The sequence below is a fragment of the Cannabis sativa genome, chromosome 2 (assembly GCF_029168945.1).
Source record: "Cannabis sativa cultivar Pink pepper isolate KNU-18-1 chromosome 2, ASM2916894v1, whole genome shotgun sequence".
NCBI classification, from domain to species: Eukaryota; Viridiplantae; Streptophyta; class Magnoliopsida; order Rosales; family Cannabaceae; genus Cannabis; species Cannabis sativa.
The window spans coordinates 60,383,298-60,454,650 of record NC_083602.1 but is presented as its reverse complement, the minus strand read 5'-3'; the positions used below and the strand labels follow the sequence as shown (position 1 = coordinate 60,454,650).

Genomic DNA, 71,353 nt, shown 5'->3' with positions numbered 1-71,353 from the left:
ATGATGTTTTAGTGATCTAGTATATAGTCACTGAAACAAGAGCTCATCCATTTACTTCTATTTAACTAAGCTCAAAAGGAATCATCACTTTACTTCTATACACCAGTAGAAGCTATAGATTTCTATATTTATGTTTAGCACTCCCTATTCAGTTATGCTATCATGTTCCCAAAATATATGTATTATCCTGACTCAAAATATGCTTTAACTAATAAATCAAAGAACAAGAATAGCACTCCTGAGATTGAGCCTAAGCATATCAGGATTTAGATTCTCTTAATCTAAGATCAACTTCTGACATTGACTTGGAAAGATACAACGGTAAGTTTACAATATCTTTAACCAAGTTCAATATCGGTCCAGTCCAATGCATACTCCATGCATTCGAAACCAGTATACTTTGCCAATGTTCTGGAAAGAACATAACACTTACTCCAAGTGTAAGTATACTTCATCGCTGATTATCACATCAGTGTAAATCCAAAACACTGATGAACAGGGACCAAATCTTTTGAATCATATAATCACAATCACATTCCACTGTATTGACGATACTGCAATTGTGAATAACTATATGTTCTGGATTTAACTGATTTTGTGCATATATCAAGTATATGTATTAAACCATAAACATGTAACATACATGTAAACATACTTCACTTCTAAATTGATAAATAATCAGATTGTAATGAGTTTTATTTAGGGCATAAAACCCAACAAGACTAACATATAGTTCCTCTTCTTTATCTTAAGATTTACTTGATTGTCTTCCAATGTTCTTCTCCCGGATTAATCTAATACCTACTCATTACTCCCACTCAACAGCAGGTGTCTGGTCGAAGGCATACAAAAGCATATCTGAGACCTCTCACTGTTGATATAAGAAATTCTTTCATGGCTTTATCTTTTCTGGAATAGTAGAGACTTTTCCTTAGATAAATAAAATCTATGCCTAGAAGTCGAGAAGCTTCTATAGATTGCCACTAGAAAGAAAATGCTTCAGCATCTTACTAAAGTAAGTTGCTTGCATTAGAGTAAGTAATTACCAGGTATACAACAAGCCATAGGTTTAGATAAACTCAAACCTATAATACTAGGAGCAGGAAGTTTGTTAAGTCCATAGAATAGACTTATTAACTAAAATTTCCTTTTATGTCCTTGTAATAGAAAACTTTAGGTTATTCCATGTGAATGGATTAAACCATAGTTCTATTGGCTTTTCTTCTTAGTTTCTTATCTTGACAATCCATTACTTGTTTAAACTCACAATGGATTTTAAATCACTAGTGTCTCCCAAGTCATAAGAAGGTGAGTTCCTAGAAACTCTCCCACTACGATAAGGTACTGTGAATTATGTCTAAGAAAACTAAATGGTATTAACCTCTTTGGTTATGACAAGACAACAGAGGCAGTGGGATCATCATATGTCAAATAAGATGATAGAACACTTTTGGAATCAAGAAATAAATATCTCCTTTATTTGCTACTTTATTTTCAGACTTAGTCATTATCTTAGAAAAGTAGTATTTGTTTGAACAAACACTTTCTTATCTATTGACAATGGGATAGTCCACCCCTAATCACTTAGAATAGCTAACAAACCATGGTTAACAGTTCTATCTTTTCTTCTGATTTTGATTAGGTCATCCATGAATCTAGTAATGATTTACATTAAGTATACAACCATTACATCATTCTGAAATTGTATTACCATAGAAGGATTTAGGAAACGACTAGTAACTAATCATCAATATGCGAATCGAAATTTCTGGAGAGGTAAGTTTGGATATAATTCAAAAATCAATTTAATGATCTTTGAACTGCATATCTACTAACTATTTCTCCACCCCTATCAGTTCGCAAGATCTTTAACCACTTACCTTAATGGTTTTTACCATTGCTAGAAATTAATGAATTTTTTCAAACATTTCAAATTTCTTTGCATAAGGTATAATCCAGAGTGATCGTTTTAAGAATACAACGAAAAACTCATATCCACCCCTGAATGTACATCCATCTGCGAATGAGATGAACTACTTTCAGTGGATATAGGCATATTAACTCTTTGCAGAGATTGATCTTGTCAAAACCACTATGAACAAGATACAAATGCCATAGATTAAAAAAATGTGGTAGTGTCTTTTGATGACTTAGGTTTAGTTACATCAAAGAGTTCTTAGAATAGTGCAAGTGGATCCTGGTCACATTTCCATACAGTTTGAATCCATTAATAGAAGATGGATATTAAACACATGTGAAAGTGTAACTGTATTGTATCCTGGAATTAGAAATATAAGAAAATTTCTGTTTGGAATCTAAAACTAAAGTCAAAGACTTAAATTTATATCAAATATAATGAGTAATTCTAGGACCACCACTACTAATTTAACTCTAAGTTAGATTTTCCCATAAAGTAGGAGATTTCTAAGATTGAGGATTTATATCAATTGGGAATAGCATTTCGGGATTATAATCATATGCGTCAGTTAATTTCTTAAGAGAAAATATAGAATGACATGAAATGATTTATAGACCATTCATCCAATGATATGTTATTGAGCTAATTCGAAATGAATAAGCTAAGAGGAATTAGGATAATTTCGTGTATAAATAAGAATCCAACGATGCTTCGATTAGCGAGAGTCAAAGTAATCTTATTTATATATAATCTTCTTGTTTCATATTGTAAAAATACTAGTCTAAGGTGTCATCTATTGATAGACAGCTAGATATTGCATATACAATATTTATCTTTCGAGATCTAACACTATTATGTATGTCTAATAACAAACCAAGTTAGACCAACAATGAAGATTCGAAATTAAACTACAATTTAATAACAGAAAATAACACGGTTCAATATAAATTCATACACAATTCAGAAATTATTAAACATATAGCAAGTAGGAATGACAAGTGAAAATACTAAAACATACAATCCTAAATAATTTCTAAGGTTTTCAACAAACTGATATCAGTGTCCCGTTTAGGCGAGAGTCAAAGCTACCATCCATTGAATAGAGTTGTCAGCTCATCTAAAATGTTAAACATTGTAGCAACCTTTTATTCGATCAAGATTGGAATTCAGCGTTGTCCCGTTTAGGCGAGAGTCAAGGCAATTCTATCTTATGAGCTTCCACCATTGTTTCATAATTTGCAAGTCAAATATGGTCGCCACCATTAGGGTGATCCATACCATATAAAACACTTACAAACTACTTATCTTTCGAGATTAAACGGTGCGAAATTGCTAATGAACGTTCCTCCATTAGGGAGGATTACTCACTAAAACAAACGCGATGTAAAACCAACAATGGAGATCGAATATCTTAATAATAAAAAAAGCTCATTATTTAAAGAGAGTTGTATTTTCTTTGATTCTCATTATTTAATCTACTTATTTTAAATATATATTTATTTAATTAAAATTTCCAATTTAGAATGAAAAATTCTAAATATAAATTTTAATTTAATATTTATAAATTTTACTTAGATGGATATCAAAATAACATGAATTATTTCCATCTTAGTAATAATTTCCAATAAATATTTAGAAAAATATTCAATTTAAGTTGTTACAAAATTAATTTAAATTAATTTACAACTCAAATTTAATTTTCTATAAATATATATTGTATTTCGAAAAATTAAAGTATTTAAGAATACAATTTTTGAAAATACATGTTAAAATAAAAAATAAATCCTGGAAAAATTATTCTAATTTAATGTTGGCCCAAAATTAATTAATAAAATTAATTTACAACAAAAAATATAATTTTTCTATTCAATTAAATATATAAGAAAAATTTCAAATATTTAAGTATGATGATGAAATCAACTTAAATATTAATTTTCTATTTAATTAAATACACTAGAAAAATACTTCAAGCAAACACAGATAATAACTATCTAGATTTTCCTTTGACTAATTAATTCAATTTCTAATTAAATATATTTTATTTCATTTATTTTAATTAATCATTAAATGAAAAAATCATTGATTTAAGTTGGTCCAAAATTAAAATAAATAATTTACAACTTTAATCTATTTTTCAAATAAAATTCAAAATTCCAGCATTTAAGAAATGTAATTTCGAAATCTGATTAATAAAATAAAGAAAAAATATATTTTGAAAATTATTTAAATTTAGTTGAAAAAATAAATAATTTTCTATTTAATTAAGTGTCATGAAAAAGAAATATTTAAGTATCATGATGAAAATCAACTTAGATATTTAATTTTCAAATTAATTAAATGTATTAAATTCAAGAAATAAATAATTAAGTGTAGAGAAGGCTTAATTATTAATCTCTAGTTTAATACTAGGAAAAATATACTTAAAATTAATTGTACCAAAATTAATTATTTAAATAATTAATTTCACAATGTATAATATTTTCTTATTTAATATTAGAAATAATAAGTAGTCTAGAAATAACTATCTAGAAAATATCTTATTTGACTAAGTATCTTTTCCACAAAATTTAAAAAAATATCTAATTTAAGTTGTATTAGAAAAAATCTAAAACTTAAATATTTTCAAATTTAAATTTAATTAATTATCAAAAAATTAAGTTGTAACCACTTAATTTGAAAATATTCCATTTTAAGTTAATATTCGAAAAGATATCAACTTAAAAAATATCTAAAGAATCTTAATAACCAATGCCTAAAATTCCTCAACTTAATTTTGAAATTTCAAATCCAAAAGATATTCAGATTTAAGTTGATTAGTTAGAAATAACTAAATATCAACTTAAATAGGAATATTTAATGAAAAATTTAAATTAAGCTTCAGAAAGAATCTAGATGGTTATAATTCTATATTTAATTAAATACAAGAAAATACATATAGTTTAGCTTAGAATAAAATTCTTTAAACTATGATTTTCTTAAATTAATTTCGAAATAAATAAAATTAATTATGTTGCTAATCAATTTTATTAGGTTAAACTAGTTTAATTAACCTAGTACAGTTATTCAAATCAGGCAAATGGGCCTTCACAATTGGGGTGGTTCATGTGAGGGGGTGCTGGGTTCAGTATGTCGTACCCAATACTATGGCTCCCAACTCTCACACAAGGCCCAAAAGAGAGGAATTTAACCTTAAAAAGAACAACTGTTATTAATTGAATGGGCCCCAAAACTAAATGGGCCTAAATAAAATCTATCAAAAAACTATGATATTTTATTTAGCAACAACAACCTATATGCATCTATAACAAAATTAAACATATAGGCTCACACAGGCACACAATTTGGATGGATCCTATCATGTTGCTAGGTCATACACAGATGAAAGAAGATTGTAAATATACCTGTTACAAATTATTTACTTGACCAAGGGAGCCATGAGTTAAAATCAGATCATTGGATCTGTTAACAAGTTAACCATGGCTATTTGCAATCAAGCAATAATAGGTTTTAAAAACTTACAAACAAGCTAAAAAAACACATACTCCTGCAACAAGGTTAGCTGGATAGTTGGATGTAGGATTTATTTAATTTTAAATAAATAATTTCGAAAAATTAACTAAAAAAAATTATTTTCGAAAATTAATATAATAAAATAAAATTTAAAATTTCGAAATTAATATTATAATATTTAAAATTAAACCTACAATTTTGAAAAATTAGGTTTCAACCAACCTAAATATCATTTCAAAATTTGCTAACTACTTTTAAATATTTAATATTATTTTATAAATAAAAATTAAATAAAAAATTAAAAAAGATAAATAAATATCTTTTTCACATTTTAAATGTAATTTAAATAAATAAAATAACAAAATTTAAAAGTTAGCAAAATATCTTACATCTATTTAAAATTACATGATTATAGTTATCTTATTTTAAATTTAAATAAGGTCAAATTATTTAAAAAAAAATAAATTTAAAAAATTTAATATCTGACCTTAAATTTAAAAATAAGATAAGCTATAATCAATTTTAAAAATAAGATAGATAATTAAGCAAAAAGATAGATATTTACTATTTTTCAAATTCAAATTACACTAATATCATGAATTAAATTTAAAAAATATGAATTAATTTAATTATGATAATTAGAATTGAATTAGGAATAGTAAATGTATAAATACAGAACTACACAAAAAATCGGAAGTTAAATCCATAAAAAATATGAAAAATCGAAGAAAAACGAAAAAAAATGCGAGCTGTACGGACAGTATGCATTGCATACTGTTCATGGGCGCACTAGGGGTTGCATGGGCGAGGAAACCAGGCGCAAAGGGAGGCTGCATGATTTCCCCGCGCGCGCGTGGTGCAAAGACACCACCCCGATATTTTTGAAACTTCAAAAAATCATAACTAATTCAAATTAAATCGAAATTGAGTTCTGTAAAAAAGTAAATTGCTTAATTTTTTCCATACTATCCAATAAAAATAATTCCAGAAACAGATATTCAATTATTTTTCACGAAAATTCACAAACATCAATCAATCATCAAATAACACGCAATACAACATGATACCATCCAAAACATCAAACAATCGTTTTAAAGTCCAAATTTCTTGCAAGCAAATCAATTACCATGGCTCTGATACCAGTTGTTGGAAATTATTTTACCAGAATCTTAGATCTACTCACAAGTATGTTGATTAACACCCTAAATATGAACTTTCTAAAACGATGAAATAAACACATATAAAGTTTAGTAAATCTTACATTGGGTGCAGCGGAATATAATGACTCCTTCCGTTTAGATATCTAGCCCTTGATTCCTTTCTGTAGTAGAGCATTATCAATATCTGAACCTGGATCTCTTTCTCTGATTCTTTAGTGCTGAAACTCCTTCTTGCTGAAAATCTTTCTTCACGATCTTCCTCACTATGATTGAGGTATCACTTGCTGTGTGTGGGCACTACTCTAACACTAAGAATTTCGAAATTTCTAGGAAGAAGAGAGAGAGGGAGTGGTCAGCCAAAGATAGGGAGAGAGAGGGGCTCAGTTTTTTCAGAATGAAAAAGTAGAAAATTTTAGTGTAAATTTCCTGAAGCCTTCACTATCTATTTATAGCATTCCACTAGGGTTAGGTTTGAATTATTTGGCATTAAAATAATAAAAATATCAGTTTGAAAAATCATTCCAAGTGACCGGCCATGTAGTGTAATGGGCCTTACTTGGATTTTGCAGTTTTCTCAATTCTACACCTGATTTTGTCAAAAACGCCAATTTTCAAATTCAACCATTTAAATGCCAATTCTAACTATTTAATAACTATAAATAATTATTAAATAATATTGTAATTTATCATATTTATTAATTGAACCATACAAGATATCATAATTAACAAATATGCCCCTAAAACTCTTTCTTTACAATTTCGCCCTTACTTAGTGAAAAATTCACAAATAGACATAGTCTAAATTGAGAATTATAATTGATTAATCAAAACCAATTACATGAGTCTTACAAGCAATATTATCTCAACTAGTGGGGGGACTATGGGTCTATATAACCGAGCTTCCAATAAGCAGATCAAGAATTTATAACCTAAATTCACTGACTTATTAATTCTTCGCTGAATCCACGCATAGAACTTAGAATTCCACTCTCAGTATATAGAATGCTGTATATGTTCCACCATATAGACACATCATTAGTTATCCATTGTTATAATCCTAATTTGATCAATGATCCTCTATATGAATGATCTACACTGTAAAGGGATTAGATTACCGTTACACCCTACAATGTATTTAATCCTTAAAACACTTAACCCCGTATAAATGATATTTCAGCTTATGTGAAATGAGATCTCCACCATTTATTTTCGTTTGGTCAAGCTCGAAGGAGATCATCCTTTAATTACTATTCGCCAGATAGAAGCTATAGATTCCATGTTTATGTTAGCGCTCCCACTCAATTGCACTACCGTGTTCTCAAAATGTATGTATCACCCTGACCTAAAAGTAGGCTTAACTAACAAATCAAAGAACACGAATAGCCTCTTGAGATTGAGCCTAATCATAACAGGATTAAGATCATTTGATCTAGGATCAACTAGGCGATATTGACTTGAATAGATTTTACGGTAAGTTTAATAAATCTAAGTCGAATTTCAATATCGGTCCCTTCCGATGCATACTCCATGCATCCAACCTGAGCTTTACTTTAACCAATGCTCTGGAAAGAACATAGCATTTCTCCAAATGCAAGTAAACTCTGTTGTAGATTATCATATCAGTAAAACCATGTGTCTGATAAATCTAGGAAACTTTATTCACATAGTCATGTTTACTTTCCAATGTGTTGACAAAACAATAAACAGGATCAGGTATGTGAAAAGGGTTTCAGATGAATTCATACATTATGTACATATAATCATGAAATAAATCATGTGAATCATGCAACATTAAATGTTATTTTTGATCTATATTAATAAGTAAATCTGATTATATTGAAATGAGTTTTATTTAGGGCATAAAACCCAACATTTTGAAGTGTGATTTTATTTTGTAAAATTACTTTTGGGAATAGATTGTAAAAGTTTTTAACTCAGGGGGTCCCCGTATTTACCAGTAGTTATCTTTTATAAAATTTATGTGTTTGTCTTGATTAAAGTTTTAATTGCACCACACTTTCAAAAACTATTTTATAAAAATAGTAAAAGATTAATTTTGTAAAAGCACACACGTGGCATCCCTGTGGGACAGGACGTTACAACATGATTCTATGCTCTAATAAACTAGATTATTCATTGAGTCTCATTAACCAAATAATAATTCCATGATTACTCCACTCTAAATATAGAATTGAACTCTAAGTAATTAAAAAATTATATTTACCGAGTTTAACTACAGTGACCATTGATATAATCAATTCTAGTAATTAGCCCTCCATATTTTGGTTCATAATTAGTTTTAGACAAATAACTGTTTTACCCTTCTAATTACTTTCGTATCCTTTAGTTCCATTAATTTACTAGTGGAAGTATATTTCAAGATCCCATCTGAATTTACGGGTAACTTTCCAGTACAAATTTAATACATAAAGGGACCAACATTCGATCTGTTAGGAAAGTCAACATTCCATAGTTGTAAATCATGTTCACAACCATCCACTATTAGTTTCCCAAAAAAAAGTTGTTAGAATCTTCTTCTCTGAGAAAGCTTAACGAGTGAATCAAAGAAACTAATAACATGAACAAGAGTTCTTGATTACTCAAGATTTGGGCCGATCTATTATTGATCATTGTTACAATATATATTAGGTCTTTATAGTAAACAACAAGTTAATAAAGATAGCTTCATTCATATCGGTCCTTGTCGTATATAATCTCAATTATATACAACACTTTCACTTAGATGTCTCACTAAATGAGTAATTTGAACTAAGATTACTTGCACCGTAGAACGGGCATCAATGAACCGTACTAGCAACCATTGATTAAAGATTTTATAACTTAATATGTTGTTGACTATTTTATTCATAGCTAAGTAGTTTTAGTTCTCTGTACAGCTACAAGCCACAACCTCATATATGAATAAGGTATTTTCTATTATTTAATAATAAATATTAATAATTTAACATTCAAGCATATATCAAAAAATTAAACTCTTTATTAATAATCAGAAATATCTTTATAGGCTTTTCAGGGTATAAACCCCAACATTTTTCTCTTCCATACTATCTCAAGAGTGTACTTGCAAAACGGTATATAAATACCTCCGCTCAAAATCAAGTTGCTCCATGGTAGAGCTAGACTTTCCAGCTGTGAAAATCCTCGTTATAACTCCATTGGATTACGAAAATCAAAATCTATAGGGAACATTTGCTTTTTTTTTCTTCTTCTACAATAAATTAATTATTGGGAAGGAATTAAAGAAAGACAAAGCTGGTAAGGTCGCATGATGATGAGTTGGATTGAAATCGGCCATCCTTTGTATTTAAATTGATTAATATGTAGGGTATCTGAAATTTACTTAGACTAATTAGTCCATGGATTTTAGCCTTAAACGATGATGATGAAGATGAAGGAAGTGTGCTGTGTGAGCCAAACAAGCATAACTCTTCTCCATATCAGCAAAGTTAAACCCTAGCACCAAACCCCAAATCATCAAATGCATCCAATCACCTTCTTCCTACCACTTGGAAAGTCATTAGTTTTGAAAATAATTTTTAAAGTTACCTAAATGTATTTTAAATTATAATCTACCATAATATTGTTGGAAATTATTTTACCAGGATCTTAGATCTACTCACAAGTATGTTTATTAACATCCTAAATATGAACTTTCTAAAACGATGAAATAAACACATATAAAGTTTAGGAAACCTTACATTGGGTGCAGCGGAATTAAATGACTCCTTCCGTTCAGATATCTAGCCCTTGATTCCTTTCTGTAGCAGAGCATTATCAATATCTGAACCTGGATCTCGTTCTCTGAATCTTTGATGCTGAATCTCCTTTGCTGATAATCTTTCTTCACGATCTTCCTCACTATGATTGAGGTATCACTTGCTGTGTGTGGGCACTACTCATACACTAAGAAATTTCGAAATTTCAAGAGGGAAGAGAAAGAAGAAGTGGCAGCTAAAGATAGGGAGAGAGAAAGGCTCAGGTTTTTCTCTGAAGGAAAAATAGAAAATTTTAGTGTAATTTTCCTGAAGCCTTCACTATCTATTTATAGCATTCCACTAGGGTTAGGTTTGAATTATTTGGCATTAAAATAATGAAAATATCAGTTTAAATTTCCTACAAAAGTGGCAGGCCATACACTTAGTGGATTGGGCCTTGCTTTTTGCAATTTTGCAATTTTAACACCTTTTGTATCTGATTTTCTCAAAAATGCCAATTTCCTAATTCAACCATTTAAATGCCAATTCTAACTATTTAATAACTATAAATAATTATTAAATAATATTGTCATTTATCATATTCATTAATTGAACCATACAAAGTATCATAATTAACAAATATGCCCCTAGAAACTCTTTCTTTACAATTTCGCCCTTACTTAGTGAAAAATTCACAAATAGACATAGTCTGATTTGAGAATTATAATTGATTAATCAAAACCAATTACATGAGTCTTACAAGCAATATTATCTCAACTAGTGGGGGGACCATGGGTCTATATAACCGAGCTTCCAATAAGTAGATCAAGAATTTAGCACTAAAATTCACTAACTTATTAATTCTTCGTTGAATCCACGCATAGAACTTAGAATTGCACTCTCAGTATATAGAATGCTCTATATGTTCCACCATATAGACACATCATTAGTTATCCATTGTTATAATCCTAATGTGATCAATGATCCTCTATATGAATGATCTACACTGTAAAGGGATTAAATTACCGTTACACCCTACAATGTATTTATTCCTTAAAACACTTGACCCCGTATAAATGATATTTCAGCTTATGTGAAATGAGTACTCCACCATTTATGTTCGTTTGGTCAAGCTCGAATGAGATCATCCTTTGCTTACTATTCGCCAGATAGAAGCTATAGATTCCATGTTTATCTTAGCGCTCCCACTCAATTGCACTACCGTGTTCCCAAAATGTACATATCATCCTGACCTAAAAGTAGGCTTAACTAACAAATCAAAGAACACGAATAGCCTTTCAAGATTGAGCCTAATCATAACAGGATTAAGAACATTTGATCTAGGATCAACTTGGCGATATTGACTTGAATAGATATTACGGTAAGTTTAATTAAATCTAAGTCAAAGTTCAATATCGGTCCCTTCCGATGCATACTCCATGCATCCAACCTGAGCTTTACTTTAACCAATGCTCTGGAAAGAACATAGTATTTCTCCAAATACAAGTAAACTCTTGTTGTAGATTATCATATCAGTAAAACCCTGTGTCTGATAAATCTAGGAAACTTTATTCACATAGTCATGTTTACTTTCCAATGTGTTGACGGCACAATAAACAGGATCAAGTATGTGAAAAGGGTTTCAGATGAATTTATACATTATGTAAATATAATCATGAAATAAATCATGTGAACCATGCAACATTAAATGTTATTTCTGATCTATATTAATAAGTAAATCTGATTATATTGAAATGAGTTTTATTTAGGGCATAAAACCCAACGAATATAACTTAAAAATAACTAAGATATATAAAAATAAGGTTTAGAGATAATTAAAATATTTCTCAAATTATATGACATAAAAATAATTGTTTTATATAAATGTAATTAATTATTTTTTATTAATGCATATTAGTAACGAAAAAGTTACTTTTAAAAACACAAGAAAATAAAAAAAAAAATAAAAAAACATTAGATTTGATTGACGTAGCACGTCACTAATAGTAGTGACATTATTATCGTAAATTAGATAAAAAATGTATATTATTGTAAACTTTCCAAAAAAAAAAAAACTTACCTTTCAATAGTATTAAAAATATAACCGTTCTTAGGGCTGTTCGCGGTGCGGGTAGTGTAGTTTTTAACTATTTTTTTAAAGCAACCCGCACATGCGGCTTTTTTAATTTTTCAAGCTGCACCTGCACCGTGAAACTAAAAAACTACAAAAATTGCACTGCAAAAAATAGTGTGGTGCGGTGCGATTTCTACGGTTTGGACTATCACCAAATAATTAAACTATCACAAATACAACAAAACTTAAGCAATACTTGTCAAAAATACCATAAAGCTTGAAAATAAATATGAAAAAAATTTTAAGTTTCAACAATACAATAATTAGTAGCTTTAGGTTGGGCCTTCACATATTGGACCTAAATAAATATAAAAATTAGTATTTTTATAATATACGGTACAGTGCGGTTTAAACCACATACTAAAAATTCAAAACCACAAATCGCACCGTACCGTGCAGTTTAGAAAAAATTCAAATCGCGACCGCACCGCAAGGAATTTCAAATTGCATTTTGTTTGCGGTGCGGGCGGTTTGAGAGGTTTGATGAACAACACTAATCGTTCCATAATGATAGGCGAACATCGTTCGTTGGTGAAAGGAGAACAAGATAAAGCACTTGCAATTTTCTCTGCTAAATTCTCGTTCCCCACCACTGAGCACAACACTCTCCCATGCTTCTCTTGGGCGAAAGAGAAGAAGCAGCTTCGCTGATCTACAACCCATTCATTGCCCACTATTGGAACTTCTTCTCGAAGTTGATGAAATTTTGACAAAATGAGAGAGTGTCCTAGTGTGTGTGAAATGGAAGGAAAATTTACATGGTATACTAACTGTCATTTTTTTACAAAAGTACTGCTAGGCGGTATTTTTTACTTTTTTACTGTGTCTTTTTATAACTTTCATACTGCAGTATACTGTGTTAAGTTTTCACTGGTGTTCTACTAGTGTTTTTTAGTTGTTCTACTGTTGTTTTGAGTTGTTTTGCTTTGTGTTTTACTGGTGTTTTATAAAAACACAGTATTTCTGAAAACTTTTCCGTGTAACAGTATTTTTGTAAAAGTTAATCCAAATTCTAATATTTTTGTAAGTTTCTCAAATGGAATGAATCCCACCACAAGATATGAGCTATTGTTTACAAGGGTATATAAAGTGCAACTTTTGTACTTAGGGATAAAGCCACAAGGAGTATCTAGTTTTGAGCGAACGGGTGAGGACACACACGTGCATGTCGTCCATTCGATCGATTGTGCCGAGCTAGCTGGTGTGACACTTTATTTTTTTGGAGAAAATTTATTTATTAAATTATTATTTTTTATTTAATTAATTAAAATAATTTCAAACTTGTTTAATTAATTGGTAAAGAGGGACATGTTTCCCTCCTCCTTATTTTAAGCATCGTTCCCATGATCCCACCTAACGTTCCCATGATCAACATCTTTCTTCTTATTAGCACTTTATGTGTATCCCCTATATAATGTATCAGAACCAGTGGAAAAAAATATATCTTTCTCACAAAAAAAAAAAAAGAAACATTTACAATATATTTATGATTATATTATATAAGTAGTTCGAGCATTATTTTTGGGTGTAGTGTTTCAACAATTCTCTATTGTGCAATAGAATTTCAATGCAGCAGTATTTCGACGATAATTTTCAACTGTTTTCACATTCTTGAGTAGTGCCGCAAATATTTTAAAGAGAACAACCTAGTCCGATCAACCCAAAAATTTCATTCAATCATACTCTTAGGGCTCGTTTGGTACGTTGTATTAAGTCGTATTGTATTATATTGTATAATATTCCATTAGATTATATATCACATTTTTATATAATACTATGTTAAACTTTAATTTGTATTAAAATATTACACTACAACATTTTTAACATTTAATTACATTCAGCAATAACGTTTTTAAAAAAACGTTATCTAATAGTTATTGGGTCTTATTAATTATTGGGCCTTAGAGAGTTATTCAAAATTGGGCTCATTTGAATTGGGCATTCTTATTGTTGGGTACAGTAGCCTTGAAGAAGAAAGGCTAGGTTTCTTCGTGCTTCAGCTCAGCGCCCCCAAGGATAATCGCTGGTGCTTCGTGCTCAACTCCTCCGACGACATGAATTTCGAGTGTCTAGGTCTCCTCCGGTGAACGGCGATCCAAGGTATTTACTGTAAACTTTTTTTCAGTATGTGTGAAATTATTTCAGTATTTACGGTAAGCTTTCTCACCCATTCTTCTATTTCCGTTGATTGTACTCTGCCGCGGTTCATTTCCGATCATCTACTCCGGTTGAAAATGGCTTCCGCCCAATCATCTCTCTGGCAAAGCATCTGAAGACCACTCCACTGGAATCACCGCTCACTTCTCCTTCTCAATTTACTCTACCTCTCTGATCACTAAAGCCCTCCTCCCAAGGTTTTCTCCTTCTTCCCATTCCTAATTTACTCATAAACAAAAGGCACTACATTATTGATTGCAATATTTATCTTACGGTTTTGCATCTCTGTGCATTTGGACTTTACTAATGTATCTGTCCCTTCTGATGTCGTTGCCTTGTAGGTAAAAACTGGAAAGAGCAGTTTGGAACAGATATCTAAAGTTTATGGAAATCAAGTAATTCACTCTCTATTTTATAGATATCTGCTAATCCATGCTTTTTATTAATATGGAACAGTAGCTTGTATTGAAAATGAGGGAACGATGTCTAAAGTTTACTGACTACAGAACTGAACATAACAAATACACAACATTTTATTGGGCCTAATTTTTGGATCATCTGTAGTTCAATTTTGGTGTCAGTTTGCTTTATCTTTCATTCTCTTCTTGCTATATATTTATTCTTTATGTCCTGTGTCCTTTGTTTGCTCTCAAATATGTCGATTTAAACATAATGTTGCAGGCTGTGGTTGTAAGCATTGATCCCCGTAGAGTCTACATCAATGATCCCAATGATGTGGAGTTTAAGACTGTAAGGGTCACAAATAGAGGTAAAAGGACATTTTCCATTTCTTTATTTTTTTACCTCTTCATTCCGTGTTTGTGGTTTCTTGATACATTCTCTAAGTTCTCACTGCAGTCTTGTAGAACAAGCTTGCAAATTGTTATATTGTTATTTCTATTACTTTATTGCAATGTATGTTCATCTAGAAGAATAATTACAATATACGAAATGTTCAACCACTGGTGATTGGTGTACAATATGAAACATTACAATCTATTGTGTTTAGTTAGTTATCTTGATGAGAGAGAGAGGAGTGAAGGAATAGAGTAACATACTGTTTATCGGAGAAAACTTTGAATCGTGATGTGCTCAATTGCTGGTGATAAGTGAAAGATAGAATCTTTATGCTCTCAAATGTTTTAGTTTCTTGTTAATTAATGAGAGAAAGAGAGAGAGCGAGCGAGAGAAGGGATCAAAGAAGAATTGAGAAGGAAAAAGAGTAATAAACATTTTTATAGTATACTAATCATTAATGTTAGCTGTTGCTATTTTTTTCTTGTCGGGTGCTTTTGGTAGTTGATCACTCTGTGTTAAAGCAATCTTTTTGGGGTTGCTGATTACAGGTCCAAATGGTGAAGAATTTGCATGGTATCAGTGTACAGTAAGCATTCTCAACATACTGTGCTTAGTTTTTGATTTTTTCTCTGCTTTTTGCAGCTTGATCATTCTCTGTTCGTGGAAATCGATCGGTGGGGCAATCGATTCATTCACGGAGACTTTTGGCAGGTGGTTTAAGTGTATAATCGTGGTGGTATCATTTAAAGATTTTGCTTGAATGGGAGCACAATTTTTGAACATCTCAAAAATTTTGCAAATGTATGGGGTAAATCCAAGTCAAAGAAAAGAAAAAGGAGTAGTGATGATCAAGAAAGGTGGAAAAAACGATCAATCTTTTTTGAGTTACCTTATTGGAAAGAGTTACATGTTCGTCACAATTTGGATGTGATGCACATAGAGAAGAATGTGTGTGAAAGCATCATTAATACACTGCTAAATGTGGCTGGTAAGACAAAAGATGGACTAAAAGCTCGGTTAGATTTACAAGAAATGGGTATTAGGAGTGGACTACACCCTCAAGAGCGAGGGACTAAGAAGTATCTTCCTCCAGCCATACATACACTATCAAAGGACGAGAAACACTTATTTTGTGAACGTTTGTCCTTGTTAAAAGTACCCGATGGGTATAGTTCAAATATTCAAAATTGTGTTTCATTGGAAGAATGCAAGCTTACGGGCCTTAAGTCACATGATTGTCACATATTGATGCAACAATTACTACCTATGGCAATAAGAGGATTGATGCCTAAAGGTCCAAGGGATGCTATATTAAGATTATGTAAATTCTTTAATCAAATCTGTCAACGAGTTATTGATAGAGAGAGCTTAATTGCTATTGAAAATGAGATTCTTTGAAACATTATGCTTGCTTGAGAGATTCTTTCCACCGTCCTTTTTTGATGTTATGATTCATTTGGTTATTCATATTGGCCGAGAAGCACGATTATGTGGACCTGTTCAATTTCGATGGATGTATCCCTTTGAGAGGTAAATCATTATGAAAGTTTATATTTTCAATATTATTTATGATATATTTTAATAATTTATTATTGATGTTCTAATATATGATGTGATAGACATATGAAGACACTAAAAGCATATGTCAGAAATCAAGCAAGGCCTGAAGGTTGTATTGCAGAGTCCTATCTTGCAGATGAGTGTATGAATTTTTGTAATGAATTCATTAAGTCAACAATTGGGTTGAACAAAAAAAAGCATCGCAACGAAGAGTGGGTCAATGATGTGTTATTTGAGGGTCGTCCAATTTCTAGAAAGCATGACTTTACAATGACAGATGAGTGGTTAGAAATTGCACACCGATGCGTTCTACTGAATACATCTATTGTGGAGCCTTTTCTAGAGTATGTCCCTGAAGGATTATAATTGTTTATCTTTATGTTAAAATAGTAATTTTTAATCATTTTATCAAATTAATTAGGATGCATAAGGACGAGTTAAGGAAAACCAACCAAATTTATGCAAGAAATAGTGGCTTGCTTTGGAAAAGGCATGTAGAGACATTTCCAAAATGGCTGAAAGAAAAGGTAAATTGGTTATTTCCTAACCAATATTTCTTATAGTTTTGATTAATATAACTAATTGAAAACTATTTCTCACAGGTTCCTATTGATAAGGGTGAAGAAAATGATTTGTTGAAATAGTTAGCATATGGACCTAGGAAACAAGCAATATCTTGCACAGGATTCATCATCAATGGTCAAAGATTCAATGTAGAAGATGATAAAAAGACAACACAGAATAGTGGTGTTTCTATTGATGCAACAACCATGTGTAGATCCAGTGCTAAAGATCAATCACAAGTTGCAGATGTGGTTTCCTACTATGGAGTCCTAAAAGAGATAATCTTGTTAGATTATCACACATTTCAAATTCCACTTTTTAGATGTCTATGGGCTAATGTTCCTAATGGTATTAGGATCGAAGATGGCCTCACATTAGTTAACTTAGAGGAAAGTCAATCACAATTTGTTAAAGACCCTTTCATTTTAGCTTCACAAGCTAAACAAGTTTTCTACTCTAGAGAACGTGATTCTAGTTGGCATGTAGTAATGATGGCACGCCCAAGAGGATTTTATGAATTGGAATATTATGATAGGCATGAGTATATGCCCATCATTTTAGAAAATAATATTGAAACTAGGTTGGATGATGTAGTTGAAGAAGACCAATATGTGAGAGTGGATTGTGAAGGCACCTTAGTTTGAATAATGTTGTTGTTTTTGTCTCGTGTGATGTCTCATAATGCTATTAATGTTTATATTGATGCCTCTTTTTTGTTTATGCATTGTTTCTTTTGTATTTATATTATTATAAGATATTTTTGTTTGTTTTATATTTATATTGTTCGAAGCGTACTTCATATGTAAAGGTTTGGAGTTTTGCTACAAGAGAAGATGACCATGAAGCTGAAAAACGTCAAGAAGAATAAAGAGAGCAAGATACAAGAGACACAAAAAGATGAACTTCTCAAAGCTAAAAACTCTGTAAGTTTCTTTTCCATATGTAAATACTTTCAGTCTTCTTGTTTTAATAATATGTATATTTTTTATATTGCTTAAATAATATTCAACAGGTATTGCTACAAAGGAAGACACGTCGAAAAATGATAGTGAGAGACTCTTCTGAAGATGAGGAAACACTCGGACAAGAGAAAGAGATATGTTCCACTAAGAGAAAGAGATCTCTTAGGAAGAAAGCCTCTCGGTCCAAAACACCCATTCCAATATCTCTTACTCCCATCTCAAATTCTCCAACAGTAAATACTAGGTCCAAAACACCTCAAATTTCTATTACAATGCCTACCATAGACTCCCCTGCACTAAACACTAGGGGCTCTTTAAGAAGGAGGTCCATAGGCTCGTCACCTGTTCTTGATGATGTTGCTCCCCCTTTAGAAGAGCCTATGGAAAAGAAAAAAAGAGGTGAAACTAAAATGACATCAGTTGCTACAAGTAGTGAGGGTCGATTACCGGTCAAATTCAACGCATTGGGCCAACCAATTGGAAAAGCATCAATTAGCTTATCCTCATTTTTGGGACCACTTGTGAGGGAAGTCGTACCAGTAACTTTACCTGATTGGAGAAAGATTACTCTTGGAATGAAGGAGGTTTTGTGGAGATCAATTCAGGTATGTTGCTTGTGCTTAATTGATTTAAAAATTATTTACTTATTTTAATATATTTTTAACATGTTTCAATTTCTTAGGCACGATATATAGTTGACAAAGAATGGAAGAAAAACTATATATTTCAGTCCATGGGTGATCTTTGGAGAGCTTCTAAATCAAGGTTGGTTGCTAAAGTCAAAAAAGCGCCAAATGAACACGAAAGGCTGAAATTAAAGCCTGACAACATCAAAACTGTAATTGAGTGGAGGGCGTTCATCAAAGAGAAAACCAGTTTGGAATTTCAGGTTAATAGTAGCTTAATCAATATATGGGTTATTATAATTGTTTAAGATTGAGATAAAATCATAATTGTTTTAATTTTTAGGCCAAAAGTGACAAGTTCAAAGAGATAAGAAATAAACGACTTCCCCATACTTGTAGCCGCAAAGGATATGCTCGATTAATCGATGATATGGTAAATAATTAATTTTCTTGTATCATTTAATATTAATCGTAGCTAATATACTATATTTATAACATGTTTTCTTCTCCATGTAGATGAATAGTAGTGCAAAAAATGAAGAACCTTCGAGAGTTGATGTGTGGACTAAGGCACACACAAAAAAAAATGGAGAACCTGTCAATTCCTATGTTGCTGAAACTTTCGTATGAATCATCAATTTCAGCTTATATTTTATTTTCGATTATATTTAATTATTTTTTGAAATATGAATTTACTTATATATTTTTCAAATCTGATTATTTTGTTAGGATATATTAGGTGATTCTTCATTACCTTCTAAGACTCCAAAGGAAAAAGGAGATCTTCTTTCAAATATATTAGGTCCTGAAAAGGGTTCCTATGTGAGAGGTTATGGTAAAGGAGTTACCAAAACTAAGTTAGCAATTGCATCGGAAAAAGAAGAACATATATGTAGAATTGAAAATGAGTATAAAGAGTTAAAAGAAAAAGTGGCTGTTATGGAGCAATTGATTAACTCTTTCATAAATTCCAAGGTAAATTAAAATATTTTTACTTTTATCTATTGTTAGATTGATTAAACAATGCTAGGTTATTTGTTTCTTTTGGTGCTGAGAATTGATTAATGGGTTGATTTTTGTTGTCCCATTCTAACTTATTGTATCTAAACTTTTGTTTGTGATGTTTAGTCTCATTCTAACTTGAGCGGAGAGCAGTCCAATGCACATAATCGTCCTACACGGGTAAGATTTTAGTATTATCATTTATTTATATATTTCTAAGTTGATTTATTGTTGCCAAACTATTGTAATATTTGCATAATTATAGGGTGATGTTGGAATTCAAGGCCAAAAGTGCGACCTTTTGGATTGGACTGGTTCTGGGAATATTGTTGCTGTTGGATATTTCATTTCAGATGATCCACAAGATTCAGTTCTTGGTGTTCCTCTTGGACCATTTGCCATGAAGGTTGGTGTTGATTTTGTAAGGGAACCTAATGCATTTCTATGGAGGCCTACTTCAGGATTAACTTGCATTGAAGAAAGCGTTGGAAATATTATTGCTTGGCCGGCTGACAAAGTTATAATGAGGTAAATTACTTAAACTGCTGTATGGGATATTTGGTTCTGTTTATTTTTTGGTTGCTTTAGTTGTTTAGTTGTTTTTGTTGTGTTTCTTCTACTTACCATAATTCATGCCTGCTTTCTTTCTTTTCAATGAAGTGTCTTAAAAAATAAAAATTATAGCTTTATTTTATTTTTATGTTTGGTGTTCTAATCAAAGAAACAACTACCTATATGCAACTGTTAATTCATTGCTCAATTTGATTTAAAAGGCTTTATGAGCAGAGTCCCCTGCTTTATGCTCTAAATAATCATGAGTGTTTACAGTATGCAATTTATATTTGAGGTATGAAATAGTTTCAATACTCTTTAAATCTTTTTTCTTTTAAACATTAGTATTTAGACCATTTTTTTCAGTTAAAGCTTTGTATTAACTTCCAATCATTGACACATATTTTTACACACACACATCTAATTATGTGTGAAAAGCTCTTGTTGATCACTAAATTTACTCAAGAATTTATAAATTTAATCACTATGGCATTTTCGCAATCATGGTTGACCACTTGTGCCAGATCATGCTTTTCAATCGATCTCTAATGCAGGAAGGAGGTAGCTTCCCTATTTCTCTTCATTTACTACTGTTCTGTTGATATTCTATTGCTGTCTGGGAATTCTGATATCTTTATGGAGTTTAGATACTGGTTTTATGAATTACTTATACTGTTCTGTTGATAGCTTCCCTAATGCAGGAAGGAGGTAGCTTCCTATTTCTCTTCATTTACTACCGTTTAGTTGATATTCTTTTGCTGTGTGGGAATTCTGATATCTTTATGGTGTTTAAATACTGGTTTTATGAATTACTTGATTGAGTTGATATCTTTTTTTCCCTTTAGCTGGTTTACTCTTGTTGATATGCAGAGTTTGTTGTTTATTGTTGTACCTTGAACTTGGGTTCCTGTTTCGTTTTCTAATGCATCAGGGTGTCTTTGGTTTAGAAACCCAATTCTCCATAAGAGAAAAATGAATTATTTCAAGTCTTAAATTTAGAGTATCATGTATTAAATGTTTACATTTTATTTATTTGGGTTTCAGAACTTGAATTGGTCTCTTATGTTGATGAGGTGTAAACAAGCAGTTTGGAAAGGATTTTACATTGTCAAGATAATGAACGATGGGATTCCGCAACAATGGTGCAATTTAACTTCAAGAAGATTAATGTGGTGTTTGCTTGGAAGAACCTAATAGACATTACATAATAAGTTTTTATTATATTTTTTTAGTAAGGAGTTTTTATTATGTTACAATTTCATTTGTGACATAGATATTTTGGTTAATATAAGAATTATATTAGATTTTATTTGTAAAATAATAAGCATTATTTGATTTAATAATTTCATTCTAGAAATGTTAATTAAAAGAACATACAAAAGTTAACACTAACAAAGTGTTATCATTAAGAAATTATAACATTAATAAATAGTTATTGTTAAAAAATTATAACATTAAAATGTAACATTTCTTAATATGTAACATAATAATAATGTAATTAAAAATTATATGATTCCATTTTTAAAATGTTATTAAATAAATATAACATAAGAGAAACGATAACATTAAAAAATAGTTATTATTAAAAAATTATAACAATATTAAAATGTAATATTTCTTTATATATAACATAATAATAATGTAATTAAAATCTATACAATTACATTTCACAAATGTTATTAATAAATGTAACATAATGAACCATAACACTAAATTAATGTTAACTATTATAACATATAACACTAATATAATGTTATAATATGCTATTTAATAACACTGAAAAAATGTAATTAAATGTCAATACTTTTAATTACATGGGCTGTCTTAACAGTTGCTAAAATGTTATAAAATACATTTAATTACATTTTTTCAGTGTTATCGTAAATGTTTTTTCTTGTAGTGTTATATATTTAAGTACCAATAAAAGTTAATATTATATATAATTTTACATAAAAATATTGCATGAAATACAATTCAATAAGCCAGTAATTTATTTTTTAGTGGCATTTACTCAACACCCACCCACCCTCCATACTTTTCACTCACCAATCCCTAAATTTTGTCGTACAATTTCGTCTCATCTATTCAATGCCGAACTTACTGGTAAGAAAAAAGAGGAAGCGATATAAGTCCACATCGAAGAATAATAAGAATAATTAAAATTTATAATTATTATTCATAATGATAATTAAAATAAAAACATCTGCAATTAATAATGCAATAATTAATTTATTCAATCTGATCGAGTACGTAGTACATAATGTTGGAGACAGAGACTAGCTGTAAGTTTAGGTTTTATTTGGAATTAGAGATACAATTAAGTACGAAGTCCTTGAGTTGCGTGAACAATTGGTGAGAACCGGGAATCTCAGGAAACAAATAAAAAGCGTGGATCATATCCGGATACTCAATCATCTCAGCCTCTTTCCCCGATTTCTTCAACCACTCATAATACTTTCTCTGCCAATCTTGAAGCGGGTCCCACCCACCCACGAACACCAGCGTCTTCGGAAAACACCTCAAACCCGATATGTCTTTGCCACGTGGCCCACTCACATTCGAAGCCTCGTGGTCCCGATTCGAACCCTCTGGCAAGAACGCCTTCCACATCCAATCAGTCCGGTCCAAGTTCACAATCGGCGCCGATCTCAGCCGTAGCTCCGCCGCCGTCCTCTCCTCACCTCCGAAAAACGGCTGTATCGTCACCAAACCCAACACCCTAACCGCCTTCAAGCTCGCACTCTCCTCCGCAACACGCACTGCCACGTTGTGTGCTAGGTTGGCCCCGGCACTGTCTCCCGCTAAAAAGCATTTGGATACGTCGGCTTCCTCCGGGAGGATTCCTTCTCCGTCAAGATACTTGATCACGTCGAACCCGTCTTCGTACTGACAAGGGTAGCGGTGCTCTGGTGAGAGACGGTAGTTGACGGAGATTACGATGGAAGGGATTTTTCTAGCTAGTTTACGGCAGACAGCGTCGTATACGATTGTATCGGGGCTTAGGAAGGCGAAGCCACCGCCGTGGAAGAAGATGAAGACGGGGAGGGATTTCGGGCCTGAGGCGGAAGCTGAGCTGGGGACGAAGATACGAAACCAGAGGTTTCTAGATGCGTCGAGGGTGTAGTCGGAGGAAGAGACTCCCTTAACTGCGGAGGGTGTGGTGGGAGATCTGATATCGAAGAGACTGAGTAAGCGGCGGTTAATAGTGCCATTGTTTCGACGAGAGATATCAGTGCAGAAATTGAGTAATCCACAGGTGATGCGAGTCTTCCATGGAAGGGAAGGAGAAAGCACTGGATCTTTGCTTGCCATGAATTAGCGATTATGGGTTGCTTACGATCTCTCTGACTTATGAGTTGTAACTTTATAATGCGTTAAAAAATATGACCATCAATTTATAGAACTCAATTTTGAAATACATAGGGAGAGAAAGATTGCCCACGAAAATATTTAAATAATAAAAAATTATAGAAATTTCCAAAATATATATTATTGTATGGATCCCATCTTTGGTGCCAATTGCCAATCTTTATTAATTCTTTTGAACTGTTTGTTTTTTTTTTTTTTTTTGTCTAATAGTTAATGAGAATGACATGACTTATAATTAATGAAATTTATTATTTGGTATGGTTTTGTTTATTATTGTGATTTTTTTACTTGACCAAATTAACGTTTAAGTGAAAAGTGAATTATATTCTGTTTGATTAAGTTTTTTTTTTTAATAAAAAATGTTTTTTAAAATATTTAAATATCATTAAATAAAAGATATTTTGTGAGTGAATTAAAAAGTTTGAAATAATTTTAATTTTAAAAATAACTTCTTAAAAGTACTTTTGGAAAAAACTATAAATTTTAATTTTTTTTATAAAGGATTTTTTTTTAAAAAAAAAAAAAAGACTATTATATCAATTTGAAAATAGGAACCAATATCTTCTTCCTTCACGTCTATAGGTACAAAATATGCTAGCAAAAAAAGGCAATATGGCTGCAGTATTAATCCTATGGCAAAGAAGCTCAATATAATATCTTTGTAGAAAGAGCAATACTGCAGTTTTAAATTGTGAACCATGAGGGTGATCCTATTGAACTTATATTTTTGGGTCAATAGGTTAAAGTAAATGGAGAATTTTTTTCACATATAAGTTTTAAGTGGTGATATATATTTTTTTTTGCTAGAGAATGTCAATATCCATAACTTTCATTAGAACGGTAAATATTAAGTCGTAACGTGCAAATTTATTATTGCATTTCTCTTATCCTATTCCTGTAGTTTATTAGGACATCAATTTTGTACATTCACGTATTTAATACATTTTGGAGGACTCTTTATAATATTACAGTAAGAATCATTTAACCTTTAGAAAAGATAAAATTTCTTGATATTTTTTTTTTTGAAAGGTAAAATCAATTTTTATTAACCTTCGAAATCAGTCACCAAAATAGACAACAACTCAGTTAGAATGTTTTCCATATTGAAAATACAATCAGAATATAATAAAGACGCTCTAGCAAACTCATGAGCGACTCTATTAGCTGACCGCTTAACAAAACAAAAATAAACATTATTTAGATTAGCCAACATGGCTTTACACTCCTGAATCACACAACCAAACTGAGAAGACAGAACAGTCGAGTTCCTCAGAGCTTGAACAACCAATAAACAATCCGTCTCAACCCAAACTACACTGTATGTTTGGTCTTTGAGCCAACTTAAAGCTTCCCTAAAGCTCAGTGCTTCAGCAATGGACAGAGCAATATTCCCATTATGTAACTTAGTTAGTATGGCCTTCGATGAGCAAACCATTGTGGTCACGCACCACCAAAGCACTTCCGAACCGATTATGTCCTTCAGTTGAGCTGAAAACAGAGTTAATGAAACAGAGAAAAAAAGCAGTAGAAGAGAATGAATTGAATCTTTATTTCTGTACTGAATTGGTTTAATACAAGTGTAGGTATTTATAAAAACATGAGTACACTGACACTTAACTAACTCTATAGCAGAACCTCTAACTGTCTAACTACTTAACCATATTCTGTTACTATATCAACATCCCCCCTCAAACTGGACTGGGATTTGCCTAGTGACAGTTTGCTACATAAGAAATTAAATTTAGGAAAAGTTAAAGCTTTGGTGAAGAGATCAGTTGGCTGTTCTTCAGTGGGAATGTAGCAGACAGTTAACTTGCCTTGAGTGACCAATTTTCGAACAAAGTGGACATCCACTTCAATGTGTTTCGTTCTTGAGTGAAACACGGGGTTGGAGGCAAGCTGTTGTGCCCCCTGATTATCACACCAGATAATCGGTTTGCCACTAGTTTTGATGCCTATTTCAGTCAACACAGAGGTTATCCATACCACTTCAGTGGCAGTAGTTGATAAAGACCTATACTCGAATTCAGTGCTTGATCGAGCCACTGATTTTTGTTTCTTTGAGCCCCACGATATGAGATTTCCACCAAGCTTGACACAGAAACCAGTAGTTGATTTGCGGTCATCCAGATTGCAGGCCCAATCTGCATCTGACAAGGCTTCTAGAGTGAGATGAGTGGCTGGTTGAAAGACAAGACCCAAGTCGAGAGTGCCTTTAATGTATCTAAGTACTCGTTTGCATGCATTCCAATGTGCCACAGTCGGTTGTTGCATGAATTTGCTTAACTTGTTGACTGAAAAGGCAAGGTCAGGTCTTGTCATTGTGAGATATTGAAGGGAGCCAATTGTGCTTCTGTAGAGAGTAGGATCATGGAACAACTCACTGTCAGAGGTATACAATTTGTATCCAGGGCATAATGGTGTGATGCATGACTTTGAAGTTTCCATATTAGTTCTTTTGAGAATGTCCATAGCATACTGAGTTTGGGACAGATGGAGAGAGGTAGGTTCTTTTAAATAACATTCATAATCTTTTAACTCAGCTGCAAGAATTTTTGGTTTGTAAATACCTGATTTTGAACGGGTAGTCATGTGATGAGAGGAAGTGATTGAAGGTACATGGGGAGGATGAGAAATAGGAGCAGCAGGGGCGGTTTGTAAGGCAGCAGGTGGGTTATTTTGCTGCAATATGGGATCTGTGGTAGGGATAGTAGTATCCGGTGGGATTGAAGTTGGTGACTGAGGTGATGTTGGCTGTTCTATTGGTGATTGATGAGAGGGAAGTATATCAGATGGTATAGGAATACAGTGGACAGTGGAGATTGGAGAGTTGGGAGTGGAATTCTTGGAAAAAGGATGAGAGTAAGGAAAACATAGCTCATCAAAAGTAACACTATGAGCAATGTATATTCGGCCAGAAGGGTGTAGACATCGATAACCCTTATGATGCGAACTATAGCCTAAAAAGACACACATGAATGTTCTAAAATTGAACTTGTACTTATTGTATGGTCTTAATAATGGGAAGCATGCACAACCAAAAGTTTTCAAGAAACTATAGTCCGGTTTAGTGTGAAACATATTTTCATAAGGAGAGATGTATTGATTCTTTTGGATGGGAAGTCTATTGATGAGATAGGTGGAGGAGACAAAGGCATCCCACCAAAAAGATAGAGGCATTTTGGCTTGAGCTAGTAATGTGAGTCCCATATCGGTGATATGCCTATGTTTTCTTTCCACACGACCTTGTTGTTGGTGTGTATGTGGGCATGGGTGTCTAAAAAGAATACCTAAATCATAAAGAATAGGTTTGAGAGGTCTGTACTCTCCACCCCAGTCAGCTTGAACTGACTTTATCATTGTATTAAATTGTCTCTCAACATAGCTATTGAAGTGTTTAAAAACATTGGCTGTTTCTGATTTGGCAGTAAGAGGAAAAATCCAAGAAAACTTGGTGAAATCATCAATAAAGCAAATATAGTACTTGAAACCCTCGGGTGAAGGATGAGGGGATGGTCCCCAAAGATCAGTATGCACAATTTCAAATGGAGAATGTGTACTGTTGTGGGAAGAGTGAAATGAAAATTGGTGAAGTTTGCCATATTGGCAAGCATGACAAATGGACATCTCAGTAGTAGAAATATTAAGAAATTTAAGAACTTTATTGAGAACTTGAATATTGGGGTGGCCAAGTCTATTATGCCACAAAGATACAAGTTTGGAATCTTTTGTATTACAAGAGTTGGAATTGCTTGTAGCAGAATTGCTATTACAGGTAAAAGTAGAAACAGTATTTTCTTGAGACAAAGAATTGTTCTTTGCTGCAGCAGAGGAGTTGGAATGCTGAGGAGACATATTTGCTTGATGAGTAAACTTGGGTGCTAGTTGTTAAAGCCCATCTTTATGGGCACCCCGAAGGAGAGGGATCTTCGAGTGATTGTCCTTGAATTCAACAGAAACATTATTGTCATTAGTAAATTTGGAAATGCTAATCAAATTTTTTGTGATAGCTGGAACATGAAGTATGTTTTTGAGATAAAGGGATTTTCTTGCAGCAGGAGTTTGATTACCAATGTTATGTATAGATAGGGAAGAGACCTACAACGATCTTTTCTTTGCCTTTGTAGGTGTGTTGCTGGTGGAGATTACTATTGTCTTGAGTGACATGGTGAGAAGCTCCACTTTCAAGATACCAAGCTTCAAGCTTCATCTGTGGTAGGGCCTGTGGCGGATTTGAGGCAGTGTTTGGCTCATTTTCTTCAGGACCATTGTATGAGATGTCGAATCTTCTGTAACACTTGTGAACTGTGTGACCAATTTGGCCACAGAGTTGACAAACTGGTCTATTATTGTTAGAAGATCCTCTGCCACCATTGTTATTCGATCGGCCACCATACGAGTTTCGTCCACGTCCTCGAAATTGATTGGAATAGCCACAGCCTGTGGGGTTGGGAGGGCCAGATTGGGTTCTTTTGAATTGGGCATAGTTTGCTGTGGCTCCATTGAAATCAATAGTGGTATGAACTTGATTTGCTTCAATTCGAACTTCATGGCTTTGGAGCATAAATTGCACTTCAGCAAGAGTAAGATTGTCTCTTGAGGTCAGATTGACAACAACTGCCTCATACTCAGTCCCTAACCCAGCAAGAACATACAAGATAAGTTGTTCGTCTGAGATTGGATTTCCTGCTGCACGAAGTCCATCTGTCAGGTTCTTCATTTTGAGAAGGTATTAATCGATGGCAAGAGAGCCTTTCTTGGTCAATTGAAGTTGATTCATCAGATGGATTTGTCTTGCTCGAGAGGCAGTCCCAAACAATTGCTCGAGCGTGTTCCAGATTTCAGACGAAGTAGCACAGTTCACCACATGCCCAATCATAGACTCAGAAATGGTTGACATTAACCAAGAAAGGAGAAATTGATCAAGACGCATCCATCTATTGAATTCCGGATTACTTACCATGGTTGTTGATTCTGGTGGCTGTCGAATTCTCGCTTGAGGCCGATTTTGATTTAGCGAAATTCCTTCAAGATCATGTGCTCTGATTGCAGGAAGGACTTGGGATCTCCAGAAAAAATAATTGTTCTGATTCAGTCGTAATGGAAGAACGAACATCGTGGTTGGAACTACGGACTGATGAGATGCTTCACTGGAGAAGGACGCCATGGATATTTACCTTCGGCTCTGGTACCAAGTTGAGCTGAAAACAGAGTTAATGAAATAGAGAAAAGAAGCAGTAGAAGAGAATGAATTGAATCTTTATTTCTGTACTGAATTGGTTTAATACAAGTGTAGGTATTTATAATAACATGAGTACACTAACACTTAACTAACTCTATAACAGAACCTCTAACTGTCTAACTACTTAACCATATTCTGTTACTATATCAACACCTTAAAAGATAGCTGCACCCACATTGATCTTGATACTATTGTCCTGAGGTTTAAGCCAACGCTCCATCCCATCATAGTCTTGAAGATCAGACCATAATGACTCAATTTGAGTTTTTTGAGCGTATTTCCATTGATCAAGATAGCTTTTAGCAGAGGCGACTATAGCTGAACTATTAAACGATTTCCCTTGCCATACAACATCATTCCTTGCTCCCCAAACTGCCCAACAAAGAGCAGCAGCCAAACCTTGTTTTTCTGCTGTCAAAGGCGTGAAAACATTCACGCACCAGTCCAGAAAAATGCTCCCTGCTGCAGTCACAGTAGTGCCGATGCCTACTCTCTCCCACACCGTTTTGACCACCCTACAGGTAAGTAAAATGTGTGTGAGTGTCTCATCCATCTCCTCACACAAAGGACAGCGTGTGTTGACAGGAACGCGCTTAGAAGCAAGCTGAGAGAGGGTCGGAAGGCAGTTAGAACCAGCTCTCCACATCAGGTTCTTTATCTTTGGTTGGAGCTTTAAAGACCATAACGCCTTCCAAAACTCAGAGGCAACTATCTCAGTACCAAGTCCTTTCAGATTTTTTTGCAAAGCATAAGCACTTTTGACCGAATACATTCCATTTGCCTCATTAAACCAGCAAAGAACATCCGAAGCCTGGTTTGTGCTTAAGGGAATTTGCATTATCAATCTTTGATCCCTCTCCTCAAATAAATCCTTAAGGATATCAACATCCCAAGAGGCCATGTCCATGGACATTAAATTGCTCACTTTAGCATGTTGAAGGGCTGGATGAGAGGAAATCACAAGCGGTTGCTGGTGGTCGGGCAGCCAAGGTTCATTCAACACATCAATAGAAGAGCCATTCCCCACACTCCAACGAACTCCCGCACGAACAAGAGATTGAGCTTCCCAAACACTACGCCACACAAAACTTGGTTTGTTCCCTATAGAAGCCGAGAGGTATGTTCCATTGGGAAAGTATCTAGCCTTGAAAATACGAGAAACTAGAGACTCAGTTCTTATTAAGAAGCGCCAACCTTGTTTTCCTAAGAGTGCCAAATTAAAATCATGGAGATTTCGAAAACCAAGCCCCCCGTTGTTCTTGCTATTGCACATACGATCCCAAGACATCCAAGGTATACCTTTATTTTCCTTCGATGAACTCTTCCACCAAAATCTCGCCATAATACTTTCAATATCTCTGCTAATCTCCAATGGAAGTAAAAACACATTCATAGCGTAGCTAGGGAGAGCTTGTGCTACCGATTTAATTAACACTTCTTTACCAGCACGAGATAGAACTTTTGAATCCCAACCTTGAAGCTTTTATCTTACTCTATCCTTCAGGAAACCCAACACAGCCGACTTATTTCTTCCCATAGTGCTAGGGAGACCCAGATACATACTCCTTTCATCTGCTTGTGGCATTTGTAACAGAGTATTGATATCTTCCCTGACATGATTTGTTGTATTAGTACTATAGAAGATTGATGATTTCCCCAAGTTGACTTTTGGTCCTGAAGCACATTCAAATTGGTGAAGAAGTTCTCTAATCCGATTGGCTTCTTGAAGAGTGGCTTTGCAATACAGATAACTATCGTCTGCGAACAGCATATGAGACACTTTCGGTGCCCCATTCGCCACTTTACACCCATGAATGAGACCCATGGCCTCATATCTTTTAATCAAAGCTGATAATCCTTCCGCACACAGTATAAAAATATAAGGTGACAAAAGGATCACCTTGACGGATACCACGAGATGGTGTAATCGGCCCCATTGTTCTACCTCCATGAATCACATTGTACCTTGCCGAACTAACACACTTCATCACCAAAGAAATCCAAGAATCCGAGAAGCCGATTTTCCTAAGCATCGAATCCAAGAAGCTCCACTCAATGCGGTCATAGGCTTTGCTGAGGTCCAGTTTTAAAGCCATAAAACCATCCTTGCCCTTTCTTTTCCTTTTCAAGTAATGAAGCACTTCAAAGGAAACCAGGATATTGTCAGTTATAAGTCTCCTTGGAATAAACGCGCTTTGGGATTCCGAAACAATTTGATCCATATACGGCTTCATCCTATTAGCCATTACTTTAGTAATGATCTTATACAGAACATTACATAAAGCAATAGGTCTAAGATCAACCATACTTTCAGGAAGTTTCTTTTTCGGAATCAACACAACATTAGCATCACCAAAAGCAGAATCAAGCTCACCTGTAGTAAAGAATTTCTGAACCACAGCGACAATATCAAACTGAATAAAATCCCAACACTTTTGATAAAAAGCAGGTGTCATACCGTCAGGGCCAAGACTCTTATCCGGATGCATACTGAAAATAGCTTTCCTTACTTCCTCGGCAACTATTGGTTGATGGAGATCTTCATTAATCTGAGTTGTAACCTTCCTTTGAATACACTGAATCACCATGTCACTACCCAAATTTGAAGCACTGAACAAAGAGGAGAAATAATCCACAACTACATCCTCAAGGCCATTTCCCCAATCCTTCCAATTACCACTAGAATCTTTGAGTTTTGAAATTTGGTTGAAGCTTCTACGATTACTAGCAGCTCTATGAAAATATTTACTGTTCTGATCACCTTCCTTCAACCAAAATTGCTTTGCCCTCTGCTTCCAAAAGGCTTCCTTTTGATCCAACACCAAAAAAAGCTCCTTCTTCTTCTCACTATACCGCTAGACCGAGAGAGCATCCCTCTTGTTCTTCAAGTTTTTCAACTCATCACGGCAATGCTTAATTCGGAGTTTAAAGTTTCCAGTCACGTTCTTTCCCCATGTGGCCAACTTATCTGCACAAAGAGAAATTTTTTTCTGCTACCGAAGCAAGACTAGAGACATTCCAACAATCCTTCACAATCTCCAAACACATTGGTTCCTTTAACCATGCATTTTCGAACCTGAAACGCCTATTTGGAATGAAAACATCTGGAGCTACGAACTCAAGAAAAATTGGCGAGTGGTCTGAAGGAGAAAATTCAAGGTTTAATAACCGAGCTTGCGTAAAGGTTTGAAGCCAAAAGATGATACAAGGGCACGATCCAATCTAACTTCTATCCAACGAGAAGTTCCCCTCCCTTTTTCCCAAGTATATGGATAACCAACCAATTCCATGTCAAATAAGTCACACTCCAGGATAACTTCTTCAAAACCGGAGATTAGCCAATTTGAATAGGTTGTCCTCCACGCTTGTCACTTTGGCTAAGGACGTTGTTTAAATCTCCAACTACACACCACGGGTCTCTTGAGTTATTCAACAGGGACCTTAAGAGATTCCAAGTATCCATCCTTTGGATCAAAGGAATTCTAAGTGAACTACAGATGATAAAGGGCAAAGTTGTTGTGTTATCAGACAGCCAATCTTCAATTCATTTAAGCAAGAATCCCGTTTACCGTGAGAGATCTAAACACATCGACATTAGAAGGTTCTGGATAAGAGAAAAGATAGAAGATGGTGAAGTCTATCTTGAGAAAGTACCAAGTGAAGAGAACCCTGCTGATGTAGGAACCAAGGTGTTGCCCGTGAGTAAATTCCAACATTGTTTGGATTTACTCAACATAGGTCTTGACTAATTCAACAGGATCACTCCCCCAAGTGTAGTAAGTCTATTAAGGTTCAGTTTAGAATGGATTAAGGTAGAATTTGTGGTAAATAATCCACTCTAAACTAAACCAGCTTTGATAGCCAAATCAGTTGGAAAATCGGTTAATTTCAATTGAGTTCCTTCCTATTTGGGAAGTTGGTTAGTTAGTTAAATAACTAACTTGTCTTAAGTTGTTAAGGGCTGGACATGTCAGCTACTAACAACTATATATTAAACTCTTATTTGTAACCAGAGTAAGGCCAAAAAAAAAAAAGAGAGAGAGATTTTGAGAGTGATCATGCAGAATAAAATCAAGTCTACATTGGCTAAATTGCTCTAGTTTTGAGTGTTGAAGAGCCTAGATTGACTGTGATTGTTCTTGATGATCATGTACTGAAATTGGTGTTCGTAATGGCTAATTCATAGTGGAGAAATCTCCTTGGGGGAGAGCTGGAATAAGACTCAAAGTATGAGATCCGAACCAGGATAAACTTCTTGTGTTCTTCTCTCTGTTTTTTTTTTTATTATTATTATTGTTTTAATTATCTTGTTTATAATTCTGGTTTTGTTGCTTTAATTCTTGTTGATTATTTAACCTTAGATTGATCTGAGTCAGTATTGTATGTTTACAACAATAATACATTCCTCTCTATGTAATATATAAAATACATTTGCCATCCAATTTCATTTTACCTTTTTTTTCCTACTTCTATTTCAATTTTAAAATATTTGAATTTAGAATATAATTTTTTTAATTTTAATATCATTCAATAAACCTACTTTTTTTTTTTTTTTTTTGAAACAGAGGATGCTTTAAAACCTGAGAAAAGAGTACAACATGACAAGAAGCCTCAGGTAAGCCAGGAAGGCAAACAATCATTCAATAAACCTACTTTTAAAAGCAAGATTATGCAAATAAATAAACTGTTATTAACTTGTTCTATATTAAGGCACCATTATGATATGTCATCACTTTTTTAAGTAACCATCTATAGAGAATAGCCGAGAAATATATAAAAACAAAACAAAAAGTTAAAAAAAATTATTACTTTTAATAAAATTTTACGAAATCAAAAAACAAAAATAAAATTGTGCTAAACTCAACTTTTTAATAATACCATTAAACTATAATAAATGACCGATTCTAAGTAGGCTCTATGCAAGAAATTTCACATACTTTTTGAGTTGGACTATAAAATATGATTCTAAAACAAAGAAAATAAAGCTTGCCTTTGAGAAGCCAAAAAAAAAAAAAAATGGAAGCACAGAGACAAAACAGATTAATTCTTGTTCCATGTCCATTCCAAGGCCACATAACTCCTATGCTTCAACTAGGTACAATCCTTCATTCAAAAGGCTTTGTCATCACAGTTGCTCATACTAAGTTCAACTCTCCCAACCCCTCCCAATACCCTGATTTCAACTTCTTAGAAATCCCTGATGGCTTATCAGATCTGAATGTTTCTTCCAAGAATTTTGTATCTGTTTTATCTGATTTTAACATCACTTGCAAAATTCCACTCCAGGAAGCGTTGACTCAGATGGTAAAAACAGATGGCCACCTTGAAAAAATCAACTCCATCATCTATGATGAGTACATGTACTTCTCCAACGATGTTGCTAATCATTTGCAGATTCCAAGCATCATCTTGTCGACTAGCAGCGCCGCAAACATGCTAACTTACCAAGCAATTCCAAGACTTGTAAAGGATGGTTATAGTCCCCTGAAAGGTGAGTAGAGGTCTTTTCTTTTTTTGATGGAACTAAAGTTGAAAAGTGATAGAATGGTTTGTTGTTGAAATTAGAGGTGTTGATTGGATTATATCTAATGTTTTTAAGTCTATATCCGATCCAATTATATATTAAATATTATATTTTACCATTTAATTAAATCCAATTAATTTCAATTATCCAATCGATTTAACATTATTCTATCCATTAGATATATTTCATTTCATGCCTTTCTATTATTTTAATTTGAAGTTATCTAATATTTTAGGCTTAATATTTTTTTTTATCAAAATGGTACCCTTCATTTTACTTTATCTTTTGAACTGTTGTACTTATATTGTACCACCATCTAACCTGCAGAAACTATGTTGCTGGATCCAGTACCAGAGCTTCAACCACTCAGATTCAAAGATTTGCCCTTTTCCAATTTCACAGACTCAAATGGTTTGCTGCAGCTTATTTCTGAAGCACACAAGACAAGAACATCTTCAGCAATAATATGGAACACCGCAAAATGTCTTGAACAAACACAGTTAGCACAGCTCGGCCAAGGATACCATATTCCATTCTTCCCAATTGGCCCTATGCACAAAATGGTCCCACCATCCTGTAACAACTTGTTGGAAGAGGACCATAAATGCATCTCATGGCTTGATAAACAAACAGATAACTCTGTCATCTATGTTAGTTTGGGAAGCATAGCATTTATGGATGAGAAAGAGATAGTAGAAATGGCATGGGGTTTAGCCAACAGCAAGCAACCTTTCTTGTGGGTAGTTCGAACTGACTCGGGCATTGCCGGAGATGTGATTAAAAAACTGCCTGAAAGTTTTGAGGAAACGGTAGGAGAAAGGGGCTGCACTGTGAATTGGGCACCCCAAAAAGAAGTCTTGGCACACAGAGCAGTAGGAGGATTTTGGAGCCACTGTGGTTGGAACACAACCATAGAAAGCGTCTCTGAAGGGGTTCCAATGATATGCCAATCTTATTTTGGCGATCAGAAAGTGAATGCGAGGCTTTTGAGCCAAGTATTGGGAGTGGGAATCCAGTGGGAGAACAAATTGGAAAGAGGAGAAGTAGAGATTGTTATAAGAAGATTGATGGTTGATGAAGAAGGAAAAGTGATAAGGCATAAGGCAAAAGACCTGAAGGAAAAGATTGAACTTTCTATAAGACAAGGTGGTTCTTCCTCTAGTTCTTTAAATGACTTGGTCAATCACATCTTGCTGTCTTAAATGAGTGAAAAGTCTCTGTTTCTCACTTTCTTTTTCCCTTATTCTTACTGTACTCCTCACAGAACTACACAAAAGTTTAAATCACAAATGTCTTTTAACTTCAATTATAGAGAAACTAAAGAGCAGAGCACATAATTCAGTAAGCTAAAGCAATAGTGAAAAACATTCAAAAACACTTAAAAGAACTATTATACTACTCCCTTATTAGAAAATTTGACACCCAAACGACATATTACAACAAAAACAACCAAAAACAACGATAAAGCATTATATCATAAACTATCTTTCAAAAAATACACGAACCCACTTAACCGGCGACTCAAATAACTTGGACAAACTCAATTAAACTAAACATGTTAATATTCAGACAAAAGAGACGAAATAGACCTCAGTCCTCGCCAGCAATTTCAACGACTCTGACCTCGGGCCTTCTAGCTTCCTCTTTAGGAATAGTAACAGTGAGAACTCCATTGTTCATAAAGGCCTTGAGCTGATCGAGCTTTGCGCTCTCAGGGACCTTGAAACTGGTCATGAAGCTGCCACTATCAGTGCTAATCTGAAGAACCCGTTCGTCTTTAAGCTCTACGAGCACGTCTTCATTGGCAAAACCAGGAAGACAAGCTTGGAAGATGTGGGCATCGGAAGATTCCCTCCAGTCTACACGGGAATTGACCGGAGCACCCAGGTTCAATTCCGGGAAAACGCGGGAAATTGAGGAGGGAAAGAAAGGAAAATCTGAGAGTGGGTTCCGGGGATCAAGAAAGAATGGGTCATAAACATTGATTCTTCGATCATTGTCGTTGGTTGGGACGATCGACATCGTTGGTGTGTGGATAGAGTTTGAACGGGAAACGACGGTACAGAAGATGAGTTCAGTCGAATCCAGGTATTTCTAGTATCTTCCTTAAAGTGGTTTCCCTATTTATACTTGGTTTTCATGATTTTTGGTTTTTTGTTTTGTTTTGTTTTTTTTTTTTTTTTTTGAGGGAAAATACTTTATTATTATTAAAGAAATAAGGATTCGTTTACGATAATAGAGTATATAGGTGGAGGAATAATCTCCAACCAAGTACAAGTCTCATCTACCCTTAATGCAAATTTAGCAAGCCCATGTGCAGCTGAATTAGCAACACGATTGACATGAGAAACTCTTACATTTGAGAAAAAAGATAAAAGACTAAGAACATCAAGAATTAAATCTGAAAACTCTGAATTTGAATTGAAGGGAGCTTTCAACGCGTTGACAACCATGAGTGCATCCATCTCAATTTGATCGATAGGTAAGTGATGTTGAAGAGCCCAATTGAGACCATAGAAAAGTGATTTGGCCTCCATCTCATGAGATTTGAGGTTGTCGAGCATAGGCATGGAGAGGGCAGCTTTCACATGGCCATTTGCATTTCGAAGCACCGCACCTAGACCTGTTTTGTGAGTAGAAATATCCACAGTCGCATCTGTGTTGAGCTTGAAGGTACCAGCTGCTGGAGGATGCCAAGCAGCAGAAGCAGATAGCCGAGGGAGGGGCTGGTGTGGGAGTGCTGGTGTTGCTGGTGTAGTAACTGGTATGGCAGCAGATGATCGTTGTTGGGCTGCTCTAAAATTTTGGAGAAAAACCGAGGCAAAGGCAGCTAGATTTTGGGCACATCTTGCTTTTTTCCCATGGATTATATTGTTCCGTTCAATCCAAATGGCCCACATAGTACAGAACAGCTGTTCCATCTCAGTTTTGTTGTACATAGAGGAAAGGTGTGTCACATAATCACCATTTTTCATAGATGCAGCAGCTGACCAATTAAAGCTTAAACCCAAAGATCGCCAAACAGCCTTGGCATACTTACAACTGAAAAGAGCATGTCCCGTTGACTCCCAAGCTTGTTTACAAATGGAGCAAGTTGAATCTGTGATGATCTTCCTTCGAACAAGTGATGTGGCAACAAGTAGAGCATCATGTATGGCGCGCCAAGGAAAGATCTTCACTTTTTGAGAGACTTGGAGAGACCAAAATAGTTTCCACCAAGCCACAGTTGATGTAGAAGTGGAGCTAAGATCTTCATCTTCCAAAGAAGTAGCTAGGTGATAAGCACTTTGAACCGTGAAGTTTCCTGAAGAATGGTGGTGCCATATCAATTTGTCTCTAGAGGGGAAGTAACTCAATGGAAGTGTGAGGATCTTATCAACATCAATAGGGCTAAAGTATTGCTGAAGTAAGGTAGCGTTCCATTGTCGTTCATCAGTGATAAGATTAGCCACAACACCATTGGAAGGACCCGAGTATGTCAAAGGTAAAAAGGATGTGTGCCTAGGAATCCACGGGTCAAATCCACTTCGAATCAATCTTCCTTCACCAATTTTCCACTGTAAGCCTTTTATCAACAACTCACGTCCCCAACGAATTCCTTGCCATGTTAGTGATAGGGGAGTGGCCCATACTTGCATCCAAGAAAGAGTTGTTAGGAAAATACCTGCTCTTGAGAAGTGTAGCAAGGAGAGAATTTGGATTTTCAACTAGCCTCCAAGCTTGTTTGGCAAGAAGAGCTTGATTAAATTGGATGAAAGAGCGAAAACCCATTCCACCTTCGCCTTTTGTTTTGCAAAGCAAATTCCAAGAACGCCAGTGAATCTTAGAACCATTTTCATTCATTCCCCACCAGAAGTTTGACATCATACTCTCAAGTTGGTTGCAAAAGTAGACTGGCAAGCGGAAACAACTCATAGCATAGGTTGGGATCGATTGGACTACCGCTTTAAGGAGGACTTCCCGACCCCCAGCGGAGAAGAGTTTTTCATTCCAAGATTGCATGAGTTTCCAAATCCTTTCCTTCATGTTACTAAAAAGCTCCTTTTTATCCCTGCCTGAATAAGATGGAAGGCCAAGGTACCGTTCATGACACTCACTAATCGGCATAGAAAGGTGTCGATGAAAGAAGACTTTGGCAGCCAAGGTGGTATTCGGGGAGAAGGACATCACAGATTTGTCTCGATTGATTAATTGGCCTGACGCTCGATGATAGGTATACAAAACCCTTTTGATGGATAGACATGAGCTCTCATCAGCTTGACAAGAAAGAAGACTATCATCAGCGAAGAGTAAGTGGGAGATCATGGGAGCCCGCCTAGTGAGTTTAAAACCATGTAAATTTCCCAAATCCTGCTCACGTTGCAACAACCGTGATATTCCTTCAGCACATATCAAGAATAGATAGGGAGATAAAGGACAGCCTTGGCGCAACCCCCTTCTTGGAGTCAAAGAACCCGTAACTTCACCGTTAATAAGGAAGGAGAATCGATTGGTAGTGAGGCAGCTCATGATAAGTGAGACCCAACCATTGGCAAATCCCATTTTCTTCATTACTTCGTCAAGGAACTTCCATTCAACCCTATCAAAGGCTTTACTCATGTCAAGCTTGAGAGAAGCAATGCCATGTTTCCCAGCAGTCTTGTTTTTAATTGCATGAACCAGTTCAAAAGCCACCAGAATGTTGTCAGTTATCAACCGATTAGCCAAGAATGCACTCTGAGTATCAGAAATAACCAAAGGAAGAACTTCTTTGAACCGAGCTACAATCATTTTCGTTACAAGTTTGGAGATGACGTTGCAAAGACTAATAGGCCGAAAATCCTTCATATGATGAGGCTTCTTAATCTTTGGGATGAGTGTGATTAAAGTGTGATTAAGGTTGGAAGGGTCGGCACCAGTGTTGAGTATGTTGAGGACGGCATGTGATACAAGATCACCAACAATTGACCAATGTTGTTGATAAAACATGGCGGACATTCCGTCAATTCCCGGGCTTTTGTCCAAACTCATTGTCTTTAGGGCACTATCAACTTCGGCTGGTGTGAATGGAGCAAGGAGAGCATCATTGTGAGCATTAGTTACCAAAGTGGGAATACAATCAAGTGTATGAGCAAGGGCACACTCATCAATGTTACCAGCTGTGAAAAGATCAGCGTAAAAGTCTTGAACAACAGTTGATATATCAGCAATAGAGGAAGCCTTACCACCCGAATTGTTAAAGAGAAACTTGATGTGGTTGTTGGTCCGTCGGGCACTAGCTTTTGTATGAAAATACTTGGTATTTCTATCTCCACAAGCAAGCCAATCAACTCGAGATCGCTGCTGCCAATACACTTCTTCTTGTTCCAATAACTCATCAAGGATTGATTCAGCTTGTTTTAGATCATCAAAGTGGCTGCTGCTATGACTGGAAGAATTATTGAGCTGCTCGACTTGCTTTTGACATTTTTTAATGTTTTTCTTCATCTTCCCATATTTGTGCTCACGCCAAAGTTGAAGTTGTCCAGCACATGTGGTAATATTGGAAATAATAGCAGCAATAGGGTCGGTGGAGTCCTTGTGTAACCAGTTTTCAACAATAATGTCTTTGCTGTCAGGATCGGACAGCCATAGCTTCTCGAATCTAAACCGATTCTTCCTTTTTTTTTTGTGGCGTGTTGTGTAGCAATCAGGTTGATGGTGGCACTAATGGCGCGATGGTTCGACTGAAAATAGTCTAGGTGATGTACTTGAGGGCACTCAAAGAAGGATTCCCAATGGTTGTTGATGAAACACCAATCAATGCTCTCTTTGATAGTATTAGTAGCAGCCCTATTTTTAGCCCAAGTAAAAGGGTCACCTTCAACTAGAGTTTCATGAAGACAACCTTTGTCAATGGCTTTTCGAAAAGCATCCATTTGGGATTCACAATGAAGAGCTCCACCCGATTTATTACTATTTGAGAGAATTTCATTAAAATCACCAATAACAATCCAAGGGAGATGAGGAGCAACATCCGCAAGTCTTTCAAATAGAGTCCAAGATGCTTGTCGATTATTGACTTCCGGGGCACCGTAAAAACATGTTAAATGAACCGTGGGGCTATTTTCTACCATCATGTAGCAATCAAAAAAAGTGGAACCCATATTAAGCAGAGTTATTTCCACTTCATCCTTCCAAAGTAACAAAAGTCCACCACTAAGGCCAGAGCGAGGAGATTCTAAGCCATTCGGGAAATGAAGAGATTGTCGCACACGAGAAACAGAGTTATCCGACAGTTTTGTTTCCATAAGAAACAAAATATGGAGAGATTGTTGTTGAACTAGAAATCGCAAATGTCTGAACGCACTTGGGTTCCCCAAACCCCGTGCATTCCAACTTATTATTTTCATGATGATGTGCGGGGTTGCCATGCAACCTCCGCAAGTGAGTCCGGGGAGAAATTAGAATCCTCAAGATCAGAAACTAAAATCTCATGATCATCATCTCGGGACAAGGGAGAAGATGATGCTCCTTGAGTGTTACGACATCGTTTCAAGAACTTCCTCATTGAAAGAGAATCGTTTTGTCTTTTGAAGGTGCTAGTGGGTGGTAAGTTTTCTTTTCCAATGGAGACAATGGTTGATGGAATTGTAGGATGATGTTTGAGGGGGACATTTAAAGTGGATGTAGTTGTGTTTGGGTGAAGTTGAGTTGTTTGTAGTGGTGGTGGATATGTGGCAAAGGTCTGGTTATGAACTTTAGGCATGTAAATGTGAGAGAGGTCAGAAATAGACTCACTGTGAGTGGTTCGGCCAGGACTTGCAGCAGACTGTGGGTGAGATTTGGTATTGGAAAGGGTAATAGGTTGCTGGTGTAGGCTGTTGCAGAGTGAAAAATGAGGCTGGGAGTAGCTCGGCTTGCTGGGGCAAGTGATATTGAGTGTGGTGTTGGTGTCATATGTATTGGGGGTATGCTTCTGTGATAAATTGGCAGAAAAAACCATAGGTTGTTTGTTTTTGGGGTTGCTGGGAGTCGATACAGGGCTAGGAGTGGAGTTAGAAGGCTGGTTTGTTGATGTAGTGGATGGCTGTGAAGAGACAAAAGAGCATGGAAAGGAGGTAGGGGCATCCGTAGGTTGGGAGATGGTAGAGTGTAGGATGTTGGAGTGTGTTGCAGGGCTGAGAGGCATAGGTGATATTGAAGAGGTTGTTGGTGTGAAGGCCGATTGTGGTGTTTGATAATGTGAGAAGTTTGGAGATATGTGGGAGTGAGAATTTTGCAGAGGCAAAGGGAAAGGATTTTTAGAGAATTCTCCTTCAAATAGTGTAGAAGGGGAGGCTTGGTATCAGTTTTTCAGAGATGGTAAAGTGGAAGTAAGTGTAGTTCGAGCCAAACGGGTAATTAGTGGCCAAGCATTGCCTTTTGCAAAATCTGTCAGATATCGGTCATAGTTGTGAGTAGGGAGTTTAGCACCTTTCATCCATGGTCCATATTGAAAATCGTCATCATTGCCGCTGTCCATACGTTCTATAAAAGCAACACAGCGCTCAAAAGGATGTCCCAACCGGCCACATTCAAAACAGAATTCCGGAAGCCTTTCGTAGCGGAAGTCGACCCGAAACTCATCTTTAATCCTTGGCACCCGAATCATTTGGCCTCTCAATAATGGTTTGTTCGTGCAAAGATTAACACGAACTCGTAAGAAATGACCCCACCCTTCATTGGTGGAATCATCAAATACTTCAAGAAACTCACCAATGATATTGCCAAGTGCTTCAGCAAGCAATTTAGACTTGCTTAAGAATGGCAGCCGATAGATTTGTACCCAGAAGGGTGTGAAAACTAAATCATCCTTTGAGACATTTTGCAGAGCATCTGGCGTGCGGAGAACAATGAGATGATTCTGAAAGTGCCAAGGCTCTTTGGTGAGAACCCGTCTTTTATTGCCTTCACAACCAAACTTTATATGAAATAGGCCATCTCCTTCCTGATATTCAGTGATTACAACACGGTAACAGCCTTGCCAATGTCCCGACATTTGGTCGATAAAGGCTTGCTTATACACATTCTGGTGAGTGAGAACCTTGGCTAAGAGGATGGGCTGGGTGGAATGATCGGGTAGGGGAGGGTTATATTCAGGTATACAAAACACAGATCTTTCCTCATCAGTAAGAGAAAGAGATGAATGTATATCATTTGAAAGTGAGTCCATGGAGTTGGGGAAGAACGAGGAGGGTGTGGGGCAGGGACGCCGACGACAGTGGTGGAGGATGCTAATGGAGGGAACGGTTAATACAAAAGGGATTTGAAAAAGATGATAAGAAATTGATGATAAAAGTAGTTAAAAAGAAAAAAAAAAAACTGATAACGGATATTGACCCAAGAAGGGCACTTGGACTTTTTAAATTATTTTTTTTACCAGGTCGAAGTTTTATTATTTTTTTTTTGTTGGTAACTATCAAAAATACTGGAAGGTTAATTTTTATAAAAATACTGTCACATACAAATTTTTTTAAATATATTCTTTATATAAAATATGAGTAGAATAAAAAATTGAATACTAAAAATAAAATTAGAACAATTAAAATATAATAGTAGAACGATAAAGAAAATTTAAAACAGTATACGGTATAAAAAATACACAAGTATTTTAAAAAAAAATTCTGCACCACAATAAAAAAAAATTAAAAATTTCAGTATGTAATGTAAAAAGATATTTTTTTGGATCTAATAAAAATACTCATTTTTTTGTTATTTTTATATTTTCTCACTTTTTTTTTACATTTTACTATATCAAATTTTAAAAATACTGTGTTGAAGTTTTAAAATTACAAAATTACTTTAAACAACTAAAAAATAACTCTAAACCAACTTAACAACACATGAAAGTAACTATAAAACAACAAAAAAATAACTACAAAGTGATAAAAAATAACAAAACAATAATATAATTGCAATATGTAAAACAATATCAATTCATCAATATGATTTTGTATTATGAAGTTTTTTTTGTTTTAGTTTTAACACTTGATTTATCTTTTTGTACTATTACATTATTTTTGTTCATTGAATTTATTGTTACAACTTCATACTTTTAACCTTTTTTTTTTCTCTTTTCTTTTGTGAGTTAGCGGCATTTAAAATGATAATTTATTTTTAAAAGTTAAATAAATAATTACATTAATAAAATAAATAATAAAATCTTATGATTCAAAATAGAGAGTAAAAGACCATCTCTAATGGGAGATGTAAAAATTGAGCTATATTTTGTACAAACAGTAGTTTTGTGATATTTTTACATCAACTTTTACTATTGTGCTCCAATGCATAATTGTAAATCTTGGTTCAAAATTTAATATGTTATTTAATGCTCACTTAATAATTTATTAAAAAATATAAAATAATACTAATAATGTAAAGTGAAATGTAAAATTTAATAATAAAATTATAATAATACAAGTCATTTAATGCAAATGAGTATGTTAGTTAAAATTTAATAATAAAATATTAAAAATAGTTTTATGGTAAATATAAAAGCATAACATTTATTGTGATGTAAATTTTGCATCATGCTATATTGTGATGCAAATTTAAATCACTTTTAATTATGTGAGAATTTTGCATCATAATTTAGCACATCATTGGAGTACACTTTTAACAAAATAAGTTATATTTTGTATTTGCATCACTTATTTGCATTTCCATTAGAAATGCTCTAATATAAATAGGGATCAAATCACTTCGCGTAAGGTTGTATTTTATTTAGTAATAATTAAGTCATAAAACTATATTAAATTTTAAATTTTGCATTTTTGTAGAAATTTTTAATAGTATAAATAAGTATTCTACTAAAAAATACGACAATAAATAAAATAATTAATATTGTACTAAAAATAAATTAATATTGTAGATAAATTTTAATTTTTTTAAATATTTTGAACTAAAAAGATAATTAATTAATGTGTCGCCATAAACATGTTGGAGGCTTGGGTTTCAAATGTCTAAGAGATTTTAATTTGGCCCTTTTGGGGAAACAAGGTTGGCGTTTGTTAAGTCATGAATCCTCACTGGTGGGTCGGGGTTTTAAATTGTGATATTATCCTCATAGATCCTTTCTCTCAGTTGAAATGGGGGATAATGCAAGCTTCGTTTGGCGAAATATTTTTGAAGCTAAGGACCTATTGCTGGTTGGTGCAGTACGTTTTACAGGTACAGGTGCTAATGTTTCTATTTTGAAGGATCCATGGCTCCCTGAGTGCAACCCTTTTGTTACTTCCAATCACCCAACATTATACAACAAAGATATTAGCTGCCTATTTAAGATGAACTCGAGAACTTGGGACGAAGAGATTATTACCGATCTAATGTCCGAGATCAAAATCTCAGCTTCTCTATACAGTTGAGTGATTCAGCAAGGGTCAATCATTGGCCTTGGAAATTTGAGACAGATAGTAGGTACACTGTTAGCAGTTCATATCGTCATTTGCAAGTGATCAAGGGGGCCTAGTTTGATTCTAAAACCACTGACTTCTAGCGTAAATTATGGAATTTAAAAATTCCACCTAAGGTCTACAACTTCCTTTGGAGGGCTGCTTCGGGGTCCCTTCCTACTTGTGCTCAGCTGGTTAAAAGGCATGTTTCTGTGAGTGTCATTTACCCTTTATTCCAGGCAACAGATGAAACAATTTTCCATGCTTTGATTGGTTGTTCTTATGCTCGAACCTGCTGGAGTAGGACCATGGTAGACATTGGCAACATCCTGGATGGCAATTTTTATAGTTGGCTTCTGGTGTTGGCTGGGAGAGGAAAAATAGGGGAGCATGAAGAGCTAGCCATGGTAGCTTGGGCAATTTGGAAAGCCAGAAATGATTTCGTCTGGCAAAATAAAACTCGTACTACTACAAATATTGTTGCTTCTGCAAGATCTTACCTTGATCAATTTAAATATGCTCAAGAAAGAAGAGGTTATTCTCTTTCTCACCTATTGGATGGTGAAAAACGGACTGAGCATTGGATTGTACCATTGATAAATCACATTAAGGTTAATGTAGATGGAGCATTGTTTGAGCAAGAGGGTCGGTTTGGTGTTGGCTGTGTGGCTCGAAATAGCCCAGGCAGGGTGTTAGAGGCTTACACTTTGGGAAAACTAGGACTAGTCCAACCTGAAGTTGCAGAAATTGTTGGCATTAAAGAGGCCTTGAGTTGGATTGCAAGACATCCTTGGCGACAAGTTATTCTGGAAATTGATAGTCTAATATGTGTTCAAGCTATTAAAGGTAGCATCTCTTTGTCATCTCAGTTTGGTCTCTTAGTCCAGGATGTTCGTGACTTTTTATTATTTTATCAACGTGTTGATTTATGTTTTGTAAAACGATCTGCAAATAGAGTAGCTCATAGTCTTGCTAGGAGCTCTTGTTTCTCACCAGGTCGTGTGCTTCAGTTGGAGAATTGTTCAGCTGAAGTGTGTTCTATTGTTTTTGGAAGATTTTACTTGTTAATAAGAATCAAAGGTATAACAATTAGGGACTTCCAAAATTAGAAAATTAAGTGAGAGAAGAGTGAGTGACGAGAGGGTAATAATATAAATTTAATGGGTAATGAAATAATAGTAATTAATTAAACTAACACCTTTGTTAAATCTCTATTAAAGTTAACGGTAACAATATTAAAATACGGTTAAACTAACAAAAAAATTGTTAAATAGCTACTTTTAATATATAAAGATATTATATTTATATTATATGATTAATTAAGAACAATAATAATATAATCGTCTATTTAATTAAGAAAGGATATAATAGGTATATACTTAGATCTAAGGTGATTTGAATTAGGTTTTGAGTGAGATTTTTTCTCAGCCACTCAAAACAATTTATCGTATTATTTTAATTAAATAAATGATTAATCAAAACCTAAGAAAATGTATATATAAATTAAAGAAAGAGATGAATATAGAAAACCCTAATGTCTCATCTTTTTTTTTTTTTTTTTTTTTGTAAATTTTGAATACAACACTAATGTGTAACTCAAAATTTTCATCTCTCATTCCTCAATGATATTAGCCATATGCATGTCCTTAATGAGTTGAGAAACAACCGACACTAGTCATGAGTGATACCAAAGAAACAGTGATGAACACAATTAAAGGAGATGAAGATCTAAGTTTAGTTCTTGATAATACTCTGCGACAGAAAAAAATAATAGCTAAAGAGCTGAGCGAAAGGAGATATTATATTCCGTTGAAATCAATGCAAGGTTTATTTAACTTTATGTGTTTAATATATCATTTTAGGTTTATTCATATTTATAGGATGTTAGATTATAGTTTATAATCAACATACATGAATAGTAAACTAAGATCTTGGTTAAATAATTTCAAACATATATTAACACATATACACATATATAATATATATGAGTTATTACTATTTAAATTCAACATTAGTGATTAACCTTTTTAAAACAACTCCAACTTAGGTATTTAAATTGTTATTAGTATAATGTAATATCGAGTTTCCTATAGTTTAACTCGTAAAAGAGTAATATTATATCATAGTCCGTATTATTGTTTTTTTATACAAATTTTACTTACCTCAAAATATATAGCATAAAATAAAAAACTAAACGAAACAAAACAAAAATGTAATCATAAAATGACATAGAAGCACCTTTTTTAGGAGCAGGCAATGAGATACTTTCTAATCTTCTTCACCAATCTCAAAATCAATACAACGACCATAAAAATGTTGATTTCCATAATTTTCATCCATGCGATGCTAAAATAAAATCTAATTTATTAATTCAAATCATCAATTTTTCCATCAACCAAACATTACATTGTAAATACATACACACAAATGGAAATCAACTAATAGAAAATAATTGATAGAAAAACCTAAAAAAATGTACTTTGATTGGGGTTTTCTTCCTTTGAGATGAGATTAGTGATTGAGAGAGTGAGAGATGGACTGAAGATGAAGAGGAATGATCACACCAAGAAAACTCAAAAAATAGTGAGTTTAGAGAGAAAGAGGAATGAAAAGATGAAGAATAGAAAAAAAATTACCGCCCAATGATGAATGAAGAGATGCGACAGAGAGAGGGTATCTCCATTGACACCGTCGAGGGAGAGAGTGAGTCGTCGAGGGAGTGAGAGAGTGAGTCATCAAGGGAGAGATAGAAGATGAAGCTCTCCTTGTTGTCGTCTAGGCCATGGAGGGAGGACGTCGTTGTCGTCGAGGATTGTGGTTTTAGGATTTGGAGTTTGGGGTCTTTGATAAGCGAATAAGGAAGAAGAGAAACTGAAAGGTCCTTTGTCTCCTTATTTAAAAACGAAGACAAAAGTCTTTGTTTTTACGCAAACGATGAAAGTTATGAAACGTGTCTTAAAATAGTTTTATCTTCGGATTTATAATTTATTAATGAAAAAATAAAGATAAATGTTATATTTGTAGTAGTGTTTAACGAGTGAATAAAAAAAAAACTAATAACATAAACTGGAGTTCATGATCACTCAGAATTTAGGCCGATCTACTATTGATTATCATTGTGATGTGAATTAAGTCTTTTATAGTAAATTGCATATTTGATAAAGACAATTTAATTACATATTAGTCAATGGCATATATAATCTCAATTGTATACAACACTTTTATTAGATGTCATACAAAATCAACAATCTGAATCAAGATTACTTGCACCGAATAATGAGAATCAATGAACCATACTAGCAAGTACCGTTGATTAAAGATTTTATAACTTTAATATGTTGCTAACTATTTTGTTCATGGCTAAATAATCTCAATTCTCCATACAATACAAGTCACAATCTCATATATGAATAAAGAATTTTTTGATATTTATGTATAAATGATTCAATATTATATATTAATAATTCAACATTGAAGCATATATCAAAATGTTCAACTAATATTTATAAACAATAATGTCTTTACAGGCTTTTCAGGACATAAATCCTAACATCTTGCCTCACAACCCCATAGGACCGACCTTGATACCAGACCCAGCCCCGACCTTGCCCTTCTATCCCGGACTTAAACCCAGTTCTAGACCCCAAACCTTGGAGGTTGACGTACCCAACTATAATTTTATCTCAAGCACCAACCGTAACCTTAACTTTCAACCATAATGCAATTTGAACTCATATATATATAAGCTTTAAATGAGAAAAACAGTCTTAGGGAATACTACTAAGCAAATCACTCAAATGGATTGAGAGAAAACAGATACATTGATAACCGGCATTAGCCAAAATAAAATTCTAAATACAAGATGGATAGCTGGGCCACCAAAAAATACTAGAAGTAGCTTACACATCTCTTTTCTTATGTATTCCATATTTCATGATGGGTTGTTATAAAATAAGTCTGTTTAGTAATTTTCTTTACTTAATTTTAAATTAATTATTATAAATTTTGTTTAAAAATAAATACACAGAAAAAGTTGATGTAGATGTTGTAGATTCAAAATTTTTTATTTATTTCTATTAGAGTTTGACTCAAATTATTTATTTTTTTTATTTATTTATCTACATATGTAAAGTTGTAATTTCTTTTTGGGTTATTATTAATTGTGGGAAAAAGAAAAGTCTTGGTGACCAAATTTTGATGAGTCTTCTTAAGGAAAATTTAGAATGTCTTGGTCCCCAAGCTATCTTGATGCCCAAGTTTTGTAACTTTATAAATATGTGTTTTGTGTGTGAGAGAGAGAGAGGTATGTGTGTAGAGAAAAATAGCGAGTTTTGAAAAGAGAGGTGTGTGTGAGTTTGCTATGTGGTGAGAGTGGGTAAGAAGCAAAGGGTGTCTTGGGATTTGGGTGGAGAGATTGAAATAGAGAGTATATGTAATTTTGAAGTGATAAGTGAAATATATCTCTCTTTGTGGGTTTGGTAGTTTTACCAAACTGAGTAAATTTTCTTTGCTTCATTTCTTTATTATTTCGCTGCGCTTGAAGTTTATCATTTTTCTCAACAAGTGGTATTAGAGACAAGGTTCAAATCAACACAGAAAATTTCAAAGATGGTGTCTTCCACAAAGTTTGAGATCGAGCATTTTGATGGGAAGAAACATTCAGTTTATGGCAGAGCACGGTGAAAGATGTGTTGGTACAACAAGGGCTTTTATAGGTACTGCATGGAAAGAAGCCTAAGAGTATGAGTGATGAAGATTGGGAGGAGTTGCAAGCAAAAGCAGTAAACACTATTTGTTTAAGTTTGGCTCTTGAATTAAAGTATAGTGTATTGAATGAAACATGTCTGTCTGAGTTATGGAAAAAGTTAGAAAAGCTTTACATGTCAAAATCCCTAACAAATAGGTTATATTTGAATAAACAATTATATGAGTTGAAAATGGTTGAAGGAGAAGATGTAAGGGATCATATAAATAGATTTAATAAGTGCATAACTCAATTGTTACGTGTAGAGGTCAAAATTGATGATGAAGAGGATCAAGCTATTATTTTGTTGGCCTCTTTACCAAAATCATATGAGACATTAGTGACTACACGTTTGGTTGGAAAGACTACTTCAACTGTAGATGAGGTGTCAACTGCTATTTTGGAGACAGATAGTATCAAGCAACCAAGTGGTGTGTCTCATATTGATCAAGCTCTTGTGACAAGGTCAGAATCAAGTCATGGTAGGAGTACATATAGAGGAAGATATGATGATAGAAGAGACCATCGCGCTCATTCACGCTCTTCGAGGGAAGTGGAGTGCTACTATATTGTCACAAAAAGGGACATGTTAGGCAAAATTGTGAAGAGTTGACCAAGCATCTTGAAGCAATGAGGAATCAAGAATGCAAAGAAACGTCAGATTCAACAAATATTGTTGGTGAAGGGTTTGAAAGTGACTCTGATATTCTCTCTGTCATAGCTGATGAAAATTTTTTTGACTCTTGGATTTTAGATTCTAGTTGTTCATTCCATATGTGCCCGTATAAGGAGTGCTTTGACACTTACAAGGCATATGATGGATGTACTGTTTTGATGGATAATGATTCTAGCTCTAAAGTTGTTAGAATAGGAACTGTTAAGGTGAAGATGTTTGATGGTGTTGTGAGAAAACTGACTGATGTGAGACATGTTCCAACATTAAGGAGGAGCTTAATCTCTTTGGGAGCTTTGGATACTCGAGGTTGTGTCTATTCCACAAAAGATAGTGAATAATTATCAAGAAAGGTGATTAGTTGTGAAGGGTAAGAAAGAGCGAAATTTGTATAAATTAGTCGGGAAGACTATTTTAGGTGGAGTTGTGAAGGTTGAGTCAAGTCACAAAAGGCATTCAGTTAGTGTGAAGGAATGTGACAAGGTGGAGAAGACTCCAATTTCAGTTAAAAGTTGTTTGAAGAAAGAAAACATCAATGAAAGATTGAAGAATGTGAAGACAAGTGCTCAAGTAAAGTTCAATAAGAGTATGAATTGGTTTGAGTTGTGAGTTTAGAGAATTTGAGTCAAGGTCGAGATTGTTGGAGTTTGACTCAAATTGTTTATTTCTTTATTTATTTATCTATATATGTAAAGTTGCAATTTATTTTTGGGTAATTATTAATTGTGGAGAAAAGTAAAGTCTTGGAAGTTTTGATGAGTCTTCTTAAGAAAGATTTGGAATGACTTGGTCCCCAAGCTGTTTTGATGGCCAAATTTTATAACTTTATAAATATGTGTTTTGTGTGAGAGAGAGGTATGGGTGTAGAGAAAAATAGTGAGGTTTGAAATTTTAAAGTGACAAGTAAAATATATCTCTTTTTGTGGGTTTAGTAATTTTACCAAACTGAGTAAATATTTTTTGCGCTTGAAGTTTATCATTTTTTCCAATAGTTTCATATACTTCTATATACTAGGTGATTGTTACGTGTCAAACCACGTAGTGTTAGTTTTATTTAATATTTTAGTTTTTTATTTTAATTAATAATTAAAATAGTATCATTATTTGAACGATTTGTTTTATAAAAATAAAATATGTGTCAGTATATTTAGTAAGTAAAACATAGTTGTGTTATAATAATGTATGTTATTAATAGTAAAATGTACATTAATCTTCTAATTGAAAAAAGTTCTATTATCTCATTTCATATCTAATAATAGCTACACAACTATATATTTATAGACTTTCACACTCTTTGCAAATTACTAATAAGCACTAATAATATTTTCATATTCTAATATTTTTCAACTTTCTCCTCTTGGTGGTAAAATTAAAAATAAAACTAAAAATAAGCACAAACATATAAGGTAAATACTAATTACAGCCCATTTCATCTTTTTTTTTATTTATTAATATTCTCCCAAGATAGGTTTGTTAGAGAGATATGTGGCTAAGATGATTTTTTTAATTTAAAAAGAGATTATTAATATTTAAAAAATTGTTTATTTAAAAGATTGTTTAATTTTTTGGTTTAATTATTGGGTTTATTTTTTAACGGGAGATCAAACTAATCGTTAAATTTAACAGAATATTCTTTGTATATTCTGTTAAACCAAGAATATTACACATTTTATCCATATTTCTTTTTTTTTTTTTTTTTTTTTTTGAGAATGAATAAACTTCACACCAAGGCATCTGCCAAAAGAGGCAAAGGTCAAATACGATTGGCTCCGGACACTAAACCTTTGCATAATTCAAGTTAAAGTTAAATATTTAAAATTTGTCAAATATTATTATAATGATGATCTTTAAATTTATAACAAAGCGAACAATTATTTCCTATTATTTATTTTTACAATAATAATATTATAAAACAGATAATAAACACATGAACATGTTACACTTACTCATTTATATTCAACTAATCTAAAAGGACATGCAAACACTTATTATACACAGAATTGTCATTTTTTTTTTTAATAATCAAATAGAATTGACATAATTAAACGAGTACTGTATATAATAGCTTCTGAAAATCTCATGAACCAGAGATTTGAATAGCTTTACTAACATCAAGCTTCTTCACCTCTGCCTTAGGGACAACCATAGTGAGAAGACCACACTCCATGCCAGCCTTTACTTGATCCAATTTAGCATTCTCCGGTAACCTAAGCCACCTCAAGAACATTCCTCTTCCCTGCTCATCATACCTTATTTTCTTCTCCTTCTCCTTCTCCTCCTTGCCACTAACCTGGAACAGTACTCTATCGTTTTCGTAACTGACTTTAGTTTCTTCTTTCTTCACCTGAGAAGGTACCGGAATTGACGATTCTTCGCCGGCCGAAGTAGGAGAAGTGTAGTCCGGGAAGAAGAAAGAGAAGTCCTTCAAAGGGTCCCACACATCGATAGCGTAAGTGTCCAAAGGGTCACCTATTCTTCCCCGGAAGGGGCTGGGAACGCTCGACATTTTCTGGTAACGACTGTTGTATATATATATATATTGTACGGTCGCTCACTGAAACTATTTTTGCTTAGTTTTGTTATTGTTTTACTTTTGTTTTTCAATAAACTTTGATGAGTTGATCGAAGAGCTTAGAAGTGAGCCGGTATTATAATACTCGAAGTCGGAGGGCAGTATTCTAGTGCTTTCCTGTATATTTGTCTGTTTGCTACAGTTTTGGATAAAATTTTGTCATGTATCCTACGTGTTTCCAATTCTAAATTTAATAATTGACGACTCTATTATCTAAATCTTATATAAAATATTAATATATATTGATATATAGTGCCTATATCACAATATCACATTCTTCTTGAGATGATTTGTTTTTATTTAATTCCACGTATATTTCGACTGCTTTAGAAAATATATTTGTAGTATATATTTTGTGGTGTAATCAAACTACACCTATCACTAACATAAACCAGAAGAGAGTATAGTAAAAATAACAAAGAAACAAAAGAAAAACTTGAAAAGAAATGAAAAATTGAAATTTTGCAAATGTCAATAATAAATACGAACATATAAAACTGTATACGTTTGCAAAAACTAGTTTTGCAGTGATAAAGCAGAACAGACAGAATATAAAAATAAAGTTAATTAGTAATTTTTTCCCCCGAATTTTGACATGTACTAAATCGTGTCCCCTGAACTTTTTTGGCCGTTAGAAATTCTACCTAAACTATTGAGATTGTTAAATTTAAGGACTTTTGTCTAATTTCATTCAATTTTACTGTTTCAGTGATTGTTTAGCCCAGACTTTGATACCTACCAAATCATGTCCCTCAAACTTTGATATGTACTAAATCATGCCCCTTGAACTTTCATCCATGTTGGAATTTTCTTACTAAAATTAGACAAAAGTTCTTAAATTTAACAATTTCAATAGTTCGGGCGGAATTTTTAACGACCAAAAAAGTTCAGGGGGCACGATTTAGTACATGTCAAAGTTCGGGGGGAAAATTACTAATTAGCCTAAAAATAATTGCAGAAAATTAAATCACTTGACACAAGAGATTTGTACGTGGTATTAGTGTTCTTTCGAACATTCCTAGTCTACGGGGCCACGCTTACCAAATGAAATCAATTAATAAAGTATCAACAATTACAAAGACAATTGACTTAAACAAGTTTAGACTCCCTCTAAATTATTACCACAATCCTTTGTAATGCACTTTATGAATTTGACTTCTAAAACACCTTCAAACAACGAACTCCCTTTGTCTTTGAAGTGTGCGTGCTTACTTCCTCCCGAAGTAAGACTTGAACAAGTCTTCTCCCGTAGACCTCTCTCTCGTTCAATTAAGTTGTTCTAACAAACTCTAAGACAGAGTAAGAATATATATGAAAAACACTAAAACCTAGATGAACAACTAGGTTCTCACAAAAATAACTTTCTCTTCTCAAATAAGAAAAATGCAAAAAATAAAATCTAGAAGAGGGACCGGGCATGAAGGAAAGAGGGACCGAGAGAGAGTTTGAGTGGAAGAGAGAGAAAAGGATTGAGATTTTTGACAAAGCTATTTTGGGGATTTTTGAAAATTTGTCCTATTTTAAAAATTACCTACACTAAGTGTTCTCCAAACTAATTTTGTATTAAAAAATGCATAATAATTCAAATTTCCCACACTAAGTTATATCATCCTATGTCTTTCATAAAAACTCATCAATTCTTAATTTTCAACACATTTTTCTCACTATTGGACCATTCAAAGAGAGTCATAGATAGAAATTACAAGGTAAAAACCTGTAATTTGTATGGCATTATCTCTAAAATCCATACAACTAAAAGGGGAGTAGGTCATTACCCGCTAAATAAGGGGGCTGAACCTCTATAAATCTTTGTGTGTCCTTTAGTATTTATCGTTCTTATTTACACGTGGTGATTGGCAATCATAAATAAGGCTCCGCTGTTAGTTGACTAAATTCTAAATTAAATTTTTTGAATTTGGGAAGTGTTGACTATCATTATCTAGTTTTAGTAGGCAAACTCATGTTTTCGTGTTATCATCTTTCATTTTTCCCCTCCAAGTAATGTTTTATTTTGAAAATTTTATTTAAAATTCATACAGGTACTTACAATTTCAAGTGTATTTTATTTTTACCGAATAGGTTGTCAGTGAATAATGTAATTTACTGAGCGTGTTTCTGGTTGAGCTTTCCTTAAGTTTTGAAGGTTAAGAGAATGCCCTCACCTGAGGCTTAGATGAAGCTAGTTAGTTAGCATTTGATTTTGTAGGCTTTCTTTTTTATTGGCTGTGGTCTTTGGAATGAGGTTTTTGAGGTTGATTTTTTGCTCAGTTGAGAGTTTCACTAATAGGCTTTTATTATGTTTTGGTTGAACATTAGATGAATGAATGATTAACTCTCAGGGGAAAAAGGAAAATCAATGGGATTTGTTCTGCTGAGTGTGATATTATTAGGTTAATAGTACTGATTTCTTGTTAAGATTGTCATGCACCCATGCTCTTTTTCTATTATAGAGTTATTACAAATTAGTAGAATGTTTAAAATAAAATTAGTAGAATGTTTATCAAAAATAAAATAACATAGTAGAATGTTTAATTTAATTTACATAGCTTATGTTTCATAATAGTTTCAGTAGTGGAAATATATGTAACATTTTAGGTGTATGTGTATGCTTCTTCTTGTTGAAAAAAGTAAAGGAGAGATCTCTTTTATAATGTTATTTTTGCTATCTACCTAGTAATTACCATGCACCCTAGTAATTACTTTATCTAGTAATTAATGAATTGCTCATCACACAAATTATGCACGCATGAGTAATTTGAGACAAAACACACAAATTTTTTTATATGTATTTGGATATGAGGTGGTAATTACATATGAATTTCTAATATCTTGTTTGGCAAAATAGTTAGTCATTACATGGGAAAATAATATTTTTTAGTAGCTAATGTTTAATATGGAAAATTTTTATTAATTACACATTGTAATTACATTCAATTCTCATGGGGGCTATGAGAATTGAAGAGTGTAATTGGAACCCCTCAATTACTTCCAATTACACATTTATAGTGTAATTACATAGTTAAACAAACATGTTAAATCGTGTAATTATTTCTAATTACACACAAATCTAATTACATTGTGGTTTTCCAAACGCACCCTAAATTAACAAAATAAACCTGAGCAATCTAAATTACAAATTTCAGAGAATTAATAACAACTTATTTACTATATTTTTAATTCAAAATAATATACATTAATATTAAATTAACAAAAGAAAATCTGAGCAATTGAAAAGTTTGAAATAAGAATGTAGAATACAATTTGATGATATTAATGGAATAATTCCCTAGTTATGAAATAAGTACTCTATAGAAGAGATGGAGATGATGAGTCTCTCTCCTAATTTTCCACCTTTTCTTTTTTCCTTCATCTATAAACCATAACCTTAATTTTACTAATTTTAGGGATGCTTAAAAAAAGAGAAAAAGAACTTTTATGTAGTAACGTTTGAGTGAAAGGCTTTAGTTTGGGCCTATTGTGTTTCAAATCTTTGCCCGTTAGAGAAGGCCCATGGGAAGCAACCGGATCCATCTAGAAAGCTCCCAAAGCAGCTAGAGCAATATTATGAGGCGGTTTGTAATAGAATGTGTGAGAAAGTACTGGATTTCCACTCATCTATACTATAAAAACAGAGTCGGACTCGGTCATTGCTCAGACCAATACAGACAAACAATCGAGTAATATACTCTGAACAATCTAAGTTTTCTAAATTTCTGTACGCAAAAGAAAAATGGCGATGATTCCAAGCTTGTTCGGTGGTCGAAGGAGCAACATTTTGGACCCATTCTCTATGGACGTGTGGGATCCTTTCAAGGACTTCCCTCTCTCTGTCCCGGATATCTCGAAGGAAACTTCTGCCATGGTTAACGCTCGAGTTGATTGGAAAGAAACTCCGGAGGCTCACGTGTTCAAGGCCGATGTACCAGGGCTTAAGAAGGAGGAGGTGAAGGTGGAGGTCGAGGAGGGACGAGTGCTGCAGATCAGCGGAGAGAGGAATGTGGAGAAGGAAGACAAGAATGAGACGTGGCACAGGGTGGAACGCAGCAGCGGGAAGTTCTTCAGGCGGTTCCGGCTGCCGGAGAATGCGAAGGTGGATCAGGTGAAGGCTGCAATGGAGAATGGAGTGCTGACTGTCACTGTTCCCAAGGAGGAAGTGAAGAAGCCTGATGTCAAAGCTATTGAGATCTCTGGTTGATATTGTGTTTGTAATTAAGAGAAAATTATGGCTTTGGAGAAATGTGTCGTGTGTGTTTGATTTTATGTTTTGAAAATATTGTATTATGAAATAGTGACTAAATTTGTAATTGATCCACCTTTTGTCTTACCTTTATAATTTTTGACTTGTTTTATGATCACTTTTAATTTGAAGTTAAACTACATATAATCAATAAGAAATTAAAGCTCTTATTGAAAATGGTTGTATTACTTACATTTTTTTGTATAGAAAAACTAATCACGTTGTTGTCTTTTAGCTAATTACGCTCTGATGAGTCCTTACGCTATGACTAACAAAGAAATAAAAAAAAAAAACATATAATCAACGTACAATCTTGTATGGAAAGTTGGAAGGTTATAGCTCTCTTGAGTAGAATAGAAATTTGAATTTTGCGAGTCTTGAAGCAGAAGAACAAATTGTTGATAAACTGTTTTAAATAATTTTCAGTCATTTTTAAGAAAGAATCTCAATAAGGTTAAGAATAAGTTTTGCTCTATCACACAACACTATTAAAATAGGCCGAATAACTGATTATTTGAAGTTAAAATGCATATAATCAACAACAGATTAAGCTCTTCTTGCAAATGGTTGTATTACTTACATTTTTTGTATAGAAAAACTAATCACGTTGTTGTCTTTTAGCTAATTACGCTCTGATGAGTCCTTACGCTATGACTAACAAAGAAATAAAAAAAAAAAAAACATATAATCAACGTACAATCTTGTATGGAAAGTTGGAAGGTTATAGCTCTCTTGAGTAGACAAAATTAAAATGGAAAAGTTTAAACCGATGAAAATAGATTTTGTTTCTATATTATGAATGGAAAATTATTGCCTAAGGAATTATATCTTACCTAATATATAAAATGTCTATGTAACGTTTTTTGTTGTGTCTTTTAACAGTTTGGAATCTATTTAACAGAATATGCTCAAAAATAAGTTAACTTTAACAGACACCTTAAATAATCACAAACCAAGACAACCATTTGCGTTCGCAAGACACCCATTCCTAAAAGCACCAATTCATTCACAAAGTCATAAATCATAAATGAAACAAAGAGAAAATCATCTTCTCAATAGTTTTAAAAAAATCAATATCAAACTTTTAATGGCACGGCCATCGACCACCACAAAAACAACCGCAACTTATTTCAATCAATCTCAAATTCAGATTCAAACACAAACTAAAATAAAACTAAAAATTAATATCAGATACAAAACAAGACAAAAAAAACCACAATCTCAAATCTCAAACAAGAAATGAAGAAAAATAGAAAAAGAAGAAAAAAATCACTAAATCTAGATCTGAATTGCTCTCCTCCCTGTCGCTTCCACCAACCTGTACGTCGGAATTTATCACAAATCTCTATTGATATCGGCAGCGAAACGGAGGCCACGAATGGCCAAGAACACGTCTCACACAATTTCTCTCTCACGCAATTCTCTGTGTTCCAATTTTGCGTCTCCAAAGGAAGACCAACCTTTAAGCCATCATTCATCTCTGGGTTTATAATTATCCCTCCATTATATTGGGTACATTAAAGGGTTTGCCAAATACTGAAATTCATAACTAATTAAATACCAATTTCACTTCGTTTTGTAATTAATGGTAATTGGAAAAATCTCTGTGAGAAGAGGGAGGAAAGAAGAAGAAAGAGAGTACCGATGGAAAAATTGACTTTTAATTTAGGGTTTTATTTTTTTTAACTTTTTATTTTATTTTATAATATGTTTTTAAAAATAATAAATTTAGTATTAAAAATGAAAATGTGAAGTCAATGAAGAATCTTTTTTGAAAAAAAAGTAAAAAACCATTTAAAGATATTTTTTTTAAAAAAAAAAATTTAATATATAGAAAGATAAAATCAAACCTTTCTAAAAGTTTAGTTTTTAAATTATTTCATAATATTGCATTTAATATTTTTAAATTATATTATTATTAAATTTTTTTTATTTGTAAAGATTATGTATACCAACGGATAATTATCTCTACATCAAAAATAGAAGAATTGATAAAAAATGAAGACAAAAACTATAAAATAGTCAATTTTAATGATTTGGACCCCTAAATGTCTTCTAAAGAAGAAATTAGTAATTTAATATACTAATAATATTTTCCTTCTATGCAAAGTCCTAATTAAATCTAAAATATTTTAACATTCGAAAAGTAGATATATTAGTGGTCGCAATACAAGTCAAGTCACCAAAAGATGTAACATATGTGGAATAAAAAGAATTTAAGAAATATATCTGATTAATAAGAGGTACGAAAAAACTTAGTTAAACCGAATATAATATTTTTTATATTATTATAGTTTAAGAATTAGAATAACAACCTTATGTAATATTTTTTAATAATTAAACATTTTATCTAAAGAAATAGAACTGAAACTTACTTAATATGTAATATAATATTTTATGTAAGTATATACAATAAAACTTTTAAATAATATTTATATTATTATATCAAATGTTAAATAGAAAAAATACATTTACAATTGAGATGCATCTATATGTAGTACAAGAATATATACTCAAATAAATGACAAAAATACTAACTTTTGTAATTTATTTCTCAAGAAAAGACTAAATATATTGAAAATATTTCTAATGAATTAGTAACAAAGTGTTAGATAATACAAACTTCTACTGATCAAGAGAGGATAAAGACTCAAAGATACAAGAATTTTAATGTATACTCTATTGAAGAAGCAAAACAAGAAAAAATTATTATATCTTCATCTTAGATTATAAATTACATATAAGTAATAATTTAAAAATTATAATAAAAATACTTATCCTATGTATTTCTTTTAAAAAGATAAAAAAATTATAAAAAAAAATTCAAAAAACTTAAAGATACAAGAATTTTAATGTATACTCTATTGAAGAAGCAAAACAAGAAAAAATTATTAAATCTTCATCTTAGATTATAAATTACATATAAGTAATAATTTAAAAATTATAATAAAAATACTTATCCTATGTATTTCTTTTAAAAAGATGAAAAAATTATAAAAAAAAAAACTCAAAAAAAAAGATAAAACGTGATAAAAAAAAAAAACTCAAAAAAAGATAGAACGTGCCTTGCACGTGGTTGTTCTCTAGTATATATATAGATATATATTTAATGTGTTATGAGAAATTCATGGGTGACTTTTTATTTATATTAAAAATAAAATAGTTTAATTATAAAAAATTCATGGGTGACTTATTGTTCTAAATAATTCTATTTATTCTCTCTTTAATTTTCTTAATTTTTTATTTTTTTTATTAAATTTATAAATATAAATAATAAATTTTCTATTTTCTCTATATAAATTAAAAGAAAAAATTAAATATGTAACTTTAGACTTTTTCTAATTTTTAAAATACATGTAAATTTAAACCTACATATATTTTTTTTGAAAGTTACGATTTCACACCTCCAGGTACCTTCTATTATATTTCAATGATATTTTATGTAAATTTAAACCTATGTATATTGTTTTTTTTTTTTTGGAAAGTTGTGATTTGATACCGTACCTCCTTTTATATTTCATTGATATTTTTTGTATACTAAATGTCTGTTACATTAGTATTGGATCTGATTTATTATTTATGATAATAGTGATGATGGTGTTTTTCTATGCTTTAGTTGATTTTTATTTATAATTTCGTCAAAAGATGCATTATAAAGTGAAGAGAGCATGCTATGGTAATGTTCCATTTATTCTATTTACTAATCGAATTTCATTGTCAACGATAGTATTTTTAATATTCACTATATAGCATTAAGACCTTAATTTTTAATTGGTATTGTGAATATTCACTCTATTTTTTTTTTAATTTATATATAAAAATATAAATAGATAGATTCTTAATCTTTCTCTCCCTCATTAAAACTTTTCCATAATTATTTGGAGACATAATTTGACAACTTTGCTCTTATTGATGACATCAAAGTATTCATGATTTGTTCATTAGCATAAATTATTTGATGTAGATTTTTTTTTTTAATTATAGGCTCTTGAGATTCATGAAATGTGATTAAAAGGCTATTGTAATTTTTTCTTTCTCATTCTCATGTGATACTCTCCATTCTTTATTATATATTTCCTTTCTATATAATTATTTTAGTATTTTTTTTTCTCAAAAAGATACACATAACACACTTATATTTTTAGTTTTTATTATGGGTGATTTTAATATACAAGCATGACAATCTATATATATAATCTCTTTGTTAAGGTAGGTGACGTGGCAGCACCAATAACCTTCATTATGTATTATTTTAAATTCTTATTATATAAAATTTGGATCATGTGGTCAATTCATTCTATCTGATATTTTCTTTGATGATCCCGAGATCCTTGAAGACTATTACAACTCTTGGTAAGAGTCTTTTTTACCATTAAACTCTTTATAAATTTTTTTTGTAATTTTTTTTTTACTTTGTGACTAATAATTTTACTTTTTTATTAAAAAAAAAATAACTTTCACATTTGTCAGTTTTTTTTTTATTTTTTTATTCTGCATAATAACTAATAAACAAATATATATGTATTAAAAAAAATTAATGTACATGCAATTTTTTTTTCACATAAAAGAAATTATTAACTAATATACCAAATAAATAAAAAATTTTAAACTTAATTATGTTTATCACCCCCTTTCTCCCCTCACATAATTTAAGTAAGTGCTATATCGATTATTGTTTGATTTATTTTATGTATAGAACAAATCTATTAGAAATAGTATTAAAAATGATTACAAGTAAGATACGGTGATCACATCAACTTTAAATACAGTGGTAACGAGATATACGGTGATCATAGTTGTTTTGATATTATATGATGAGTTTTCTTTAGATTTATTGCCTTCTTTCTATTAATTTAGATCTCCATTTTGTGTAAGGATTGTTTAGTTTTTAATTTTATTCTTTAATTAATATTTATATAATAATTTAATTACCGCACGCGAAGGGCGGACTGTTTACTAGTATATATATATATATACTAAATTTTTGCCTATATAAAGTATATAAAGTGTGCCTATATAACTGAATTTTTGCGTTTATGAGAAATTCATGAATAACTTTTTTTTAAAAATAATTTTTTATTCAAAAATAATATATTTTCTTTATTAAGATGTATTTTAATATTAATTTTTAAATAAATTAATATTACTTTTAAATTTTAATCGGGTTTATGAGAAATTTATGGGTAACTTTTTTTTAAAATAATTTTCTATTTAAAAATAATAATTTTTTTTATGAACATGTATTTTAATATTAATTTTTAAATACATTAATATTACTTTTAAATTTTAATCGTATAAACTTAACCGGAAACACAATCTCTGAAAATTCTCAATAAAATAACTAACCCCAAAAGGATGAGCAACCAATCGTGATTATTTAGGATAATCATTTATAATTTCTTTTTCTAAATCTCAAACCCTCAAACCCTATATTGCTATTGAATTATTGCCTCATCTTCTATGCCGTGATTCATGGCCTCTCTGCTGCGATTCTCACTTTTTGTTTATTTGGGTGTAATATTCAGTGTTCTATTAGCGAGTTATCCTTTGTTGCTCAAGTAATTATTTATTTGAGTAAGTCTTCTATTTCCTTGCTATATTGCTTTACTTTTAAACAGCTTTGGGATATGCGAAATATAATGTCATCCGTTAGAGAGTTTGTTGGGCACACCAAAAGTAACAAGATATCCTTTTCAATTTATAATCCTTGAATTTTTGATGATGCTCATTTTGAAAGGCTAGGTGTAATTGTAATGTCGGAGTAGGTAGATTTTTCCCAGAAGATAAAACTCACATCAGCACCGCCATTGCTGGCACCCATTCTAACGAATACTATTCTTCTAAGCTCATATCTAACACACAATCCTATGGGAACAACATAAAATTGGGTTGAACCAAGATGAAATAAACATTTTTAAGTGTATTACCTTTTAATATAATAAAAAATACCTAGCATAAAATTTAGTATACGTGCCTCGCACGTAACTTTTTACTAGTATATATATATACTAGGTGAATGTACGTGCCGAGCCACGTACTGCTAGTTTCATTTAAGATTTTAGTCTTTTTAAGATTTTGAATGTATTTTATTTTTAAAGATTACAAATTTTTTGTTTGAAAAAATTTAATATTTATATTTGAAATATTATTTAATAATGTATTAAAAATAATATTAGTGTAATTATAAAATTGTAAATAAATTTATTATTGGAGTAGTAGATTATTCTATTTAGTTCTTTTTTTAACATAGCATTGTAATGTAAGTTTATATCTATAAATATTCTGTAAAGTGTTAATATTATATGAACATCTCTATTTATAAAGCTAAAAAGTGGGTCAATGACAGAAGTGGTATATATGCAATCACACAAAGATAGAAGTGGTATTTCTTCTTCCTATGCTTATCCAGAGAAAACATTAGATAACGTGAGGTTAAATTTAATATATAAAGATTTTTCTTTTTTAAAAAAATAAATAAAAAAAATTATTAATATTCTCCCAAGATAGGTTTGTTAGAGAGATATGTGGCTAAGATGATTTTTTTTTTAATATAAAGATATACACTAGTAAAAAGTTACGTGCCTCGCACGTATACTAAATTTTATGCTAATTTTTTTCTACGTTATTAAAAAGTGATACAATTAAAAATTAAAAAAAAAAATATACATATATTATTAGTTATTAAATTTAACATTATTATCCTGTGTTCATTTTTAAGAAAAAAAATATATATTTATGAAATAATAATTTGTTGCTTTAAAATTATTTTTCTCATTTTTTTAATTTTTTATTAACTTTATAATTATTAATTCATTAATTAATTAAAAAACATATTTAGTACCCAAAATATTTTCTAATTACCATCACTAAATCAATATATTTTTTTAAAAAAAAATATAGGTATAAAGTTATAAACAATAGATCATTTAAAGATTATAAATTTCAAGTGATAGTATACAATGCTTTTTTCTTTCATTGTCTTGCCAAATTGTGTAATGTGAGATATGTCATTTTATTTGTTGATCTCATGATTTTTGCACACTTATTCATAAATTTTCAATATTTTTTTTTTATTAAATCTCTTAATTTTGGTTGAGTTTTCAATATATTTTTTTTACTTATAGCATTTAACAATTACTTTTTTATATATGATTATTCTTCATCTAATTATGTTATATGGTGAATTTTTTGTAGATTTTTTATTTTAATAATAAACTATTTTATTTTTAATATAAATAGAAAGTTACCCATAAATTTTTCATAAACCAAAAATTTTATTTATATAGGCACACTTTATATAAAAAATAAAATAGATATGTATATGTGCCACCGTGTGCCACCGCCGGAAATTACTTCTGGTTCAATCGTTGCTATGTATAAAGAATGCGATTGAAGTTTTGTAATTTAATGTAAGATATATATATCTATTCTATATAAAGTGTGCATATATAACTGAATTCTTGGTTTATGAGAAATTCGTGGGAGACTTTTTATTTATATTAAAAATAAAATAATTTATTATTAAAAATAAAATAATTTATGATAAAATCATGGGTCACTTTTTATTTATATTAAAAATAAAATAATTTATTATTAAAAATAAAATAGTTTATGAGAAATTCATGGGTCACTTTTTATTTATATATAATAAAATAAATAAAATAAATCCCATTAAATCTAAAAAAAAATTTGCTGTTGTACATTTATGATTTTTCTCTTCTTCTTCTCTTCTTCTCTTCTAGAATTACCATTTTCCTATAAAAACACTCATTAAAAAAAAAGTTATATTTTAGCACATACAGTATAACTAAAAAGTCATAAAATTTATAATTTCGTCTTCTGTTAAATAAAAATAATAGCAACTTGAAGCATTATTATAATTATGCTGCTTTGTACATGCTGTGACAAAAAGGAATGTCAATCTTATTAATTTCTCCATGTTCTAGCTATTAATGCAAACCAGTAAAAGAAAAATATTTACTAAAACCCACCAAAACTTATCATAATTAAACTTGAGGCTTTAGATGCAAAAAAAAAAAAAATAAAAATAAAAAAAAAAACAAATCAGAGAGTACATTACAGCATTTTTTTTTATCACGTGCTCATAAATTAGAAGCACAATTAAATAAATTAGCGAAATAGTGACTAACATCCAAATTTCAGAGTTGATGTAAAATCTGCAACTAAATGAGGTAAAGACTACTACAATATTTACTTTATAAAACTTTTGTTTCAATATCTTACTATTATTAACACCATTTAATTTGGATGTAGAAAAAATATTTTTGGATTGAGGCGGCAATAAAAATAATTGATACTGTCCAGAGTTTTTATTACATGTTATGTGACGCATGTCATAAAAAAATAGATTTATACAATCGCAATGAAAAAATTATATGTGACAAGCCATCATGCAGCCAGGAAGGATTTCTTACACCACGGTATATTACAAAAAACATATGATGTTATTGAAATTAAGTTAAAATAATAATAAAAAAAAGATACTAACAATCTTATTATGCATTTTACAGTGTTATAGTATATGTTGAACTTGATGACAATACAAAGAGCCTATCTGCTGTCATGTTCGCAGATATTGTGGAAAAATTATTTTCGTGTACTGCTGCCCAACTAATGAAATATACCGCAAAGGTGTAACTTTAAAAAAATAAAATAGTTTTACATGCCTTTCATAAGTTGATTTTTTTAATTAAATAAGCTATGCACACCATGTCTAATCATTTTAAATGAAAATACATCACGATTTGTAGGAACACCGCCGCTTTGTCGACACTACCATATTTAATTTATCAATGAAAAAAATGGACAATCTAGATATATGCGGACCCGGCTAGAAGGAAAAGTGCAAAATACAAAAATTACACTATTGTCTCTATCGAAGCAAATGATGATTGAAATCCACCAACTATCATTAGTTTTCTTATCTACAATTTTTAGACAAATGCTATCTTCAATTATCAACAATTTAGAGATTGATTTTTAATTTTCTTTCTATCTTACACCCATTTAAGTAATGTTTCTTTAAGTATTGGAACATCACCTTTTAATTTATTTTTGGATTAACTTAAGAACATATTTAAATCATCAAGCTTTCTTAAACACTAAGGTGGCGTTTGGTTGGAGGTAATGAAATGGAATGGAATGGGAATGAAATAATTTTCATTCTATTCCTTTGTTTGGTTGCATTTTAAAGTATTGGTGGAATGATTATTCCATTTTAAAAAAAAAGGAATGATCATTCCAATGTAACAAGAAAAAAAAATTAATGATTTTTTTATAATTTTTTTTTATGCATTTTAAATTTTATTCCATTCCATTCCTATTCCTATTCCCATTCCCATTCTCATTCCCATTCCTATTCCTATATATTACATTCGGTATTCACTTTTAATTGACAGTATTATAAACTATAATATTTAAATACACATAATAATAATCTCACCTAATAACTAATAATATTTTTTCTTTAATTTTTAATTGTATCATTTTCAAATAACATAGAAAAAAACTAGCATAAAATTTAATATACGTGCCTCGCGCGTAATTTTTGCTAGTATATATATATATATATATATATAGTAATGTAATAGAGGGTGCGATGATTTTCATTCCATTGTTGAAAGGACTCCAAGTTTTGGAATACCTTGTCAAGTTTTTTTATTGACCAAGACAGTTCTTTTATAGAAATTGAAACTCACCACAATCCTCCCCAAAGGAAACTTTTGCAGGAACTACTGTCCTCATCTGCATAAGAAAAAAAAAACTCAAGAAAATGAGCACTGAATAGAATTATAGAACTGCCTTACAACTTTCAGAACTGAAACAACAATGAAATACATTCACACTTTAGCTTTTCTAATAAAATAATCATTAAAGCATCCAAGGAAGAAAGAGTTCACCCATTAATAGTGAAGTCCCGTCGTAACTCGTAAGCAATTTCTCTAACAAATATAATCATTTTTTTTTTTAATTTAATGAGCTTTATTTTATTATATATAAATAAAAAGTAACTTATGAATTTCTCATAAACTATTTTAGTTTTAATAATAAATTATTTTATTTTTAATATAAATAAAAAATCACCCATAAAATTCTCATAAATCAAGAATTCTGTTATATAGTCACACTTTATATAGAATAGATATATATTTGAATTAAAGAATTATAATGAATTTTGATATTTATGATTTGTGGTCGCAATTGTTGGAGAAATTTTGACAAACAAAAGTATTAAAAGATTGTTTAAACACTGAAGAATAAAAATGTGTGTATTCATTTAGAAGAGCACTCAAAGAAAATGATAAAAATCTATGTATGTAAAAGATATACAAAACACAAAAATTATAATAGTTTAATACTATCTAGAAGTAATGTCTAATACTAGAAGTATTACTTAAATAAATTATATGCAACTTAATATTTAATTGTTCAAATAATAATATGAGAATTACGAAAATATTAGATACTAATAGTATCTTCTGGCATTTCAATTTTTTTTTTTTACTACTTGTAAACTCCTTTAATATAAGTGAATTCACTTACTTACGGTGTAGTAGATAATTATTATAATTTTTGATTATAGTTATAATTGACTTAATAGTTGTAATAATTACAATTATTAAACAATTCTGAAACTTTTGAATTAGTAACACTGAATGTTTGAACGCTTATTTTTATTGTTCAATGTGTGTTCACATCTTTTGTGATGATATTGTGGCTTTAATTTAATATTGCGAGGTCTTTTCTTCGATATTGCAAGCCTTATTAACATATGCCCCTAGTTCTTTAATAATACTATGTTTTCTATTAGGAAGAAAGGAGAATATAGTGTAGATGGAGGATGTAGAATAAGAAGAAATGGGAGGAGAGTAATAACAATTCCTTTTACACAAAGTTGGGTAGGAGGGAGAGATAGGTGGATAGGAAGAGGTGGAAGGAGGGTGATGGAACGAGAGATTAAATCTCTTGTTTGGCAAGGAGGAGAGAAGGAAGATGAGAGATGGAATGAGACATTTTCTCTCCAAAATTTAACAATTTAATCCCACTGTAATATCCTGATACTTAGGCATTACAGTAATTTTCCAAATAACATACTACCTTGCTAATAAAGGGTTTTCTTCAAAAATCTTGTCAAGGTAAAACTTTTAATAAAATTAATAAACTTTATAAACATACATATGAACATATATATATTACATAACCGAGATCTCGTGTTTAAATTATGGGTTTGGAGGAATGTGTCCTGTCCAGTGTTTGATTTTATGTTTTGATGAGAGTTGTGAAAAATGTGTATTATAAAATAGTGACTAAATTTGTAATTGAAGCAGAGTAGAAATTTGAAGTTTGCGAGTCTTGAAGCAGAAGAACAAATTGTTAATAAACTGATTTAAATAATTTTCAGTCATTTTTAAAAAGAATCACGATGAGGTTAAGAATAAGTTTTGCTCTATCACACAATGCTATTAAAATGGGCCGAATAACTGATTATTTGAAGTTAAACTACATATAATCAATAACAAATCAAAGCTCTTCTTGAAAATGGTTGTGTTACTTACATTTTCTGTATAGAGAAACTAATCATGTAGTTATCATTTAGTTAATTGCGCTTTGACTAACAAGAAATGAAAAAGAAAAAGAAAGAAAAAAGAAGCATAAAATCAACGTAGAATCTTGTATAGAAAGTTGGAAGGTTATATATCTATTAAATAGACAAAATTAAAATGGAAAACTTTAATGGGATGAAAATAGATTTTGTTTCTATATTATGAATGGAAAATTATTGACTTAATAGTTGTAATAATTATAATTATTATAACAATTCTGAAACTTTTGAATTAGTAACACTTGAATGTTTGAACGTTCATTTAAATTGTTGAATGTGTGTTCACATTTTTTGTGATAACTAGATGAGAGTTACGCAAATATTAGTTTTATATAAGTTCTAGTAATTTTTGTTTAAGAATTCAGTAACTAAGCAACGACAACAACAATGGTAGATAGATCTATTTAAGTTTTTCATATTTGTAAAGATTATAAATCTAAACTTTTAATTTTCTTGATTTGAGATTTTGAATTGTTCTGATTTATTTGTTTATAAATTTATTGAAATACTTGAATTTTTATTTGTTCTGATTTTGAATTGTTCTGAATATTTATATTTTGATTGTTTATGTTTCTAGAAAATAAAAAGTATTTTTTAATATAGAGTTTAAATTTTATATTGATGATTGTTAATGAAATTAGTATGTAGTTTTATGTTTCTAGAAAAAAAAAAGTATTATTTTATATAGAGTTTAAATTTAAATTAATATAAACATATTTATTTTTAAAAAGAGTAATTCATAAAAAAAAAAAAATCGCATAAATACACAAATACACAAAAAAAATAAATATGTAAGCCCAATGAATAAATTAATTCAAATAGAAGATACCTCTAATTTCAAATTGTTGGTTAGCAAATTAGTGAAAGACCTAAAAGACAAAGCAAATTGGGATTGAAAAAAGAAAAAAGATAAAAATAGTGAAAGAGATCCTTACGTTTTCCTCCACCGAAAACCTGGTGAACTGGTCTTTCTCGCCCAAAAAGCCTAAAAATCTTGGTCTTAACAGAAGACGGAGATTCCAGTTTCACTTGCTCCGATTCAGAGTCGGATGAGGAGGATGAAGAGTCGCCATGACCATGGATCTTCTCTGTAATCTTCTCGATCAAAGACTCTGATTTCGCCTCCGCGCTCTCAGTGTGCTCAGCCATAGTTTTTCCGATCCGATCCGATCCGAATGAAATACACTGAAAACGTCACCACTAAACTAATATAGCATCAAAACTATATTGAGTCGCCATGACCATGGATATAATCTAAATATATTGTGTCGTTCGAGTTTTAAATAAATAAAATTATATTTATATAAATAAACCTTTCTTTGATGAAGTTAGCATTGGCAAAACAAAGCAAGGCAGGCTTGATTCGAATAATGATTGTTCCAGGAATTTGAATGGCCATCGGATATTGCTGAATATTGCTAAACGCATCAGTTCCCGGAAGTTTTCCTAGGGTTTCCGTCCCCGGTCTTATCGATATCAGAATTATCTTTACAAACGATTATATTGCACCTGCAAAATCATCACAAACTTAATTATTATATTTAATTTAATTATTATTGTCTTCAATATTATTATATATCTATACACATATACGACTACGTCTTAGCTATGTACCTAGTTGGCTTGTATATGGGTGAGATGAGTTAAATGCGTGAAATATAATTGTAAATAATTTAATTCATTATAGAAAAATATTTAATTTAACTGTAACACTTTCATCAATATTATGTATGACTATTAATTCCGATTTTCAAAATATCAAAATATGGGAATATAAGGTTTGTTAGAGAGATATGTGCTAAGATAATCTTTTTTTTTTTTAATTTAAGAAAAGATTGTTTAATTTTTTAGATTTAATTATTGGGTTTATTTGTTAACGGGAGATCAAACCTATTCACATCGTTAAATTTAACAGAATATTCTTTGATGTTTAAGGTATATTCTGTTAAACCAAGAATTGCCGTTAGATAGGCACTTTTAATATATAAAGATATTGTGGCTTTTATTTGATATTGCGAGGTCTCTTCTTCGATATTACAAGCCTTATTAACATATGCCCCTAGTTCTTTAATAATGCTATGTTTTCTATTAGGAAGGAAGGAGAATAAGGAGTACATAGTGTAGATGGTGTAGAATAAGAAGAAATGGGAGGAGAGTAACAATTCCCTTTATAGAATGTTGGGTAGGAGGGAGAGATAGGTAGATAGAAAGTGGTGGAGGGAGGGTGGTGGAACGAGAGATTAAATCACTTGTTTGGCAAGGAGGAGAGGAGAAAGAGGAGAGATGGAATGAGACATTTTCCCTCCAAACTTTAAAAAT

General features: G+C 32.1%; 10 protein-coding genes and 1 long non-coding RNA gene across 11 annotated transcripts; 6 read left to right on the top strand and 5 right to left on the bottom strand.

The window, feature by feature from the left end:
• Positions 1-14,296: 14,296 nt before the first annotated feature.
• On the top strand, positions 14,297-16,132 carry LOC133035052 (uncharacterized). Its single transcript, XR_009686333.1, has 4 exons — positions 14,297-14,792; positions 14,937-14,990; positions 15,277-15,364; positions 16,036-16,132. It is a non-coding gene; the product is annotated as an uncharacterized LOC133035052 (long non-coding RNA).
• Positions 16,133-16,156: 24 nt separating this feature from the next.
• LOC133035051 (uncharacterized) lies at positions 16,157-17,461 on the top strand. Its single transcript, XM_061110705.1, has 2 exons — positions 16,157-16,923; positions 17,013-17,461. Exons 1-2 carry the CDS (start codon positions 16,778-16,780, stop codon positions 17,317-17,319), a joined length of 453 nt encoding a protein of 150 aa, XP_060966688.1. The 5' UTR covers positions 16,157-16,777; the 3' UTR covers positions 17,320-17,461.
• Positions 17,462-18,199: 738 nt separating this feature from the next.
• Positions 18,200-21,843, top strand: LOC115696811 (uncharacterized). The gene is made up of 9 exons (XM_061110704.1): positions 18,200-18,440; positions 18,530-19,084; positions 19,162-19,368; positions 19,449-19,538; positions 19,622-19,729; positions 19,835-20,080; positions 20,234-20,287; positions 20,373-20,635; positions 21,704-21,843. The coding sequence occupies exons 1-9, from the start codon at positions 18,351-18,353 to the stop codon at positions 21,708-21,710; spliced, it is 1,620 nt and encodes a 539-aa protein (XP_060966687.1). The 5' UTR covers positions 18,200-18,350; the 3' UTR covers positions 21,711-21,843.
• Positions 21,844-22,868: 1,025 nt separating this feature from the next.
• On the bottom strand, positions 22,869-24,224 carry LOC115721018 (probable carboxylesterase 18). Its single transcript, XM_030650243.2, has one exon. It carries the CDS (start codon positions 23,969-23,971, stop codon positions 22,955-22,957), a length of 1,017 nt encoding a protein of 338 aa, XP_030506103.2. The 5' UTR covers positions 23,972-24,224; the 3' UTR covers positions 22,869-22,954.
• Positions 24,225-34,110: 9,886 nt separating this feature from the next.
• LOC115720919 (UDP-glucose iridoid glucosyltransferase) lies at positions 34,111-36,100 on the top strand. Its single transcript, XM_030650127.2, has 2 exons — positions 34,111-34,761; positions 35,122-36,100. Exons 1-2 carry the CDS (start codon positions 34,287-34,289, stop codon positions 35,994-35,996), a joined length of 1,350 nt encoding a protein of 449 aa, XP_030505987.2. The 5' UTR covers positions 34,111-34,286; the 3' UTR covers positions 35,997-36,100.
• A 284-nt stretch (positions 36,101-36,384) lies between these two features.
• LOC115720920 (18.2 kDa class I heat shock protein-like) lies at positions 36,385-36,816 on the bottom strand. The gene has a single exon (XM_030650128.2). It carries the CDS (start codon positions 36,814-36,816, stop codon positions 36,385-36,387), a length of 432 nt encoding a protein of 143 aa, XP_030505988.2.
• A 185-nt stretch (positions 36,817-37,001) lies between these two features.
• Positions 37,002-41,063, bottom strand: LOC115720373 (uncharacterized). Its single transcript, XM_061109502.1, has 3 exons — positions 40,524-41,063; positions 38,427-40,350; positions 37,002-38,335 (listed from the first exon to the last, which is right to left on the bottom strand). Exons 1-3 carry the CDS (start codon positions 41,061-41,063, stop codon positions 37,002-37,004), a joined length of 3,798 nt encoding a protein of 1,265 aa, XP_060965485.1.
• Positions 41,064-42,100: 1,037 nt separating this feature from the next.
• LOC133034419 (uncharacterized) lies at positions 42,101-42,967 on the bottom strand. The gene has a single exon (XM_061109501.1). The coding sequence runs from the start codon at positions 42,965-42,967 to the stop codon at positions 42,101-42,103; it is 867 nt and encodes a 288-aa protein (XP_060965484.1).
• Positions 42,968-50,559: 7,592 nt separating this feature from the next.
• On the top strand, positions 50,560-51,211 carry LOC133034417 (uncharacterized). Its single transcript, XM_061109500.1, has 2 exons — positions 50,560-50,911; positions 51,021-51,211. The coding sequence occupies exons 1-2, from the start codon at positions 50,560-50,562 to the stop codon at positions 51,209-51,211; spliced, it is 543 nt and encodes a 180-aa protein (XP_060965483.1).
• Positions 51,212-52,411: 1,200 nt separating this feature from the next.
• Positions 52,412-53,380, bottom strand: LOC115718740 (class I heat shock protein). The gene has a single exon (XM_030647565.2). The coding sequence runs from the start codon at positions 53,106-53,108 to the stop codon at positions 52,680-52,682; it is 429 nt and encodes a 142-aa protein (XP_030503425.1). The 5' UTR covers positions 53,109-53,380; the 3' UTR covers positions 52,412-52,679.
• A 3,432-nt stretch (positions 53,381-56,812) lies between these two features.
• On the top strand, positions 56,813-57,529 carry LOC115718620 (18.5 kDa class I heat shock protein-like). Its single transcript, XM_030647434.2, has one exon. The coding sequence runs from the start codon at positions 56,905-56,907 to the stop codon at positions 57,367-57,369; it is 465 nt and encodes a 154-aa protein (XP_030503294.2). The 5' UTR covers positions 56,813-56,904; the 3' UTR covers positions 57,370-57,529.
• Positions 57,530-71,353: the final 13,824 nt, after the last annotated feature.

What these genes read in the sequence shown, in the direction of transcription:
- LOC133035051 (XM_061110705.1), top strand. Translation starts at nt 16,778, where the DNA reads ATGAGATTCTTTGAAACATTATGCTTGCTTGAGAGATTCTTTCCACCG. An exon ending in TGGATGTATCCCTTTGAGAG is followed by an intron (nt 16,924 to 17,012) that starts GTAAATCATTAT and finishes ATGATGTGATAG; the next exon opens with ACATATGAAGACACTAAAAG.
- LOC115696811 (XM_061110704.1), top strand. Translation starts at nt 18,351, where the DNA reads ATGACCATGAAGCTGAAAAACGTCAAGAAGAATAAAGAGAGCAAGATA. An exon ending in TTTTGTGGAGATCAATTCAG is followed by an intron (nt 19,085 to 19,161) that starts GTATGTTGCTTG and finishes TCAATTTCTTAG; the next exon opens with GCACGATATATAGTTGACAA. An exon ending in ACTCTTTCATAAATTCCAAG is followed by an intron (nt 20,081 to 20,233) that starts GTAAATTAAAAT and finishes TGTGATGTTTAG; the next exon opens with TCTCATTCTAACTTGAGCGG.
- LOC115721018 (XM_030650243.2), bottom strand. Translation starts at nt 23,971, where the DNA reads ATGGCAAGCAAAGATCCAGTGCTTTCTCCTTCCCTTCCATGGAAGACT.
- LOC115720919 (XM_030650127.2), top strand. Translation starts at nt 34,287, where the DNA reads ATGGAAGCACAGAGACAAAACAGATTAATTCTTGTTCCATGTCCATTC. An exon ending in TGGTTATAGTCCCCTGAAAG is followed by an intron (nt 34,762 to 35,121) that starts GTGAGTAGAGGT and finishes TCTAACCTGCAG; the next exon opens with AAACTATGTTGCTGGATCCA.
- LOC115720920 (XM_030650128.2), bottom strand. Translation starts at nt 36,816, where the DNA reads ATGTCGATCGTCCCAACCAACGACAATGATCGAAGAATCAATGTTTAT.
- LOC115720373 (XM_061109502.1), bottom strand. Translation starts at nt 41,063, where the DNA reads ATGGAAACAAAACTGTCGGATAACTCTGTTTCTCGTGTGCGACAATCT. An exon ending in CCTTCTTTGAGTGCCCTCAA is followed by an intron (nt 40,351 to 40,523) that starts GTACATCACCTA and finishes TGGTTACACAAG; the next exon opens with GACTCCACCGACCCTATTGC. An exon ending in CAACTCTTTCTTGGATGCAA is followed by an intron (nt 38,336 to 38,426) that starts GTATGGGCCACT and finishes AAATTGGTGAAG; the next exon opens with GAAGATTGATTCGAAGTGGA.
- LOC133034419 (XM_061109501.1), bottom strand. Translation starts at nt 42,967, where the DNA reads ATGGACTCACTTTCAAATGATATACATTCATCTCTTTCTCTTACTGAT.
- LOC133034417 (XM_061109500.1), top strand. Translation starts at nt 50,560, where the DNA reads ATGAGGAATCAAGAATGCAAAGAAACGTCAGATTCAACAAATATTGTT. An exon ending in GGGAGCTTTGGATACTCGAG is followed by an intron (nt 50,912 to 51,020) that starts GTTGTGTCTATT and finishes AGACTATTTTAG; the next exon opens with GTGGAGTTGTGAAGGTTGAG.
- LOC115718740 (XM_030647565.2), bottom strand. Translation starts at nt 53,108, where the DNA reads ATGTCGAGCGTTCCCAGCCCCTTCCGGGGAAGAATAGGTGACCCTTTG.
- LOC115718620 (XM_030647434.2), top strand. Translation starts at nt 56,905, where the DNA reads ATGGCGATGATTCCAAGCTTGTTCGGTGGTCGAAGGAGCAACATTTTG.